The sequence below is a fragment of the Tauraco erythrolophus genome, chromosome 1 (assembly GCF_009769465.1).
Source record: "Tauraco erythrolophus isolate bTauEry1 chromosome 1, bTauEry1.pri, whole genome shotgun sequence".
Lineage (NCBI taxonomy): Eukaryota > Metazoa > Chordata > Aves > Musophagiformes > Musophagidae > Tauraco > Tauraco erythrolophus.
This window is the reverse complement of record NC_141465.1, coordinates 116,588,022-116,644,702: the sequence shown is the minus strand read 5'-3', so window position 1 is coordinate 116,644,702 and position 56,681 is coordinate 116,588,022. Positions and strand designations below refer to the sequence as shown.

The 56,681-nt window shown below is 42.2% G+C and overlaps 1 protein-coding gene across 1 annotated transcript; it reads right to left on the bottom strand.

Moving 5' to 3' along the window:
* Positions 1–3,412: 3,412 nt before the first annotated feature.
* LATS2 (large tumor suppressor kinase 2) lies at positions 3,413–55,761 on the bottom strand. The gene is made up of 8 exons (XM_086621535.1): positions 55,731–55,761; positions 50,893–51,467; positions 17,481–17,613; positions 12,319–13,856; positions 8,996–9,578; positions 8,199–8,381; positions 6,367–6,473; positions 3,413–5,642 (listed from the first exon to the last, which is right to left on the bottom strand). The coding sequence occupies exons 2-8, from the start codon at positions 51,229–51,231 to the stop codon at positions 5,148–5,150; spliced, it is 3,378 nt and encodes a 1,125-aa protein (XP_086477661.1). The 5' UTR covers positions 51,232–51,467; positions 55,731–55,761; the 3' UTR covers positions 3,413–5,147.
* Positions 55,762–56,681: the final 920 nt, after the last annotated feature.

The window sequence follows — 56,681 nt, the reverse complement described above, 5'->3', positions numbered from 1 at the left end:
CCATCAGCTATTTCCCCTCACCCATGCGTACCCCTCGAGCATTCAATTCCATCTTTTCTTACAACAGCCAAGGGGCACCAAGTGCCTGGGGCTCTCCTTGGTCATGGGAATCCCAGGAGCAAGGCCAGGAGATGAGGTGTGCCTTATATTCTTCTATTTTTTAACCCCACTGAAGTTTAAGAAACACTTTGGATCCCACCAGGCCTGCTTCACGAAGCCCCATTTTCTCCACTATCCAAAAATTAACAGATGCCGGCACAGGTATTTTTCATCTCACAGAACTGATGTGAAGTCACCTTCCAAACCAGGAGAGCTGACAAGTCAGCGCACCCTTCAGTCTATTCGAATTTAAATTATGAGCTTTAATAAGGCCAAGTGCAGAGTCCTTCACTTGGGGTATAAAAACCCCAGGCATCGCTATAGGCTCGGGGAAAAGTGGCTGGAGAGCTGCCTGGCGGAGAAGGACCTGGGGGTTTTGGTTGACTACCGGCTTGATATGAGCCAGCAGTGTGCCCAGGTGGCCAAAAAGGCCAATGGGATACTGGCGTGTATCAAGAATAGTGTGACCAGCAGGAGCAGGGAAGTGATCCTGCCCCTGTACTCGGCACTGGTGAGGCCGCACCTGGAATATTGTGTCCAGTTTTGGGCCCCTCGCTTTAAGAGAGATATTGAGCTCCTGGAGCGAGTCCAAAGAAGGGCGACTAAACTGGTCAAGGGGCTGGAAAATAAAACTTATGAGGAGCGGCTGAGGGAGTTGGGGCTGTTTAGCCTGGAGAAGAGGAGGCTTAGGGGAGACCCGATTACAGCCTACAAATACTTGAGAAAAGATGGTGGGGAGGTGGGGAAAGGCTCTTTACATTAGTGTTGGGTGATAGAACAAGAGGAAATGGGCATAAGCTTAGTCAGGGGAGATTCAGGTTGGATGTTAGGAAGTATTTCTTCTCTGAAAGGGTTGTCAGCCACTGGAATAGGCTACCCAGGGAGGTGGTTGAATCCCCATCCCTGGATGTGTTCAAGAATAGGGTGGATGATCTACTTAGCGATATGGTTTAATGGGGATTAGGGATGGTTGGACTCGATAATCTCTAAGGTCTTTTCCAACCTAGAAATCTATGAAATCTATGAAATTGTCCATGTTACCAAGCTCCACTTTCTTCTGCAGGCCTTGGAGCTACTGTTGCATTTGCAGAAGGCGACCACAGCTTTACGGATCAGATCCTCAATTTATTTTGGTAAGAATGAGCCCAGGACTCTGTTTTTACTGAGTGCCACTTGCTGCTTATTCACCGCTCGGAACAGAAACCAGAGGAAGGCACAACTTCCACGTTCTTGCTGCAGCAAATTTCTTTGCCATGAAAAACTTTTTTATATCTTTTTTTTGGTGTGTTTTAACAGTTGCTATTTCTACATTATCTATTCTTAAGATTATTTCCTGTGGGAAAGACTTAATATTTTTAATTCCAATAATAATTTTAGTAAGTTGCCATTTTCTGCCAATGTTTCTGTATTTTGGGATGGAACCAAATCATATATTCTAAATTCCTCTTCTCACTGCAGTTTCTCTAAGAAAGCTTTTAAGGCAGTTATTTTTTACCTCGAAAACTACAGGAAAAGAACAGACATTTCTTATGTGACTGATTTTCCATCAAGATCCACGCTATCGCCTGCTTCCTGCATGGTTAACCTCATTCTTCCACTGCCATTTAAAAGTCAAATGCTTCTCTCCCTCATTTAGCTTTCATGTTATTCAACCTATGTACCTGGTGATAACTTCTACTGGCAGCTCTTTTGCATCCAGCTAGGAATAATTTGCTTATCAAGAATCGTTGCTGCTTCCTGGCAAAATCTGGCCACGCTGGAGAATACAGGTATGAAAGGTTGCAGAGGCCCTTTCTGCTCCTGTGCCCCCAGCACCATCACATTATAAAGTTTCCGTTCCAGAAACAGCGATTGCTTACAATTTTTGAGGCAATTTCTTAGACTTCTTTGCACGCAGAAAGTGGTGTTGCTGTGCATAGGTGTCTCTGCTGAAAGCCAGGAATGATATTCCTGTGTCGCCAACATGAGCAGCAGGTTCAACCTTGACTTCATAAAGTTAGGATTGCATCTCCAGTGCCACCTGTGGCCTTCACTATGAACACTACTTCAGAAATAAACTCCTTACTTTCAGTCAGGAATAAAGGCATCTAAGGGTTGTTTGTTGTTTGCTTGGGTTTTTTTAAAGGATTTTTTTTAAACAAGCATTGAATTGATATAACTTCTTAGAAGAAGATATTAGATGCTTTTTGAAGGAAGTTTAGCAGAACCGAGAATGCTTACAGCCAGTCTCAATACATGGCATAGTGTTTACTTGTCCAAATTTCATAAAATTCACTCCAAGTTTCTGTTTACCCCTGAAATGTCTGCAAAGGACGTGAGCCTTCCGCAGCCAGTGCCTTATAAGCCGGAAAGATTTGGTTTTCAAATGAGTTCGTCTTTAGGTGAAACAGGAGTTGGATTCTGTTCCCTGCAGCACAGACTTTCCATAAGTAGTGTATTCATCATGGAAGCACCTGTTTCCTTCTGGATCAGGTTCTCGTTTTGCTTAGTCGCAAAGATTCTGTAGTTGCAGACAAATTATTTGCATTTTAGAAATACATCAGAGGGAACAGCCAGAGGGGACAAGCACTCTGGTTGTGGTTGCCCTGGCAGAGCCACCACTACAGAGAAAGTGACTGCATTGAATTTTATGCCGTTTACTGACCTGGTCACACCAAAGCAGGTTTTACCTGGGAATCCTGCCCTTGTTCTCAAGGGCCATGAGGACAGAGGAAATGGTCTTAATGTACACCCAGAGATCCCAAGTGATAAGCTGCAGGAGAGGTGAGATTTGGATCTCATGTTGGTAACTCAAACCCATCACTAACATTACAAAAACAACCCAACTAAAAATTCTGCCTTAAAATCGGCAGAAATTATCCTTTTCAAAAACACATAACACATTTTAGATTTTGATTCAGATTTTTAATAAATTGTGCCAGTAGAAGCTTTCAAAGGCAATGATATATCAATAAATAACAGTTAAATTGAGTTCCTGAGAAAGAACCTACCACATGAAAGAATGTCAGATAGATGTAAATAACAAAAAACGGCATTACTATATAAAAAAGCAGTAATACTGAATCTTACATGAACTGTCACAACACAAGCACTGCATACCTCAGAACATTCCTTTCATACAAATGTAAACAAATACACAATCATTTTTGTTTAGTTTAGGCTGATGAATTTATATGTTGTTGCTTAGATATCTAAACAATGGATAGGATAGGATATGCTAAAACATTAAGGAATAATATGTGGAATAATATACAGAAAAAAAAATGAAGCTCCAGATTTAAAAATAAAATAAAGCAAAAAACACATTAAAGGAGTGTTTTCCTCAAATGTTATTACGTCAATCACTTTAAATAGGACTGTTACACTAATCTGAATTAAGGATTTTTGTGTGTGTTTACTTATTTAGTTATATATAATATATATGCAAATATGTATGGCTTAATTATCTTTAGTATTCCGATATCATCTTGAATAATTCTCACTTATATATATAAGAAAAACGCATATTTTAACATAGTTAAGAATTGATATTTCAATGTATGCCTATAATTTGACAGAAACGCAGGACTATTGTGCTCTGTCACAGCAACACTTTTACCTATAGACAACAGGACAGAATGACCTACGAACAACGCCAACGTTTTCGGATGTCGGTGCCCAAAACACTCGGATCCTGAACGGATACAAAGCCAGTCACATGTAGGGATGCCATGTCTGGAAAAGCCACGTCCCTCCAGGTTCCGCAGATGCCCGTGGAGCTGCATGCACTCAACACCAGCCTCACCGCACTTAGGACCTCGATGCGGCACGGGAGCGCAGCTGTAGGCATTCTGTTCTGAAGATGTCGAGCTACGCCTGTTAGTAGTGGCGCTCTGTGTTACTACTAGTGTTAAACAACGGACGCTGTTTCGCACGCCACGTCAAGACGCCTGATCTAGACTGTTGCCACAAATCCGCCTTGCAGTAACAGTCTTGCTATTGATCCTTCCCGGGGAAACGTGTGTGCTGATGACACGTGTTTACTACAATGACCTATTGCATCAGACCACGAAATCACTACTCAGTTATAACCGTCGCAATCCGTTCTGCAAAATCAATATTGGATACAATCATAAGAGGAAACCACCCACACGACACATTATCAACACGCGGCTTAAAACGGTCTAATTTTAGACCCTCAGTAAAAATGGATCCACAGGACCTGCCTGTGAATGGCAAGAAAAGGCCATTTCAAATAGAAAAACACTGCTCATGCAACATTCTTCACACACTAGACAATGAAATCACACCCAAATTGTCACTTGCTCACACTTTCTATTACACTCCAATAAGCAGAAGGAAATAAAGCAGCTTTAAGGTTATGTCACAATTTTGAAATGTGGAAAATACATATAATAAACAAAAATCACGGTGTGAATACAACGGCATCAGTAAATTTAGAAAATTAGAGAGCAGGTTTGTTTCTTTTTTTCATTTTTTCTTTTTTTTTTCTTTTTTTCTTTCTTACATTATTGCACAGAGACCTTTCATCACATGTTCTTCAGCTTTATGCATCTTCGTAAATGTGAAATAAGTGCTATGGATAAAATAAAAATGTAGAAAAGAACAGCAGCATGATTTGTCAAAGTTAATCTCTATAACTTAGTAGGAAGAAAAACCCTGCTATAAACAAAATATAAGTGCTCTTTATTCATTTAAAAAATAATGCTGACAGTTGCAGAAGTCTGTAAATGTTAATCTGAGTAGGGGGATGCTGACCTCAGGAAAAAATAGGCCTAGAAACAACAGACTGCTGGCCTTGCAGATTTTGGTGAAGACCAGGATTTCAAGTGTAATTATCAACAAAGTTATTTACAGTAAAACTGACCTGAACTTTCAAGAGTGCCATTTTCAGGACCTGGCCCTGCAAGCTTCTGACTCCTCAGGATGACTCCAGCCTCAGCCAAAGTTACACCTGAACAACCACTGCAGGATCAGTTCCTAAAGGATCAGTTAAAGGCCCTACTGGATTTGAGATTAGTCTTGTCTGGAGTACTCTATACAACAATTTACACATATACAGGCTGACAAGCTCCAGTCTGATCCACCACACCTTTGTCTTCTACATCAGATTTCTCAGACTGGCCAACTTCCATTCCAGAAGGTTTTGGATACCTGAATGGATACCCATTGTCATCAAAGAACCTTCGGAAAGTGAACTCATAAAAAGCATGTTCTGTGTGTTTGTTATTGGAAGAGGCTAGTGGATCCCATGTCCTGGTGCTGTCACCGCTAGCATCGCTCCAAGGACTTTCTTCTTCAACTGGATCAAAATTTGAAGTGTCCATTGGATGGCTGATCTTTGGAACATATGGAGCTGGCTGCCTACGAATATCAGTAGAGAAGTCCATAGAGTGAAAGAAAGAGTGGGCCTTAATATCATCTGCACCGTTTCTTCCAAGCCTGTCCTCAGCAGCACAGCAGAGCTTTGTGATGAGATCAGTTGCCTCAGGGCTTAGCTTGATCTGGGAGGGAATGTGCAGTGTGCTTTCCCAATTTATCACCTGGAGGTAAGAAAGGTGTTAAACAGCTAGTCCTGGAAACAAAATCCTTCCAATTGTCAACTGTACAGAAGTAAACACATAACTAGTCAATTCACAGTCTGTATAGTTATTTCAGAGGGTCAAGAACACAATGGTTAGATTGCATCAGCTGTTAACAATTACTTTAATGCCTCAAGAAACATTGTCGGATAGCAGATAAAAGGAGCAATTCCATTTTAAAAAAGGCAAATTCCTTCCTAAATGCTCCCACAGTCCAATTTGAGAATGTATTCAATTTACACGTGACTTCACACAATGATTTCAAGGAATTACTTCATTTCATCTCCAAAATGAAAATTAGGGAAAGTGGTCATGAGACACATCCTTTCTAATAAAAAACTACTCACTGCTTCATTTTGAAACACTTCCATTGCCAACTGCAATTATCACTGATGTATCAGCTTACTCAAATCTGATGGGCACTCTAAAGAATTTAGATGGATGAACTTGTGCTGAGAAGACTCATAAAAATAATAACTATGCAGTTGGACAAGTCAGTTCTAGTCTGATATTCACTATCTTCATTACTTGGGAAAGGATTTGTCCCTGCAGAGAACTATTTAAAAATCAGGCTTTTGTAATTACTGCTCCTTTCTCTAGTAAAACAAGGTTTGTGCATGGAGGACAAGGGAAGGGAAAAGGTTAAAATTTTACTACCACAGATTGAAAATTTGCTTTAACTTACCTTCAGTTGGGTTTCTGTGGGCGTAGGAGCCAGAAAAGGAGGCTGTCCCACTAACATCTCGAAAAGGATCACACCAACACTCCACCAGTCACAAAGCTGAGTGTATCCTGAAAGGCAAGTCAAAAGGTTGTGCTCCACCAATCAAGGAGAACGTGTATAGAGCTACTTGCAATTAAGTATCAAAACATACAGCACAGATTTCTATCTTTTCTCAGACAAACAATTTGTGACCTAAAAAACAAAGGACTCCCAATCCATCTTCATCATAAAGCCTCTTCTGCTGGCTGACTTGAATGCTACTGCTGTCAGTAAAGATCTAATCCTCTTGTCTGGGAATCTTTCTGAATAAATCAATTTACAACAAAAGTGAGTGGTGAAATCATATAATTAGAAAGAATGAAGTTATTTTTCATGCCCTGTCCCACAACTACATCACTATACAGCACAAACTGGACTTCAAAGAATAGCAAAAAGGTTTAGTGACTGGTGTCCCCCCCTAGGTTCAGTGGAGGTGACACTACGAGTTTGAAAAGCTGCTGAAAGACACAGTCTGGCTCTACAGACCGAAGAAAGCCACAGATGACTTTCTGAGCAAGCTCCAAGCAGAGGAACAATTTAAATAATTTACTTGCTGTGACAAGACATTCAAGTATATGTCTGAGACCTCTGAAAAAGATATGGACGATTTAAACACTGATTTCAATGGAGATTTGTGTCACTGGATGATGTGGCGTCAAGAGGGCTGGAGCACCTTTCCTATGAGGACAGGCTGAAAGAATTGGGGCTGTTCAGCCTGGAGAAGAGGAGGCTCCGGGGTGACCTTATAGCGGTCTTCCAGTACCTCAAGGGGGCCTACAGGAAAGATGGGGAGAGGCTGTTCAGGAGGGCCTGTTGTGATAGGACAAGGGGTAATGGTTTTAAAATAGAGGGAGGTAGATTCAGGTTGGATATTAGGAAAAAATTTTTTACCATGAGAGTTGTAGAACACTGGAACAGGTTGCCCAGAGAGGTGGTGGATGCTCCATCCCTGGAGACGTTCAAGGTCAGGTTGGATGAGGCCCTGAGCAACCTGATCTAGTTGGAGATATCCCTGTTCCTTGCAGGGGGGTTGGACTAGATGACCTTTGAAGGTCCCTTCCAGCCCTAACCATTCTATGATTCTATGATTCTATGATAAAAGTGCAATCTCTAAACTTAAAGACCAGGCTTAGGGCCTGGCTTGTAGACAACTTTGAACATCTTATCTCCTTACTACAGTGACCATGTTTGTTCTGCATGGATAGCCAACAAGTACTGTCTAAATTCCTCAAGCCAAGCTTTTGAATGCAGAGTGTCCAGGGTAAATTGTGGAAGACTTTTTGTTGTGTCTCCCCAAGCTGCTAGCTGGGAATTTGGAGGACATGTTTTCACAAGTTTGTATCATCCATATTTAAGTGGCTCACCTGAATCAGTGATTCAGAACCATCAGCTGGCTACTCACTGGTCTATGTAAACCTGTTAGGAGTCATAGTCGTACTCCATGAGCACAGATAATCTGCTTTATACTTGAAAAACATCACTGCCAACATCATCTGACACATTTATTAGCAGTCTCATTCAAAGGCCTCAGAGTGTGGATACACACAGACACACTAAGTATGATCATCATCAATGTCAGTAATGTGATGCTGAACAGTGGGTCATGTAGAGAAATCTGTTCTACTTAATCTAAGTGTTTGTGGCCTTCAGAATCACAATCTTCCAAAGCAGCAAGCTTATTTAAGGCAAAAAATAAAAAAGTATTTCAATGCATCCATGTTCATTTAAACAGGACACAAATAAAGGTTATCTACCTTTACGAAGCAGGACTTCAGGAGCAATATAATTTGGGGTTCCAACTAACGAGTGGGCTAGACATCTCTGATGCTGCTTCTTAGCTCTTTGTTCCAATGTCTTCAGCCTATCTCCACATCTACAATTGGACACATCATCCCAAAGATCACTGGGCTCCATGCTGTCTTGTCTGATATGGCTCCCTTTCAAATGGGAGAGAAAGTTTACACTTACAGTCATAAAACACAACACACAAAGAGAAACATATTTATCTAGATCTAGTTGTGCCATCTTCTACTCTCACTGAAGAATAGCATTTAAACTTTAAACCCACGGCATTTCCTTGTGCATCCCCTTCACAACTAGTTTTCCACAACAAGCAAAATGTCTCTGTCTCAGCGCAAGCAAGCACGCTCCCATAGGGGAGATACAGAGCAATGGAGTATATTTGGATGAGCTGTACCAATTGTTTATGACCTCAATGGCACATGCAGGATGTGTGTGGACTACTTTAAATCTGTGATTAAATTATTTCATCATCAAAAGAGACCCTCCAAACAAGTATAAACTTGTTTGTTTATAATTACTGCTGCTGCAGTGGTCAGCCAGATTACTGATAGGGATTTAAACAGTATTGGAAACAAAGAACTGGAAACAAACTAACTGAACGAGTTAGAGGCAGATGCACGGTACTGTCATTGACCCTTTGTCAACGTACACACCTCTGTTTTCCGGGCTGACCTTTCTGCCAAGAGGCATCTGCTCGTTTCAAAACAAATAATGCAATATCATCACAAATAAAGCCTAAGAACACTACCTTTCTGATAGTATTTTGAATTGTGAGTCCACCTGAATCCAGTACACAGTCCAAAGTCAGTCAGTTTGATATGCCCATCAAGGTCTATCAGAATGTTGTCAGGCTTGATGTCTCGATGAATAAATCCCATTTTGTGCACGCTCTCTATAGCCAAAGTGAGCTCTGCAATATAAAATCTAGCCAGACGCTCTGGAAAGACCTCCATTCGAATCAGTAGACTCATCATATCCCCACCAGGGATGTAGTCCATCACAAAGTACAAGTTCTCTTTATCTTGGAAGGAATAATATAGTTTAACCACCCATTCATTGTCTGCCTCAGCAAGTATGTCCCTCTCTGCTTTGACATGAGCCACCTGGTTCCTGTTTAGCACATCTTTCTTTCGCAGAGTCTTCATGGCATATAGGGCATGGGTATCCACTTTGCAGGCCAGGCACACTTCTCCAAATGCACCAATACCCAGAGTCTTGATTTTCACAAACATAGATTTGTCCATTTTGGCCCTTTTAAGTCTGTTGTAGTTGGACTCCTTCTGGTAGAGAATTTTCCTCATTTGTTCCTGTTCTGCTTCACAAAGGCCAGCCTTTACAAAGGAAAGCAAACCACAAGAGCTAGTACTGTTACATTCATAGCAAGAGAACAATAAACTAGCATTCCCAAAACGCATTTCTCAGAAAAATTAACCAAGAACCAGAAAAGACGTACTCACAAGAGATATATTCTCTCGCCTCTCTATTGAAGTATTTCTGAAATACCGGCAAATTCACTGTGCCCTGACTTTGTTACCTGAGATTGGTCGGCCTTTCTCACTTGACTGAACAAAGAGGCACAGGGCAACACTGTCAGAGAGGGGAATATAACAACAAACCTGATCATGGGATTTGGTTTACACCCTTCAAACGTGCACTTTGACACTGCACTCCACTATACGTATGAGCACTGCAGTACACCTTAATTTGAAGTGGAACTTAAACCTGGACGCAGCAGTCCACTTTGTTCATCAATGGTTCTCCAGGGCAACTCACATTAACAGTTCCTACCTGGAGTACTGTTTGACTGCTGGCTTTTGTGTTGTAATTAAGAAGTTAGTTTTGACCCACACATTCCCAAATGCCTTGGGAATCTTCTTTAGAAAGTTCTTCCTCTGTCATATACAGCTTCTGCTCTCAAAGTCTGTAGATCTCCCATCCATCTGTTCTATAAAATTCTCCCTTTTCCCTCCCAAAATACATGCATACAACCCTCAGCTCTGGCCTTCCCCCAGCCACTGCAGCCCAGACTCTGCTGCTATTTCCCCTCCAAATGTATTATTTCCCCTTTGCATCTAAGCTATAAAAAAGTTGGCTTGTCCACCTCCTGTCCTCAGAGAGCCTCCAAGTAACTGTAAGTAACATTTCACAAGACTGCAGGGAGAGACCTCCCGAGAAAGGGAGAAGCAGCCGTATTCAATACAGCTTCTTCCTCATCCTTCAGGACAGAGCCTGCACACTGCCAACTCTGCCAACTTCAGTGCCTGTTCCTCTCCTGAGAGACACTGGTGGCCTCCACCAGCAGAAACCAGAAATTCCCAGGATCCTCTGACAACCCATCCTCTGCAACATGCCCCTTTTTTTCTGCATATCTCATTTCCAGAATCCTGAATTAACTGGCATCAACTGAAGCACTCTGAGAGGAAGATTAGTACCTGGTGGGAAGGGACAATGAGGAGGAGGGAGTTGAAGCTGACTGATTAGCAGGCTAAACACCCAAGCACACGCCCACAGGGCTGCTGCTTAGATTGATTTAATTTCAATTTGTAGTCTATATCTTTAAAGATGAATGTGGGCAGCCAGACTATGCAGTGAGATCCCCATGGTATAGAAACGAGATCTGTATGAATAAAGGATGGAGGAGGTCTGCAGAAACCTGCAGAACAGATAGAATGAATTTTCAGACTGAAGGCAACAGCCAAGCAAAAATAAGTAATACTGGTTTTAAAATGTAAGGCAAGTACATCAATCCATAATAAAAGAAATGTTTATTGCTTTAAGGTAAAATAATTAGTGTGTTGTGTTCTTGGTTAAGTTGAGATAGCCAAAATCTCCTGAGTTCATAGCATATTATTCCAGTCTGTGATGAGGTTGCTAGGGGAAGAAGTTGTTTTTGTTTACAGCTGAATTATCTCTGAGTTATGAAGTGAGGGAAAGCTGAAGAGTCAGAAGAGAAGAACTAACACAATTAGCTGCTGTTTTACTTCTCTAGAGATCATTCCCTATCTCAATCTCAGGAGAATATTCACTAAATCCAAGCAATGCAACACAATCTGTACTTGCAGTGAGGACAAACTATTAACTGTCACTAAAATGCAGACTTTTCAAGAGATTTTAGAAGCATATTGCTTTAATTTTAACCTCAACAAACAAACTGCTGTGTTATCTGGAGCAATGTGAACATCAAATTAAATGACTGGAAATTGACTGTGCTAGGAAAGATCGAGTAGTTAATTATTATCCATTATGCGTTAATAATAGCTTTCCTTAGCGTTTACTCTTAAATACAAAAGTAGACTAGTCATATTCTAGTCATGCCTGGGAAAAAAGCCTCTTCCACGTTTAAAAAATAAAAACAAAACTGCCAGAGAAACCATCAGAACTTGACTGCTTTGTTTTAAGCAGCCCTATCACTGAATCAGTTTAGGTTTGAGGGCTACAATTAGGCATGAAAGAAGTGCTCTCACTCAAAAAGCGCACCTCCCTGAGACCTGCTTCTACAACAAGTCACGATTCTATGATTCCAAGTTCCAGCAAGGATCCCAAGATCAGTTCAAGCGGGCCAAAATGCGATTACTTGCACGATATTATTACATGTGTTCAACAGAGAACTTCCAGGCAAGTATTACACGTTCATCTGAAAACACGGCACGGTGAACATACTGCCAAGTTGAACCACGGCTTTGGCGAATGAGTGGCTATCATGGAACAGGGAGGAAGAACTGGAGCAAAGAAAAAACCTTTTTTCAGAGTTTCTCAAGAACTGCTAAAAAATTGCCAGGGTTACCTCGGCCTCAAACCTGGCTTCTGAGTTCTTGCCTAAGCAAACCTAATACTTTCCTACTACGGGAGGTTTTGCTTCATTTTACTTTTCCGGTATGAAAATACATTATTTCACCTCTCGGGTTTTTAAAATAGCCTCCCAGACCTGCATCCAGACTTCTAATAGGTGAAAATAGTCCAGTAAGAGCAGGTGTTGGATACCTGGAGTCTGCCTTTATGAATTTTTTGACTGATTAAAAATAATAAATTTGACCCCATCAGTTTTTATCATAACAAAACAAGGAGAATTACTTTAGCCATTTCTTGCTCCAACTGTAATCTTCTGTTAATCTTCTGCTGGTAGGTCTTTATGACATTTTCTACATGTTGCTCCATGTAGAACTTGAAGGCAAAAGGTGAGTAGCTCTTTATTCGGGATTCTCGCTTTTCCTCATCTTTGCCATTTTTTCGCACAGGCACCGGAGACGTCTGAATCTGCTTTTTATCCTTGCTTGGTTTTTCAGCTTTAGTGTTCTTGCTGCTTTTGTCATTTCGCTCATTGCTCTCCTCAGCCTTATTGCACGTGGAATTGGGGACTACACGGAGGGTCTGCTCTACGCCCATGCATAAGCAGTTGATATCAAACTGCTCAGAGCTACCAGGAAGTAACAAATGCTTGGGATACGGTGGTGGTGGACACCGCAGTTCCTGGTTACCGTAATCCACATCTAGTTGATAGGCATTAGCTGCTCCAACAGGTGGCACATGATGCTCAATGATCTCCAAGCCATCCACAGCTGGTGCCTGCGCAGGTAACCAACCAGGATGGGAAGGTCCCACTGCAGTCTGAGGCTCAGGTCTCATCACTCGCATGCTCTTCACCGGCTGGAGAATATGAGCAGATGTGACTGCTGTGATCGTATTTGGAGATGTAATTGAAGGATCAGGTTTTCCTGGAGGAACCTGTCTTATAGACACTGTCACTTGTGGCTGTTGCTGGTGATTGTTAAAGGAATTTGTTCTGCTTGGCACTGTGGCATCGGGTCTGAAGGATACATGTTGCCGTGGAGATGTTTCTAGTCCTGGATTTTGTAAAGAATCTCGGCGTGATGGCGTTGCTGCCTGCCACTGCTGAACTTGGGGATTATTCATGTCATACAGGTCCATGTTTAGGCTATTTCTAGATGGAGTTAATAGATTTTGTGGTGGACTGTCTGAAAAATCATTAGCAAAGGCTGGACCTCTGGATATCACATGCATTTGATGAGAAGAAGGACTTGTCTGTTTGTGATGAGAATGTGATATATACAGGCTCGCTGGTGCCTGCTGAAATGCATGACCAGAATTATTCTGAACAACTGCCCCTTTATTTGGGAGATTGGTGTATCCTCCCTCCTGCTGCATCTTGTTTTGGAAGGATGGGCTCCGCTGAACACCATACCCCATAGGCTCCCCCTGCACCATCATGTGCTGCCTACTGTAATGTTGGCTGTTGGAGCCATGGGACGTCTGCAGCTGCAACGCTTGACTGCTGTGATTAGTCACTGGATAATTAATCACAGGAGACTCAATATTTGCAGGGTATGTTTTCTGCTGATGGCTTGTTGGTGTGCTGTGAGTGCTTACTCCAGAGGGTCGCTGTACAGGAGCATTCATAGCTGTAGACTGCGAAGTAGAGATTAAATAGTCCATGTATGGCCTTGGAACTTCAGCAAGCATATTTGCACCTTCTGCTCCAAAGCCTGTCCCTTCATAGGCTGCATTGCTGATCTGATGGTAGGACGGAAAAGATTCGTTCGATCCTTCAAAGCTTGGCCTGCGGGTTACATTATTTGGCACAATACCCTTTCCTTTATAAAAAGAACACAGAAGCATGTTAGGAAACAATTCAGGTGAACCTATTACTTTGCATTACTCATCCATCTATACATACAGATATACACACACAAGCGCACACACTGCATAGGGAGTATGTGTTATAAAAACATCTTCCAAAATCTAAATTAAGCACTCGGAACATTTAAAGCTATAGGTGCCAAGTATTACTACTGATAATGAACTACTGGGCCCACAACACTGCTCATGCCAGGAATCATGAGAGAGTTCTACCAAATCATGAAAATAGAAGCACAAATTCCTTAACTATGAAATCATCGCATTACACTACAGCCTGTTTTTTAAAGCTGGACCAGTATTACCAATACAGCACCAAGAGGAGGAAAAAAGCTCCCAGAAGGACTGTCAATACAACTCAAAGTCAACATTACTATAAGCTACTAGGTCATCGCATAGTCCTCGTCTTCTGTACATCTCGACTGCTTATGCTGGGAATCTGTTAACGTCTCTCTGTTCCACCTTCTCCTCAAAAATCCTTGTTTCTCTCTCCTTCATTTGCAATGAAGGCATCATACACTTTGTCCTATATTCTTTCCAACGTGTCAGACAGTGTCCCCTCATATTATTCATCTTCCGTCTGTTTGGAAGGCAAATCTTTCAGGGTGTCAACATGTTAATCTTAGCTTGAAGAATGTGCACAGACAAGATAGCAGCATTCCTAAACTGGAATTGTCAACGGGACTTTTCATCAGTTCTTTGATCTGGGAACAAATTGCAGGTGTATAAAGCGCTGGCTATGCTAAAAAGACAAGGGGGAACTCTGTACTCTCGGTATTTTTTTGTTCCCCCTCTGGTTCTTTAGCTTTCACTAATCACAGGACTTGGCCCATCTATGCCTGAACAATTTGCTTTTAAAATCCTGACTTCACAAGGTCCACAGAGCAGTCATATTGCACTAACAGGCCTGAACCCTGACTTGCAGTCTCTTCTGATTATTTACATCACAGCACGTCCCAGCTGGGCCAGATGCAGCACACCTGAGCGTAGCTGTTGACTCCTCACCTGCATGCACACAAGCCTTGCTACATGCAGACAGGGACATGTGCGTTATTACGACAGGTCTGTGCACCATCTCTGCACTCTGAAGAGGCTGCCCCATACTAAATAACACTTTCATAAACAATGCAAGGTTTTGAATCAGAATCAGGTCAGACAAATAATCAGTGTTCTTTAAAGGGAAATCTATAATTGGCTGCTCTTTTCCTATGATAACACAAGGCCATGCTTACCAAGGTTGTACTTATAACAGCGCTCCCTAAGAGCTCCTCTGTTGGGACGCAGTGAGATGCACTGATGAGGCTATGGCAATCCAAAGCATCTCAAGAAGAGGCTACTCTGGCCTGGAGGAGGGAGGCAGCTATAAGATCCCCTCCACTTATCATCTGTGTCAGCAGGACTCATGCTGAGCCTCTGAGGCAAACTAACTTCATTTTTGCCTATCAGAGGCCATGGAGGAAAGCAGCAGCAATAGCTGTCCTCCTTTGGGACACATACCTCAGCTGTGCAAGGAATCTTGTTGATGCCAAGAGAGATATGATGTCCACCTCCTACATTTATATACCAGTAAGTCTATTCTGGTCTGACAGAGAAATATGCTTGGATTTGTGAAGATATCAAATGTGGTAGTTGCAGATGGTTTTGGGTTTTTTTTAATACATTCCTATCCAATAGTAACTGTTACGACTATCTCTTGCCTGGGAAGGTTTTAGATCAGAGTGTATTCTTAAGATTAATCAGTTATACTTATGGGATCATGTATTTTTATACATAGCTCTCTGTCCCGCAGTAGCATCTAGTAAGTTTTATTTGAATCAGTATGATTTTGTGGCACCTCAGGCAGGCAAGCATCAACTGCATGATATTTAAGTTCTGTATTCCGTGTATCCTAAAAGTAAAGTCGTATTTTCAGCTCAAAAGGTTAAGTATTCAAAACAGCTGCATGCTTTGGAATGTTAAGAAAGCAAAAACAAATGCGAGTGAAAGACAATCGAGTAATTAAAATGTTAGCCTGGAAAGATTTTCCTTTCACAGGAAAGGTATGCTCTTTAGAGCTAGGTGTGTTCTTTCACTTTAAGGAATACAACCTTTATAATATAAAGGAAAATAGAGTTCAATAATTCTGTGAATGTTACTTTAAATTCTCCTTAAGGCTCAGTTAAGGCCACATTTGTGCATGATTAGGACAGAGCTCTCCAAATAGTAAACTGGCCAGTACTACTTCATCTGTCAGGTGGTCATCCTGCAGAGTAACTCTCCAGGAAGTATTTTCTTAGGGTTTTCCAGAATTTCCCCAAATAATAAACAGTAGGTCTAAGACTAATAGAAACTGCAGAACCATACCCTCTTTTCCATCACATTTGAAGCTCCATTCCTGAGAGTGACCTCCTGGACAATGAGGTCCTTTTCCATCTCCCCTATGTGTGACTACCCTCAGGGTCCCTCAGGAAAGAAGTGGCTTTACTGAAGACCTCCTTCCTGTCCAGGGATTTTTTTTTGTAAACTGAATGGGCTTTCTCTTCCTCAGCTTTCCTCATCTCCGGACATGCCTCTCTATCAACTACCCTAAATTTAACACGCTTCCCAACAGCAGATCAAGAGGGAAGACAGAAAGAAGGTGCTGAAGTGGCCGAGAAATTTGTCATGTGGATATCACTTGCACTCAGTAAACTCAATTTATGACTACACTTAGAGGTCTGTACTACTGTAATCAGACTGAATGAATGGATTTGTTAGCTTCAACTAGTCCAACATGGACAAGACCTTTTAGGTCTAAATGTTGCCACTGACACAAGAGAAGTTCCTTGTCCAGAGAAACAGGCTCCTGACAACAGCTCTCCAATCTTCCCAATCCTCCTTCCACTAGCCCCTCTGCAGCACGTAATGCTGTGTGACTACAAATGTTCAGCCAGTCAGAGGATGCTTATTTGCCTGCTTGGCCAATTTTCCAAACAGAAAGAAGATAAAAGCAACAAATTCTATCCAAACCAGAGTGTATCCTGATCACAGATCAAAAGCATTGTGCAGCGCTGTAAGTGCTAAAACGTGAATGCAAACAACTATTGCAAGGCCTTTTGTCAGCTGTGGTCTGACGTTTGCTGATGAGGCATACGCAGGGCCCAAATCCTCCCATTTGCTAATTTACACAAAACAGAATTGAAGCAGAGTAGCAGGGATGAGTGGAAAAGCTTCTGCTATCTTGGCCCAAGCTATTTCTGCAGCGTACTTACAAGGATGTTAACATGAATGAATTCCTGTGAAGCGAGCTGTCTCACAACTCCATAGCAATTACCTATGCACAAGCTTTTACTTCACGCTAAACTTGAGATGATTGAGGGAATTTGCACTGAAGGATAAATAGCTTTGTGTTTAAGGAGGTGGACTATGAACATGCTCTTGCAAAGCAGGTGAGGTGTGTTCAGCTTCCAGCCCAGCTCACCTTGCAGGGCCATGTTCACATCACTGTCTCCTACAAGAGTACTACTGAATACTGCCAATCCACTACTGCTCATCAACAATAACTCTACTTCAAATAATAGCTTATTGCAAGAAAGTAGGACGCAATTTTAAAAAAAGCTTACCTGGTGAGGTCTGCTTAATTACACGTACTATCTGTTCATTTCTAGGATCCAAGTAGCTCATCTTACTGATATACTCCAGAGCCGCTTCAATACTTCTGCTACCAGTCTGCTTCAGCGCTCGGACAGCCATCTCCTGCATAAAGCAAACAAGAATTGAATTATATTGAGACAAAACCCAAGCACTGTACTGCAGGCTAGGAAGCAGTGAGCGTTTACATTTATAGGAACATTTTATAATTCACACCAGACCACAGCTGCCTGAAGCCAAATGGACCAATGTTTTGAAAACATTTGCCTTATACAAAAGTAAAAGAAGAAAATAAGAAAGAACACTATCTACCCAAACTCTGGCAATTAAAGAAGCATCAAATTGAAATGTGTACTTTAAGATTCCTTAAAACAAACTTTGAGTCAAATCTGGAAAAAGCAGCATAGTTTGACAGAGAATGAAACAGAATAAAATACTTAACTTGTGGTATTTGAGAGCACGTCTCTCAGTCACACCTGAACACTGTAAAAGCTTTAAAGATTTCACAGACGCCACAAGAATCTTATTAGGCTGGAACTAGTTTCTGCTGAGCAAATCCCGGCCCCACTAGAGTCAACAGGGAAGAAAGATTGCTGTTTTCAGTACAGCTGGGACATCATTCACTATCCGTTTGGAAAATGACTAGCACACCAAACTGCATTTCACATCGTTAGCCTTTTTAGCTGTATTTTATTGGGCACACATCCATCACTGAGAATATGGGTGCCAGACACACAACCTGAAAAATAAAACTGGCGTAAATATGAATATTGCAGTTAGACTACTCCAACACAGCCATGGTTAGCGTTCCCTGCTTTACAGCCAGCAAGCCACATTCTTCTGGAGTTTGTTTATACATTTACTTATAGCTCAGGTATACAGAATACCCTTCAACAATGACTCTAGCCTCTTGTTGCAAAGCAAAATCGACAAATCCTTGCAAGGAAGGCTGCATGGTCTTTTCTGAAACAATGGAGAGACTGAAATCCAGAGCTTTAATGTTGAATTCACATCACTGAACTATAGTCATCAAGAAGTTACCTGGTCAAAAGTAGTTGCTGAGAACCTTTCTATAATCACCTCCAAAAGGCAATCCATAAAATAGATATAACAGGAGATAAACTGACCTTTGGTGACAGAAGATTAGAGGATTAATTTGAGCTGGACTCCTAGCTTTTAGATTGCTGAAATTGGACGAAATGGATGTCACCATCAACAACTTGCTTGCAAATGTCAGTATCCTATTATCTTGCCACTGTAGCACCATTTTTAGCGGAGGGAATTCTGTCATCACAACCTGCCCACTGAGCGCTGAATCAGATGGAGTTTGTGCCTTCTTGGCTTGGCTTACCAAAGGCAGATGCGATGGCTGGGCTGGCACAGGCACCCTGCTCTCCCATGGGGCAGCTCTGCACACCGGCTAGAAGTCAAGTACCCTCAGCATGTATGCCCCTTTCCCGTATCATTTGGAGGAAAGAGCAACTTTGCACAATTGAACTGCAAGTACATTTAACACTCTCAACTAATTGTTTACTTGCTAAGGGAGAATCATCCCAGATGACACTAATTCACACTTAGCACAGAGCCACACGCTGGCACTTGGCATTTTGCTCTGCTTAGCTCACGCCCCTCCTACTCCCCCCAAAATGGCAGCATTTTCTCCATTACTCAGAGGTTCTGCTTGGGGAATAGCCATAGCGAGTTTGAATATTTTTCATACAATTTATGACTCATAATTCATCGAAAGGCAGTAGTTGGTTTCACATTTCCTATAGCTGAAATATTTCACTGGCATCAACACATTACTAAGGGCAATTTTAAATCAACAGAAACCTATTATGTATGAAGGAAAGAATTTCCCACAATGTTTTTCTCTTCTCTTTGTTTCTTTTTTCTTCTTCTGGACACATTTCTAAAGTATTAGGAAATTTGCATCCTAGTGCTCAGCATTCTCATTGTCCAGGGACTCTGGGCTTTACAGGCCAGTTCCACAAGGCTGCTAACACAGTCTACCCATTTACACCAGCTGGATCTAGCCTTAGATCACAAATTTCCTAAATTGAATGTGCTCCGTATGCACATTTGGGCTGGCTTGGATATTGGGTTTTTTTTTCTTTGGTTTCGTCCGCAATGGTGTACCAAGAGAATAAGTGCTTGGTAAACAATTATCTTAATGATGAATAAAACAGCCCACATAATAAATTTCTCCCTCTCTTAGCTGTGTTGGCTGTGTACAATCCAAAGGAGCTAAAATTGGTTAGTTTTTTTATCACCAGCACAGTGATGATATCTCTGAAAACAATCCTTTCCCCCCCCATACCATGGCACTACTTTCTCCTCTTTTGCCATTGCCTATGTCAGAAAAGCAGAGTAAAAATGACAGTGGCCTATTTAAATCTGCATGTTCTGCCTTCAGCAGATACGTTAGGGGAGGAAAGCCCAAAACATTTCACTGTGGACTGTATGATAACCTAAGAGGCTCAGCAAGAGCTTGGGACCAGCAGATGTGTTGCTGGCAATCTCACCCCCCATAAGGCCCCAATGCAGCAGCCCCCCTGCACGCAGCTCACTGCCTCTCAGCTTTCATTAGGTCAGCTCCCACCCTCCAAAGGGTTTCCTCATTACATACCCTGTTTGCTCGGCATTTAAATTACTGCTGGAAAAAATGAAGTAAGTTTTTTTGTGGTTCAGAAGAACACCTGTGATTCTCCTGTACACCATCGCACAGCTTTGTCCCTTTCCTCCGTAGCTATCATGAGACACAAATAGCCCCAGTTTCTGATGCTGGTTCACAAAAGCCTCGCATCATCTCCAAGCAAATGGAGAGCAACCAACAAACATTTCGCATGCAAAAGGAAAGGGTTTTTCTCAGAGGCAGATCACATATAATCATAATTCTCCACCCAGGAGACAAATCCCTCTGGGGGCATGCAATTCTCCAGGACAGTGGAGGGCAACAAGAAGCTCCAGCACTGTTACAGAATCATAGAATGGTTTGGGTTGGAAGAGATCTTAAAAGACCGTCTAGTTCCAACCCTCCTTGCCATGGGCAGAGACATCTTCCACTAGACCAGGTTGCTCAAAGCCCCAGCCAACCTGGTCTTGAACTCTTCCAGGGATGGGGCATCCACAACTTCTCTGGGCAACCTGTTCCAAAGCCTCACTACCCTCGGAGTGAAGAATTCTTCTTACAGCTGGCCTTTGGCCTCCTCTGCGCTGTTTTTCCCACTGCCACTCTCCATGCCCACAGCTCTCCTCTCTGGCAGCAACATGAAGAGGGCTCCACTCGTTCCAGCACCTTTTCATTAGGGATGCAGGACAAGCTGATGCACGCCTGAGGCTCACAGAGGGTCTGCTATGTGCCTGAGGTGGCCGCTGGCTAGTGGGGCATGGTGGCCCTCTCCTTTCTATATGCAATGCAGCGATGAGCTCTGCTGAGCAAGGGAGCATGACTGGGACAAGGTAGCAAAGGACTGGCCTCCAGCAGCCTGCTTCCCTGAAGGGGAAGCTGGCTCCCCGCCAGCAGCAGGGGCCATTTGCTGGAAACTGACATAAGGACTGTTTTGAAGGATGGGGAGAAGGGTGGAAGATGGATTAAGCAATGTCAGTAATTACGGTTGTTGGAGAGCAGAGGCTTAAGTGAGATGGAAGGTGTTTGCAAGAAGAAGCAGAATGGCTCAAGGAGAGAAATCAAAGCCAAAATCTTGCAAACTGATACTGTAGACAGTGAAAGGGCTGAGGAAACAGGAGGACAGACACTGAGCAAGGATAAAAGTGCACAGCTACAGTGACACAGATAGAGCTGTCTTGATTTTACACCCCTCTAAGGCAAGTATGTTATAGAAGGAAAAAAGACCAGAAATGAGACATGAAAAAAAAAAAAAATCCGCTTGGAGCCGTATCCAACGCCAAAATATTCAAGTAGGCACAGGATCAAATCCAGCTCCCACTGAGGTCAACAAAGATTTCCATTAACTGCAAGGTACACTGCATCAGGCCCTCTGCTTTGGATCATTTCCTTTTCACCAGGCCAAACGCTGTCAGCCGCAGTATGGTTGGAGAAACCTGGCCACGGGCTGCGTTCTGCTAACCCCACAGCCAGCTGTCAGGCTGCAAGGAGAAACACAAGCCACTGGCAGCGTGCACATAAACCACACGGGAACAGAGCGGTCCCAGCCCAAACTCATTCTTTGCATTCTGTGTATTCCCTTTGGAGGATTCAAACATCTCTCCATGCAGGGCTTCTATGCACCTTTTTGCTTCCAGACATCACTAGCTTTTGGTGAAAAAATAAACCAGAAAAAGTAAAGGTGAAAAGCTACAAGCAGAAAATGTGCTTTTACAATTAACTCAAATAATTTTGTAATTATTGTTACAGCTGCAATATTAAAATGAGGTTTCAGTGGTCAGCTGTGGTTCTGGACAGATCTCACAGAAAACCAAAATCAGGCCATGAACCATGAAGCAGATTGAGGCAACTCTGCAGGATCTCAAATTTGTGGGTTTATAGAGGAAAATGGGGAGGGGGTTGTTTCCCATCTAGTTCCTACAACAAACCAGACAGCTGCATGGTCAACATGCTCTGTTATATCCCCCGCCTCGCACTGGTGGAAGGCAGCTTTCCAAGAGATTTCAAGATTTTGCTAGAAGGAAGGCCACCTTCGAGCTCAGATGCTCAACAGGGAAAACCCTTGTTTGATGGTAAACAGATATTTGGATGTGTGCATATACAGACTTCATCTCACTCTGCGCTCCGCAGGCAATGTGAAAGGCTTTCCCCATTTTACCCTCCCGCCTGGCTGTACTCCACCAGCACTGGCAGAGGCTTGCGTTCTTGCTGTACTACAGGGTTGTCCAGCAACATTTTTCATTCAGAAAGCTCCTAGTTGCCAAGATGTATTTATCATCCAACTGAAGATTGCACAAGAGGTTACAATAAGTAAGACTTTTTCCCAAGAACATTGTGTCTGAAGGAGACAATAGGTCCTCCAAGATTTGGCAAGGGTAATCAATTGCTAACAACAACAAAAATTAATTACTTGCTTTCCATTCACAAAGAAGGATGGGCGACAGATGCAGGAAACAGATACAAGTTCCCTGCGGAAGGGAGAAAAGTAAAGCTCATGCCAGAAGAAATGATCCAGAATTGATTACGAACCTTTCTGCGATAACCCACCATTGCAGGAATTTTCATTCATGATTTTAAACATGCCAAACCTAAGAAATTCAGGAAACAATGTGTACAATATGCTCTGTCAGGATTGCTGCAGCCCCACAAAACAGAGAACCTTATTTTGCAATATTTTCTACCTGTAATTATTCTCTAGTTGGACGCTTCATCCAGTTTTGCACTCTATTTTTGTTTTGCCTGTTTTCAGGTTGCTAACACCAGAGGCTAAATTTTGCCCACAAATTGCCATGCTTAACTATAACCCTGATTAAAATATTCTAGCCACACAATTAAGAAGCTATCCTGAGAATCACTGGTGCTTTTCAGTTTCAGTGTATCAAAAAAGCAGGAGGAAATCAGCACTGGCAGAGACCTACTGAGTGCCCACATCTTTGTCACAGGATCACTTAGTCCATTCATAAACCACGTAACACATTCAGAAACTAATGGCGATCTATACCCCATGGCTAGTTAAGGGTTTTCTGCCCCCGCTGCTCCTGTCATAAAGCTCCTCCAAAACTGTATTGCTTTGGTGGTCCCTCTTACTTTCAGCCTCAATTATGCAGAGTTAGTTTATTTCCTCTGCCTTTAGTTTCGATTGTCTTTTAACTTCAGCAGCTCTCCTGCTATCTAAAGAGAGTGAGCTCCCTTCATCCTAAGGGATGTTTGCAACTTGGCCTCCCAGGCTAAACAAGCCACATTCTTTTAGTTTTCTCTTGTAAAAAAAGCTCTTCATTATCACTGTAGTGGCTCATCTCTGTATCAAGAAAGATCAGACTGGGACATGGTTTTGGTAACAGCTGCACACACCGTTCTTAATGACTTAAAAATAGTGGTGGAAAAGTCATCCTTGTGGTAAAGTCATTCCTCCTCTTTGTTGATTTCAGCAGAGGAAGTTTGAGTTTGGGGCTTTCATCCCAGCTTTTAGTCCTTGCTTGCCACATTTCTACCCTTTGTGCTCCTGAACTTATTTTCAGTTCTGGTACCACTCCAGCCTTTAAGGTTGTCCATTATTTTGGCTGGATGCTTCGGCCCTGCAGCTCCTGCCCCAGCTCCAGCACTGACTGCACGTTCCCACTTCATATTGTCAGAGTGCTTCCTTTTTTTTTTTTTAATATCAGACTTATTAATGGAAAAAGTATGCAGAAGGGACACCCTGTAGTACACAAAGTTGGGTCAGATATAAAAGGAATATGGACAGGCGATGAAATGTAAGACTCACTAAGCTAATCACATCAACATATGAAAAAAACAACTGAACTGTAAATTAGGAATGGAGAATTACAGGTAAGGAACAACTTTAACTAGAAGGATTTTACATAACATTTTCAAGGGATATTTGATGAACTAACAAAGGGAGTATGCCCAAACAGATAGAGGTAGGATTTTCAAAATGATACAATGCCATATCAAAAGAAACAAATAAATAAACCAATAAAACTAACATGACATTAGCTGCTACGCCATTCCTCATTCTGCTTGTCTTCAAATTCTTTTAGTCTTGATTTAGACAGCCACCTATATAAGGCAGGCGTATTTACTATTCTGTGTTTGTGCAGCATCCAGTACAATGGGGTCCTGCTATTGTTGTGTTTACAGCAGTAGGACAACTTATTATTAAATCAGTTAAGCCCAGCCCAAAACATTCAACTTGGAGTAGTAGGCAAAAAATGTTGGAGGGCTAAAGTGCCAGTTCTCCTGGGTCCCAGGATAGAAACCCTCATATCACTACCACCACAAACCAACACTGAAGTAAGATTGCCTTAATCCTGTGAGCCACGGGACATGGCACATTTCCTGTAGCTATGGAAGGAATGGAATGAGGCAAAATAAAACAAAAGTAACTAGAGATTGAGAAGCATTTTTTGATGATCAAGATTATAGCTATTCAAATGTTTCCAGTATTTTTTCAGATTTAAAACAGCTCTGGAGGATTAAAAAAACAAACAATGAACCAGACGAATAAAACCAACATTTGAAATTTATCACATTAGTTTTTGTATTTTACTAGCTCTAGAGCTAACACAAAGTTCTTTTACAAGTATCACAAAAAAAAAATCAGAAGAGCCATCACAACACTGTTCTACTGCTTTTTCCCAGCTGCTTTTCCTTAAGTTCATGATTAATCAAAGTTCTTCTAAGAGGAAAAAAAAATACTCTCTAGACTTAGCAGCAGGGTACTTATAAAGAACAACCACCATAACACCTTCGCCAACTTGGAAAGGGTAAGAGAGAAAAAAACAAGAGCTGAGAATAGTAACCGGAAACATGACATAGCTCCTTAGCAGGTGTATCAAAAGGCACCAGTTACAACAAAATACTTTTTTAATACTATGCAATTTGTAACAAGTAGCAGCATATAACTTTTTGTTGTTGTTGTTCTTTTAACTGAACTCATACAGTACCCTCCCCCAGCGCAGCTCCTTATAGGACACGCTGTGTTTGGCCACAGGTGTTTCACAGAGGACACCTGCCATTTTACACCACCGCCCCTGTGCTCCACAAGTTGTTCAAATATGGCTCTTTGCATGAAAATGAGAGATATGAACTTCAGGCTATAAGCCAATCCAAGGTCCCAAAGTTAAGACATTTGGAAATAAACCAAGCATGGCTGCTCAACATATTTCCAAACAAATGCTTGTAAAATGAATGGAGTATTTATAACTAGGCATCTCCAGACAAAGAACGCGCATGTAAACACTTCAAGAAGCTCTGCTGAACTATGCAAGAGATGCAAAGGTAGGTGCACTGCAAAGGCAATTTTTAAATTCAGTCAGAATATTTCATCAGACAACTCCTGTTATGTCCCAGAGAGTATGTCTGTGTATGTACAGACACATGTGGATACACTGTATAATGTGTACGTATCTGTGTATACGATTTGTTGAAATTAATCTAATTTCAGGTAAGCCTGCAAGCCCCTTGAAAAGAAGGTATTAAAAAAGACATGACACTTCTTTCATGAAGAAATAAGGCTCTTATTTGTGTCACCAGTCAGAAAAGACAAGTAATTTCACTATATATTTATATATACACTTATTACAGCATTTCTGGAAGCACATCAAGCACTCTGGGAAGGATCTGGAAAGGGGAAGGCCTGCAGAAAGCTTAAAGAGCTCCTGCTGGGGAGCAAATCTGTACTCTCCATGAAGCTCAAGTGTCATGAAAGAACAACTACAAACAGGCAAGGAAAATGAGTGGCCACCACATTAACACCAATAATGAAAAAGGAGTGAGAATAATCAAAAGTAGCCATGAATACCACTTTTTTTCCCCCTTCCTTCCAAGCTGGCCAGAAAGCAAGAACAGAGCTGGGCTGCTCTGTCCCAACCAGGACGTGGGTATGATAGGAAGGGGGGCAGAGCACAGAGCCCCATCATGGAGGCAGCTTAATGGACAGACCTGAGCGGCAGTGACAAAGAGCCTGTTCTCCTCCCTATTCCCCCCACCCTTGGAAAAAGCGCATCTATGGCTGAAGAACTGGTGACAGAAGCATAGTTTCCCTAGATATTTGGTGGAGAGAGTGACACTGTTAGCACCCAAGATACATGGTGACTTGCTGCCTACCTCAGAGGCTCTAACACACCTTTCTGAAGGCATTCACTCTTTCTTCCAACTTTTGAAGGAGTACAGGCTCCTGATTTAGCAATCAAACTTGGCCAACAGTAACAGGCAGCAGTAATATCTTCCCAAGTACAGAAAGTCCCTCGTTCTGGAAAACACACACTTAGCTTCAGAACCCACATCAGAAGAGAGATGTAAGAAGTGACCACGCAGAGCATTCAGTTTTGAACACATGTAGTACTCCAGGATTCTCCACATATCACAATTTACAGGCAAAGTTTGCATTAATGGTAAAATAAAGGAGAGGGGAAAGCATGTATTTGTACGTCTTCACTGTTCGAGGTATCTCCTGGCTGCACAAAATCCTTTCTACTGTGATGGCTCCCAAAGCCTTCTGTATCACACTGAGCCCTACACAAATACAAGGGAAGAATCCTGTTCTAAAAAGGATTTCTAATTCAAAACAGAACAAACAATTGCATATACAGCCGTAACTTTTCCTCATTACTCTTTAAGTCTGCTCAATGGAGAGCTATTTAAATATTTAGAGTTCAGTGTAACCAAGTGACCCATGGTGGGTGCATCAACAGACGAAGTTGTACAAATCTCTCCTAATCTTTCCTCAGCACTGGAGCAGAGGGAAATCAAACCAAGAGCACTATTATGTGCTAATTCAGAAATCTTACACCGAGGCCAAATCACGTTGTATAAACAGCTTTTACAAACCACTGCATCGGCAGGTTTATGTTACAGACCAGCATGGAAGAGCTTTGCTTACTTCATGCACGTGTGAGTGCACATGTACACACATGTGAGTGTGTCTACAGTTCCTTTCCAAAGGTTCTGGTCTACTTCCCTAGTTACAGGAACAGGAAACTTCCCCCGCTCTGGACACAAGTCCGCAGCAGGTTCAGCCTCGGCTGCAGTTCACTCCTGTCCCTCCTGACTGGCAGCCACTGTGGTGACCTGTACTTGGTCACACAGTGCCTCAGCCATATGTCTTACATTAACCAGTGAGGCTTAAGAGTTTCTCCTGTTCCCAGAAGCCCAGCCAAGCCAACCCACGCCACAGCACTGTTCAAAAATATTTTTAATATTACAAAGGTACCCTGATGTCCTACAATAGCTTTTGAACTCTGAAGAAAAGGAAACAGAGGGCAATTAGAGAACAAATTCAAGTATAAGCAAATGAGTTGTCCCAAACCAAGAGCATCATCATCTCCCTGTAATATTCGCTGAAAACCCCTTCTATGTTCCTGTTTGCATTTTTTACTAACCAGAGGTGTTACCAAATATGTCATCTGTTTTTCATAACAAGCCCAACATTAGGTGAGCTCCAAGGCTTACAACTATAACTCAAAGAACAAGAGTCACTCATCTGGTACTCCAAATCAAATCCTTTGTACAAGGTAGAGAAGTTCAAGCCAGTGGAGAGTTTGTTACCAAGCCTCTGTGTTTTGATTCAAGTTGCTGAAGCCTTGAATGCAACACCTCCCATCTCCCTGTCTTCTACTTTCTTTATCCTTTACTGTTGTAAAGCAGTTGAGTTGGTGCAAGAGCAGCGAATCCTTTCAGCAGCAGCACTGAGTAGCAGTTTGCCAAAAGCTATCAGCAGACAACATCAGATGTCACAGCCTTTATAACTAGGAGGAAGATAAAGCACAGGGCAAATACGCAGAAAACACCCAGGCTCCCTACGCCACTTCTGCCTTTGTCTGACTCAGTCTAATGAAACACACAGTACTGACATTAACAGCAATGTAAGTATTAAAGGCCAATTTGAGAGTATTAATAAACACTGCAGCATCCAGCAAAGAACCAATACAAGTTCCAGTGGAAAAAAGTCTTAGCAAGTTGCCTTCAGGAATTCATTGATTCCACTAAAAATCTCTCAAGCTCACACAAACAGAACATGGTAAAGAGCCTTGCACAGAAGGCATCTTCAAAGTTGAGGCAGAATTGGACTTTCAAAGTTGAGGTAGAATTGGACTCAACCTTGAAGGAAGGGTGCACCACACTGCAGACCAGCACTGTTGTTTTAAGAAAGGCACATCAGTATAGCTTCATTTCCAGTTTGTACCGGGATCCTCATGCATGAAAACCAGCCACGAGCGAAATATGGCATCTGCTACTCTGTACTCTGGAGTCCAAGTGAGCGTCCCTATGCTCAAGGCATTGAATCTCAAAAAACAAAACCACAAAACAACCCACTCCTGACAAAATGCATCTTAAATGACTCAATATATTAAGACAGCAGTTCCAGCAAAAGCAACACCTTGCTGAGCAAAGGCCATCTGCCTTTCAAAAAGCACTATATATTTTAAGAAATCTCTTGGAATTGGGTTCTTTCAGGTTCTTTCTCTCAGGTGAGATGTTTTGCGATCTTATTATTTTACATTTATTAGTAAGCATGGCACATTTGCTACAAGAGGAACAGGCCATTCCTGCTCTCTTCCAGACCCGCTTTTGACATAAGGAGCTGCCAGAATGATTGCATGACTCCTTCCTAGTAAGGCCCATATCCCCTCCTCCTGGCTTTTTTTTTTTTTTTTGAGACAGCAGTTCCTTACTCTATCAGGGTAAGTAAATCAAGCTGGATAGAATAGCAGTTCAGTGAAGGCTTCATGATGAGCTTATTCCTCTTCATTAGCAGCAAGTGATGTGTTTGCTAATTTTATTGCTCACGCATTAGCCAAAAATGCATTTGGCTGGCATTACATTTACAATGATGCTATTTGTGTATCAAATAATTTCTTTTCAGTGGCCACAGACACTAAGATGAGTGCTTTCCACCGCTCCTCCTTCTAGTATAAAGACACATACATATTGAGTTATGTATAAAAGAGGATTTTTACAAATATTCGCAAACCTTGCGAATTATTTCTTAGCCAAACTGGATACCAGGGACTTGTAAACCAGGTATTCAGATTCAGCAAGATGAGTTATGAGGTTTGTCGTCCAGGAATAAAGCCCCAAAGCACAGAAAAGAATTATGCCGAAGACTGGAAGAGCTATTGGCGCTGCCAAAATCAGCTGTTCTCCAGAAAGTCACATGGTGCTGCAAATTTGCCATGCTTTAGTACTGATTTTCGCATTTCTCCATGTCCAACTCTACAAATTGAATTTTGCATCTATCTCTGTTAACGGTGCCTCTGTCATTTTTACTGAGTGCTGCCTACTTAAGGCATTACAAGTTTTCTTACATTTCATAAGATTTTAACATTTAAAGAGTGATACTTCTTTCCCCTCCTTCTCTTGTAAGTTTATATGTGTTTTTTCAGTTTTAAACCACTAGAACTGTCAAATGTTGCTTTAAAACCTTTCCTCTAAGGCAAGAAAAATTCAAGACAAGACAGTAAAATTAAGTCGTCCATTTATATTCAAGGTCAAATACTAACATAATTTTCCAAACAAGGTTCAAGCATACTCCTGACACAGCCTTCAGAAGTTTAGGAGAGTTTTGTTCCCCATAATTTTTCTTTGGTGAATACTTTTATACAACTATAAAACCTCCAGGGTATCTGTTTGGAATGCATTACCACCGAATTGTTCCCTCCTTTGAGGATTTATACCACAATGGGACCCCAGCTGACATCAAGCAGTAATGGACGGTCAAAAAGAAAAAAAAAAAAAAAACAACTAAGAAATATAGCTCCATTGTGAGATAAATGAAGGCTACTTCTCTCTCAGCCTCACAGTGCAACGCAGCACAGCTCATGTGACTGAAGAAACATCTGGGTTTTATCTTGAGATTCGTAATATTTTTCAGTACAGACACATAAACACACAGAATGCAAGTGTGTAAGGCAAGACAACTTGGCATATTTATTGTTCAAAGAGCAGGAAGAAGTAGAACTTTTACATACAATATTATTTTTTAAAAATTTGTTGGCATTTTTGAATCTTATTTATTAATTGCAATGCTGGCTTTTTAAAAAATTCTCATTCAAAAATATGAAAAAGGCGTTCAGCTTTTAACATTTTAAAATCAATAGGCTCAACCTTGTAATACCATATACTCAAACTGCAGCACTAGGGATCTCATGAGACATTTTCCAGAAGTCTCCATGCAGCGCTTAGTTTCATTAACTCTAACAAATACACATGTACAACTACAGGTCCAAAAGAATTGCTAAACACCACTGATTGCCACTTAATGATTTTTAAGACTACAAAAATATCCTTTGTACTAAATGCTTTATATGACTGATAGTCACTGCAACTTTCTGCAGTTGCAAGATAAAACTCTCAACTCTACCAGTGCTAGAGGCAAAACAGAAAAAGAGAAAGAAAAAAAACCCAGCTGGATAAAACATCTTAAGGTCAGGCTTTTTACATGTAAAGCAGCCGCAGCAAAATTATTCACATTCTTAGCACATAGCTGACCGGGACAAGATTCCATGGAGAGACAAACAATTCCTCTAAGAGAGCAGCTGCATCTTCCTCAGCTCAGGAGCTACTGGAGGGAGGGTGAAATGCTCACCAGGGTCCCCAAAACTGACCAGGAGAAGGAAGAAAATGAACGACTGGGTCTGCTCCACGGTAATGCTTCACATGACCACTTCTTTTCTGTGCTCAGTGAGAATAGAGAAGTGTAAAAACAAAAAAATAAATAAATGAAAATAACGCCAGTTGGTAACACACACTGATCAGTGACCTAGAGGAAGCTTGAAAGCAGACACCCAAGTCCAGTTAAACATAGAAGAGTAGGGGGGAAACATTAGATAATACTGAAGAGAACAACCGAAAAAAACAGTCATCTGGCTTTGCTTTTATTGCATAATTCTTTTCAGAAGTATCTTTTGAAAGTATAAAACCATTTCTTTCTAGGTTTCCACAATATCCTTCTTAAATTGCCCTTTTTTTTAATCTGGTATTTCCTTAGTAGTATCGTTACTCAGTTCACCTCAACGTTATTTCTGTTGGCTACCAGCCAAGTGGCACGCTTTAACAGTCAAGACACTCAGCACTGAAGAAGCATCTTTCTCACTCCACTCCATTTACATGCAAAGGCTACAACAGGTATTTCAGGTTGTTGTAAGGAAAGAAATCCTCTTGCAAGATCCTCTTCAATGCCATCCCCTTAACATTAGTATCTCCTCACAAACCTGCCATTAGCCAACAACGAAATCAGCCGCAGCAACATGAAAAATGACCCTACTTTCAGCATTCATACCTTAGTATTCACATATTATCGTTCAGCTTCAAGTGTGTCAGCAAGTAACGTCTCCCACCTTGTCCCTGGCTACCTGTCACTACTCCCTGCGCCTGAGGAATCACCAGTTTCCCTCTCGAGTGACCACACTGCAGTGTGCTCCACTGCTAGAGACAGCTGGGTTAGCACAGACCCATGACTTAGCTGTTGAAGCTAACTCAGCTCACATGGACCCAAGTGAGCTAGGGTGAACTCCAGCAGCAGCTCAGCTGGGGCAGTAAGACTTGGGTGAGAGCAGGGGTAAGACAAGACAGCACTGAGCAGATGGCTGTCCCTGGAGCACAGCTGGAAGAACAGCACATGAGCACAGGCTGAGCTTTCTCTCGGCATTTTCTCTGATGGTGGTTGACAGCCAAGGCAGCTGCCATTGCTTTCAACTTCTCTGCTCCTTTCTGTGCCCCCCAATTGTGCTTGTGTCCCTCTCACCATCCCCCAAAAGTTATTTTTAACCTGGATCCGTTCCCTGATCAGTCACCACTTAGCTCCGCAAACACTGTGCTGGCACAGCTTGCGGGAATGAACCAGGGAGGAACAAGTGGGAAGATGGGTGGCTCTGGCAGCACCACCAAAAGTCACTCTTCTGGAGCCCCAGCCCAGGAGTCTCCTGTCCTCCTTTCACATCAACCTACACACTTCCCAGGTGAATGGAATATGCTGGTGATATGTCAGACCATAAGGTTGTTGGGTTTTTGGTTTGTTTTGTTTTTTTTCCTATGCTGCCTTGAGAAAGTTTTTAATTGCAGTATTTTGTGTGTTGGTGTCATATTAACAAGCTAATCCCTCTCTTGTGCAGTTATCACCTAGTATTTCAAGGCAACAGCAGGACATTTTTCAGAAATACATCTGATCATCTTAAAAAGACATAGCCAAGGGGAAATAGTCTTACATGACAGGCTATAAATCAACATGTTAGACAAGTAATTTTAAACCACAGGAGGAAGGAAAAAGAAATCTCATTGTATCAAGCCAATAAAAACCCTGTAACACTGACTCTAGAAGATATTGGACCTATTCCATAACAACTATATTTCTTAGGAAAATACAGTATTTTGAACTCTAAAGAAGTCTGAACTTGATTAGACTGAAACAAAGGAGAGGGAGGAAAGCGGAGCAGAGGACGTGATTGCCCTCATCCTTCCTCCACAGTTGAAGTCTGAGGAGGAAGCTTGAGAAGGCTCAAGCAGATAAAGAAACTGTTCCCTTGACCAAGTCACTCAGTGCTGACACAGTTGCTTACTAGTTCCCAGTAATCCTGGCAGTGGACCAATGTTCCTCATCTCCCTCCTTCAAGCCTTTACTCAAACTTTTAGGAGACTGCTGTTTTCCAATGCTCTCAACCCATGTCACTTGATAGAAGAACAAATGCAATTGTTTTTCAGGCTTCATATTATTATCATCATCACAGCACATGCTCAGTTGCATGAATACTATTCAAAGACAGTAAGATGTCTTCCGAGATCTTTAAGGGTGCAAAATATTAAGAAATCAATAAGAGTCAAGTAATCACCTTTCTTCCTTGAGAAAACACATTCTTAAAAGCCAGGTCTACAGCAAAATCACACTGGGTAAAATTCTTCTCGAATATTTCAGATGCAAAATGAAACCTGGCCAGTGCTTTGATGGGATAACACTAGCAGTAACAAGCACAACGCCTCACAGCATGGAAGGGAGGCTTCAGAATACAGCGGCCCAGAAACTAAGACTCAATAACTTGCACTAGTGCACTGGTCAACATCTCAGTTTCTTGGCGAAGTAAAAAAAAAATAGTTCCTATGCACCTGTTTGACAAAGCTGCCAAAGGTAAGGATATATGTCTGGTTAGGCAATCAAGTTCCAAGGTCCTAAATTTCCCGTATGAGCTCTGGGTGGAGTCAGCACTCCTACTGGTTTCTAACCTGTGTGCATGTTGCCAAGTACTGCTACACAGACGTTGTTGCATCACACCGCACTGCAGGTTCATGAGAAGATCTGTGTTCATACTCTTTCCATGTGCCAAGCCCAAAACAAAGCTAAGCCTCCATGGTAATGATACATGGAGATGGTCCCTTTATTTCGATGATAGAGTTCATGCCTGTGTTGGGTTTGTGCAGTGGGGTTTTGGTAGCAGGGAAGGGGCAGGGATGGCTCCTGTGAGAAGCTGCTATAAGCTTCCCCAGCTTCAAGTCAGACCAACTTCTGGCCAAGTGGAACCTGCCTCTGTGCATCTCTGTGAATGCTGCCTGGCAGGGGTAGGAGGGGGAGTGGCAGCCACACATGCAGCCACCGCATCGAGCAGGTTGGAGTGTCTGAAGCTCTCCATGGTGCAGAACTCGTCCCCACCAGGGCTTGCCAGAGTTCATCAGGCCAGTCAGGCCAGTGCAACTGCAGCAGAGAGAGGAGTGAGATGTGAGAGAAACAACTCTGCAGACACCAAGGTCAGTGAAGGAGAGGGAAGAGCTGCACCGGAGCTGAGATTCCCCTCCAGCCCATGGTGAGATGGCAGGCTGTCCCTCCGCAGCTGTGGTGCAGAGATCCATCTACAGCCCATGGAGGACCCCACGCCACAGCAGGTGGACGCGCCCAAAGGAGGCTGTGACTCTGTAGGAAAGCCTGTGCTGGAGCAGTCTGTTGGTGAAGGACTGCACCCTGTGGGAGGGACCAACGCTGCAGCAGTTCATGAAGAACTGCGGCTGGTGGGAAGGACTCACGTCAGAGAAATTCATGGAGAACTGTCTCCCACGGGAAGGGACCCCATGTCAGAGCAGGGGAAGAGTGTGAAGAGTCGTCCCCCTGAAGAGGAAAGAGCCACAGAAACAACGTGTAACAAACTGATCCCAACACCCATTCCCCATCCCCCTGCGCTGCTGGAGGGAGGAGGTAGAGCTGGGAAGAAGGGAGAGGTGGGGGAAGGCGTTTTTAATATCTGGCTTTGTTTCTCATTATCCTCTCTGTTTGTTTCTCATTATCCTCTCTGAAGTGACTGATAACGAGTTAAATTGATTTGTCCCCAGTCCAAGTCTGTTTTGCCCATGACCATCATTGGTGAGTGATCCCTCCCTGTCCTTGTCTTGAGTCTTTTGTTATATTTTCTCATCTCCATCCCACCCACAGGGAGAGCAGTGAGCAAGCCAGCTGTGTGGTGCTTAGTTGCCAGCTGGGCTAAACCACAGCAACGCTACGTCAGTAAGCTCCGAGAGAGAGTCTTGGAGTAATTTCTATCACTTGAGAGAAACACTCTTTCCTCATCTCTACTGTGTGTGTATCTTACTTGGGCTGCCGCCCGTGTGCACAGTGCCTTGGATAATGCTGCAAGATGCAGAATTACAAATGCAATGATTCCTCAACAGCAGTGGTCAAGAAGACACTCTGCTTCCAAGGTCGACATTCACTTCCTATAACAAGCATTGCAACTGTCTATTCCTTTTCTCCAAGGCATCCATCAGCTCTTAAAACTGTTGACATTATGAATAAATTATTTTCAATCAAGCTTTCCAGTATCTGCCATCACCTTCAGAGACTAACCACAGAAGCCAACAATAAGCAAGCTTAGAAGTATGTGTGTATATATACACAAATAGAATTATGTGTGAAAACCTGAATTTAGCCAACTTTTTTCCACAACTGAAATCTGTAGGATTTATGTTCCAGAACACGCAATATCTGAGATGTTGGAACTATCCAAAGTACTGCCATGCAAAGAAAAAAGTAACATAGAGGTAGCAGTTCCATATGCAGCTCATTACTTGAATGACTGTAACGATTCCTGTACATCAATTTTAATAGTTTTCAATTTTCAGCATGTGTCTGCAAAAGGATAAAACTAAGAATCTAGTGTAAAAGTACCCTAACCTGTAATAATCTGACAGCCAACATCTTAAATAGGATCTATATCGTAAATGCCAAATGAGCTTTCAATGAGTATTACAATGCTCCCATCTAAGTGATCTAGCTGCCAAGCAACTTCTGCATTCTTGCTAACCTGAAGCGTACAGGCTGGGACATCCCACCAGCTGACTACTCATTTACTCCTGCTCTGAACATTTACCCACGTTTTCAATACAACCTCAAGCTCTCCTCTTGAAAAACACTAAGTAAGCAGACAGTAAGAATGACAGAGATATCTATGCAAACAATAAAACCACTAAGTCTCATTATCTTTTCATCTTCTATGTGCAGCAACCTTCCTACACGCCCCACCTAGGAACATCAATTCAGGTTTTAATGTCTTCTGGATAGACATCTCATTTTTTGCAAAGATGTCACACCACACAGTTTTACTGCAATGCCAATATGACAGTGGCTTTGTATTTGATTATTGCTGTAATGGAGCAATGCAAATGTGAAACCCAAGGTGAAAAGGAAAACTCTTGTTAGCAATTTACACTGGTAACAGGATCCATACCACAGCAAGCTCCTCCCAGTTTCTAACACACAGGTCATAGACCAAAGATCATCTTCTGCCAGGAAAGGTACCATCGTGTTTTCTCATAAAGTCATAACAAATGCTTGGAAAACTCTGTGGACACCAACATCATAATTTAGAGAAGAAAGAAGGAATATACCAGGTATGCTTCAAATTGATCCGAGGGCTGGAGCATCTCTCCTCTGAAGAAAGGCTGAGAGAGTTGAGGCTGTTCAGCCTGGAGAAGACTCAGGGGTGATCTTATTGCAGCCTTCCAGTACTTAAAGGGGGCCTACAGGAAAGCTGGAGAGGGACTTTTTGTAAGGGCAAGTAGTGACAGGACAAGGGGCAATGGCTTTAAACTGAAAGAGGGCAGATTTAGATTAGATATAAGGAAGAAATTCTTCACTTTGAGAGTGGTGAGGCACTGGAACAGGTTGCCCAGAGAAGTTGTGGTTGCCCCATCCCTGGAAGTGTTCAAGGCCAGGTTGGATGAGGCTTTGGGCAAACTGGTGTAGTGGAGGGTTTCCCTGCCCATGGCAGGGGGGTTGGAACTAGATGATCGTTGAGGTCCCTTCCAACCCTAACCATTCTATGATTATTAATTATCACATATACCTGGGTTTAACCATCCATGTAATCTGAAATCCAAGGTACCGATACTAAATGGATTTGAACGATTTTCATTTAAGGCCAAAATCTGTGCCAAAACCTAAGCCTAAGTAAATGGACTTAGCATGTGTGTGAACTGGTGGAACAGAAGGACTCTTTTACTGCTCAAAATAAGCAGCAAAACTCTGGCCTGATGAAATCAATAGGAATTTTACTGCTGACTTCAATGAGGACAGAATTTCAGCCCAAGAATCTTCATCTTTCAGCATGGTGGCACTGGGGGACATGGTCTCGGTCTAGATATACGCACAGTTGCTCTGCAATCCCAAACGCACCACTCTTCCCAACCTTCTCATCTCATCGCATCATGCACAGCAGTGCTCAGAGAACAGAGCCAAGTTCTACCAGAAACTCAGATTGTGCAGGCTCTTCACGTTTTGTCTTCTGACCCAAGCATCCAAGGGACCCTCTGTTTTTGCAGGTGGGGTCTGAGGAATAACAATGTTACTCAGTAGCTGATGAAATGAAAAGGCCTCTCCACCCCCCCAGCACTTCCTGCAATGCTCCATACACTAAAGTCACATACCACCACAAGCTGGATTGCAGCTCAGTGCATTCCTCTGCACTTTGTCACGCTTCCCTGACCGATACTATGCCAAAAATGACTAGCTTTAACAGTTCTCTGGTGAATAAAGTGCTTTTGCAACTCTGAAACAGAGCTGAGTTTTTGATTCATGTTAAATCTGCTTTTCTGAAGGAACATTTTTAATGCTGCCTGTAATTCCCCTTCTGTGCTTTTTTCTTACTTCTGTATTGACTTTTGTGAAGATAAAGGGAAAATTCAAGCTGACTAGTTTTTAGAAGCCTTAAAGAGACCTCTAAAATATGCCTAAAGGAAGTAAAAATATGAACTAGTAAAATACAAAGATGAAAAAGATCCACATCATGTTCATATAAATCTACAAATACATGACAATGAGCCAGAAGATTCAAAGACAGCTATCATAGAGAACAAAATCCAAAGTACGGCTGGACTATCTAAACAAGTATAGAGCAACGTTATCCAAGATTTGCACTTTGACTGTTTATTTACTCAGTACCCAACTGAGCACAATCTTGTGGAATAATACAGGCTGCTCCTGCAAACATCTCTTCTATTCACACACTCTAAGCACTTGTGGTTATAGACTATGCCCTAGGAAACTTTCCTTTGGAATCTTTTATTCAAAACCCATACCTACAATTACCAAAGGAACATGATTATGAGAAAACTGTAAAACAACCATAAGTACTTAACAGAGTATAGTGCTTGTTATGTCAATGCTTGGCTCCCTTGCACAGCAGAAGAATACCAGCATGTGACATGTGCACCCAAAAAAGGATCCCACTTCTCTCCAAGCCAGTTAGCTTTGCTCAGCACATCAAGAACTGTTGCCGGTTCCAACCCATTTTTGGTACAGAGGGTTTCACTATCCATCTCCAGGCTGACCTGGAAATATGTCTGTCCCGATTGTTAGTCATGTATGGAAACAATAAAGCTATTTTTACATGAAAAGCAAAAGCTTTATTTTCCCAAAAGCAAGAACAGCCATTGCAACAAGCACAGAATCCGGGCGTTCAGAAGAGAGGAGAGTGTTACCTACAAGTACAAAAAGCCATCAAGCCTTGTGAGCCGAGCATGCGGGCAGGATGAGGGGTTAAGCATGACTTTAGACAGCAAGCACACAAAAAAACACTGAAAAGAGGGAAGTGGGAGGAGGAAAGCAAGGCAACCTGGAGCTTTTAAATTCAATAGGCTGGGAAGGTGGGGAAGATACCTCTCCTCCTCTGCAGAGCCTGCCAGCAAGTGCAAGCAGCAGTCACTCACTGTTGGGGGGCTGCTGGTAACCCCACTGCTTTCCCTGGTGTGCAGGGAGCACCTCCGGCTCAGGCTGCTGTTTCTTCCATGCTGCAGAGCTGAAGAAAAAGACTTTCCTAACACCCAAGCACAAGCCCTCACTGAACAGGCACTGGCTTTGGTCATGCAGGCAGCTTGGGGGCTGAGAGACCAAAACAGCACCTCAGTGTGCATGACTAGCATTTTCATCCTCAAAAACTACATCCAATTTTCAAGGCAGGTATTTCATTAGCACTAATGTTCCTCCAGTTAAAACAACCAGTTTGCTACTAATGGCTGAACTCAGCACTACCAGCTGTGACCTGATTACCCTCCTTCCCAAGTAAATGCCAATTATCATATCATCCTCTCTGCTCACACATCCAGTTCCTGCTTTTTAGGAAGAGCTTAATCCTCGTTACGCTTCCCATCTGCCTTCATGACTGTCAGTTATCACTCTCCTGTCAGAGTTTAAGCCTCAGCAGTAATACCTCCTATATCCATTAGCTGCCACGATCTGAGAGTCAAAAAAAAAAAAATAGAGGAGGGGAAGTAAAAATTAGTTCCATTGAGCCTCTTCCCAGTGTGGGAAACCACAAAACTACTATATGAAAGTGGCAAAACAAACCAGATCTGCGGTCTAGTGGCAGGGTTCTCCCCAAATTCATGGACTCAAAACTGTGTGAAAGGAGGGGTTGATAGTGCCCTGCTAGTTTGACTCAGGGTTTTGTCTAGTGCTGGGCAATGGTCCCATTTCAACATAACGTGGGAGAGAGAGAAGGAAGTTCTATGCATAGCTGAAAGCAAGCTAAGCAGCCTCCCCAGCATGCTGTGCTAATGCTATGGCTGCTGTTATTTGGCCCACATAGGGCAGGGTGATGACTGAACTCAAACTCCAGTAGACAGCAGTGAGCTTGGGAGCACAAACCGTCCTCAGCAAGGCATGAGGAAGAAAATGGCTCTTAGCAAAAAAAACAAGGAATCCTGTTCAACACGTAGTGCTGCTATTTGCCCAAAATAGCGTTCCTGGAGACACTGAACACATAGCAAGACATTCTGACCTTCCCAGGAATCTGAGAGAAGGCATCTCTGCCTTCAACATTGGAGCTCTGCTGCAGATGGTTCTGCAGCTGAGACTCTCCTCTTCCTCCTAAGCAGAGGTGTCACAGGTTCCGGAGGCAACAGCTTCTCCCTAGTAGTAAATCTGAGCACCCATTTCTGTGGAAGTGTAGAGCAGGGCCTGCAACAGCAAGTTCTCAACCTCCAGCAGTTTCTAATGCTTACAAATCACAGGGAAGTCCTTGGAAAAGTGGAACTGATTTGTTACAGAAGGTTTTACAGCACTGAAGTAGTACTGAAAAATACTTTTGCTAGGTTACTTTCATGTGGCTAAAAACCATGAAGGTTCACTTCTCAGTAAACAGAGAGATGGGGGGGCGGGAGGAGGCACACCAATGCAAATGAAAATTCTTGTGGCTTGCTTTTGAGTTTGCTGGCACTTCCTAGTGAGGTCCTGCTTTTATAGTAAGGAGAGCTGGCTTGCCATTGCATGACTGCAACACCACACACATTTCACAGGTTCTTTATAACACATCTTCAAGAAAACACTCAATGAACTTAGTGCTTGCATTAGAAAACATAATAAAAAGATTTTCAGAATGACAGGGATGGCCAAGGTGGTTAAGAAATGATCAGAGGAAGGAGATGGAAGTGAGTTTCCAGCACAGCAAATGCTGAAGCACTTGCAAGAAAAGAGGAATTCCACCCTGCTCCAGCACACAGCCAGCTGCTTAGTACTGTGTCTGGGCAGCACACATTACATGGGCAATCTGGGGATCATCTGAAAGCACAATGAAGAAACTGTGCTGAACAATCAGAAAAAACAGGCTCCAGTAAGGTGGAATGCACATCTCTGGAAAAAATTATTCAGCACTCCTGTGGAGCCAGGAAAAAAATAGCTCAACATGGAGTGGATTTGTCTTAATTCAAAGATCTCTGTCACATGGCTACAACTTTTTATATTTTTAACTGAGACAGGCAGGGATTTTTTTTTGTTTGTTTTTGTAAACCAAATAATATACCCTGCACACATTAATATCTCCAACGTTCCAGTTACATTGATTAAATTGGATTTTATGCGTCTTTATCAGGCTGATATCTGGCAGGAAAATGGAATGAACACCGTGACTGTGGCAAAGCTTGAAGAAAAGTACGAATGGGACAGGTAGCTAGTTTAGGCACAGACTATGGAGTGGAAGAAAAGATGCAGAAATGAAAACATATGGGGTATGTTGCGAAAGTCACATTCCAGTTGTATCTATAATTCTTTAGGATGTCACATCAAATCTAAAAAAAAAGATTGAAGTCCATGGAAGAGTTCTTTCTTGTTTGCAATTATAAAAAAAAAAATATTTAATTTAGGGTACTCAGAGGCACATGGAGAAAAGCATGTAGGAGGTGTTAAATATTAGGCATTCAAACAAATAGAGGAGAAAAAACAATGCAATAGGACAACAGGTAAAGTAAGGTACAGACTTGAATAACCTTGAAGATAGTTCAGAGTTGTACAGTAGAAGAACAAAATGAACAGGGTGAGAAGGAAGCAGGAACTATGATCTCCGAGTCTGTGCTGGCGTTTTCTTCTGTTTTGAAATAACCCACATCCAACAGATTCATAAATGGTGGATAAAATCCAAACCTAACCATATAAAGACTTACACAGGCGTAATTTTACACTGCTAGCTGTCCTGCTGAAGTCAATCTCTTTGAAGAACTTAAATAGATTATCACCTAGTATCAGCAGTTTTCTTTCTAGCATTTTATGTATGTGATACACAGATACACTGCATCTTTGCATGCTTTGGCTGAAACGAGTAATTTACAAATCATGCATTAGAGTAACAACTGATATAGAAAACAGTTGCAAAATTCTTGTAATTCAAGTAATCTGCATTTAAAACTCAACATTTCTCCATTTATATTACATTTATATTTCTCTAAACGCGTAGAAGACAACATGTGTTGCAGTAACAGCTTCACATACACACACATACACTGATAACAATTAAAGACAAAGCAGCATAGAACACAGCTACTGTCACAGGCTGTCCCTGCCATAGCCATTACCCGATTCACAAAGTTACGGGTACACAACGTTTTTTGGCTTCAGCCTTCTGAAAATTCTAGATGACCTAGAAATATATATACTTTTTCTTTTTAAGTATTTTCATATCCTCTCCTGTTCTCTTCATCCTTTGCCTCCCTGGGGAAATATTTTTAATTGCCTGAATTCAGCTAAAATGAAGAGCACAAGTTTCTCATCAGGAAAAATCCATCTCTTACACTGCAGGGAAGCAGAACACAGCCTCAAACACTAGAATCTTGTTTACTTAGACTGAAAAAGAAATCTTCAGTGCAGTACCAAATCCTATGAATTAAGTTCTTCGCAAACAGCTGATACCATGCAAACACTGCAGACATCATAATACATATATGCACACACGCATCTCTTGGGTGAAACCTCATTTCTTTGTAGAGAAGAAGTTTCCTGTGGACTGCCAGTGACAGTCCAGATAGTAGGACAAAACCTTTAGAACAAAACCAGTTTTGCTGTACTGCAACCATAGCTGGGTAACTCCATCAAGATCAGAGCTGACAGAACCACCTCAGCAGAAGTGGTGATGATGATGAAATAAGGACCAGTATTTTCCACTCTAAGCCTCAGCTCCAAGCAACATAAAAATGCCAGATTTAAGCTATACTCACAATTACACTATGAACATAAGCAGAAAGAGTGAAAAAAATGGAATGTATTTCACATGCTGTATATGATTTATGTAAGGATAAGGTCCAAATTAACACAGATATCTGTAGCTTTAAGCAAACAGATGGGGTGTCTGTCCCTCCTAGATTTTACTAGTGCAAACTGCATTTGTTCCAGCAGTACTGGATTGTAAAGCATCTACTCTAGAGTAGCTATATCCATAGTGAGGCAGCTCGCAATCCAGCCAGAATTTTTTTCAAAGATAAATAAAGGAAAACCTGGGCCTGCCAGCTGTTCATTAACAGGGAATTTTTTTTTTTAAAAAAAAAAAGAGGCAATGGTGGGGAACTAATGGACATACATACCCAACAAACGAGAAAAACAGCAGCTGCCATCACCAAGAAAACTCGAAGGCCTTTCACGTGTCTCCTCACCTATTTTAGACAGCATTGCATACATGCATTTGCAAGTCACAGAGACAGCCAGTACCCAAGGAAGAAAGAATATATATATGTACTGGAGCCTGATTTATAGTAGGTTGGAGGGACATACAGATAACACACAAGGGACATGGACATTACATAGGAGTCACCATCACAAGCAGCTGCTGAGCAGGATTTGAACGCTGAGCCCAAAGAAGCACCAACAAGCTGTGGTCTGCTCGAGAATGACATGATCAACCTCAAAACCAAAAAGCACTGCTGTTGCATTATATAGCACATAATTCCACTGTCAGAGCAACAGCAGTGTGATTCTCAGTCCCTACCTCCTGGGCATGACCATGCTGGTCACTGTTCCTCCTTCCAACAGCAGTCTGGTAAGAATTCAGTCAGCATGTTGAATGTTTCCAGAAAACAGACACAGAGTTGTGATACCACCATGCTTTCAGAAAATGCAGTCACAGTAATTTCATTCTGCCCTTGAGCATGTATGACAGTATCTGGCAATGATATTTTATAAATAAAATGGAAGAAAATGTAGTTTAGTTCCTTTCAGTTTACCAGATTATATCATGCAACTGAATGCCTGGCTACACTCTTGTAATTTAAATTACTATAAACTCACATACCTGGTGACAGTATTAGTATTTCTACATAGATGAAATTTCCCTTTTTTTTTTCGTCCTGTTAACTTAGTTTCAGTTCTGCTGATCAACTAGTTTTAAAGTGTCTGCAAAATAATTTCCTGTGGGTACAACAGAAAAAAAAGTGAGGAAAAAGGACTGCCATTGTGAGTTTATGTATATTTGATCATACTTCAGGAAAAAAAAAAAAAGATTTTTTTTTTTTTTAAATTACTCCACACAAGGCACATACCTGTATATCACATGAAAAGTAGTCATGGACTTTTATTTACGTTCTACTGATATTCAATCAGCAGCTTTAACATAAATTTTTATTTAATTTAGCAACTATCAGAAAGGTATTCCTAGGTTGAATTAAATGAGTTCTAAATGCACATCTTGGATTACCTCTAAAGACTGTAGCATGCAAAAGCCTTGCATCCAGTCCTTCACTGAAATCCGTTCAAATGTGTCATTCCACCTTTTTGAAAAAGAAAAAAAACCCACACAAACACAATCAAAAAACCACCCCACACTCCCTCTCCACGCAGAGATGCTATTTTTCAGTTTCAGCATAAAATCACATTGGTTCCTCTTACATACAAGCTGAAAAGAACAGCAGAGATTTAGGCTGAGAACAAAAAAAAAAAAAAGAAAAAGGAACAGTTACACCCTACTACTATTGTGATATCAACTTCCTGTTATAATAATGGCAATCTTCACCTTTGGTCACAAGGGCTTTTTTATTCAGAGACTGAAGTTAATGCTTATGCAGAATTTTTAGTTACTGTGATGAAGCCATTTCCTTTTTTATTAAAAAAATAATAATCCATAGCTCAACCTTTTCCTGGCAATTCAATTTTAACAAATACAATTTAAGAATCCGATGTAAGTTGATTAATCCTGCAGCCTGTTACAGTAATATAAAGTTTTAGACTTTTATATGAATTCTTAATCTTCTAGAATGATTATCTGACATAAGGAATAGGGAATCACAGAATCATAGAATGGTTAGGATTGGAAGGGACCTTAAAGATCATCTAGTCCCAACCCCCCTGCCATGGGCAGAGAAATCCTCCACTACACCAGGCTGCCCAAAGTCTCATCCAACCTGGCCTTGAACACCTCCAGGGATGGGGCATCCACAGCTTCTCTGGGCAACCTCTTCCAGTGCCTCACCACCCTCAATGTAAAAAAATTCTTCCTTATATCTAATCTAAATCTCCCCTCTTTCAGTTTGAATCCATTGCCCCTTGTCCTATCACTATACGTCCTTGGAAAAAGTCCCTCTCCAGCTTTCCTGTAGGCCCCCTTTAGGTACTGCAAAGCTGCTATAAGATCAACCCGGAGCTTTCTCTTCTCCAGGCTGAACAGACCCAACTCTCTCAGCCTGTCTTCATAGCAGAGGTGCTCCAGCCCTCGGATCATCTTTGTGATCCTCCTCTGGACTCGCTCCAGCAGCTCCATGTCCTTCTTATGTTGAGGACTCCAGAGCTCAACACAGTATTCTAGGTGGGTCTCACAAGAGCTGAGTAGAGGGGCAGAATCACTTCCCTCGACCTGCTGGCCACGCTCCTTTTGATACAGCCCAGGATACGGTTGGCTTTCTGGGCTGCCAGTGCACATTGCCGGCTCATGTTGAGCTTCTCATCCACCAGCACTCCCAAGTTCTTTTTCTCAGGGCTGCTCTCAATCCATTCTCCGCCCAGCCTGTACTTGTGCTTGGGATTGCCCCGACCCATGTGCAGGACCTTGCTCTTGTTCTTGTTGAACTTCATGAGGTTCTTACAGGCCCACCTCTCCAGCCTGTCAAGGTCCCTCTGGATGGCATCCCTTCCCTCCAGCGTGTCCACAGCACCACACAACTTGGTGTCATCTGCAAACTTGCTGAGGGTGCACTCGATCCCATTGTCCATGTCTCCAACAAAGATGTTGGAAGAAGCGTTAGTTTAACATATCTCAAGATTCACATTTATCTACAGCTGAAGTCTGGCATCTGATTCCTGTCCTGTCATTTCAAATGTAATTCTACTATGAATATGCAATTTATTCTACAGATTGCCAAAGAAGAAAGGAGACTAACAGGAATAAAGGGTGGACTTTAAAACATAACTGCAGTCTTGTTCAGTGCTGTATTACTGCCCAGCTGCCAAGAAGCCACATCTTGTCATGTGAAGGAGCACATGCAGTCACCTAGTACAGCCAAGGAATATTTCTACCACCATGAAAACACAAGGGAAAACACAAAATACTTATTCTTTCTTCTGCAGGACAAGAGCATAATCTAAGGCACACTCACAGAGAACAAATCCAAGAGCACTGTCCCCAATACCGTGCAGGAACTGCATCATGACATAGAGCATTAAAGCATATTAACTAAGACAGTGTGCTCAAGAAGTGACAGCAACATAGGAAGACTGTAGACAAGAGAAACAGGATAGAAGAGACATGCCAGCAGGTATCAGCTCGAGCAGTCCTCACCTCTCGCTTTCAGCTCCTAGAAAGCTATGACGCGCTTTTTCTCTGAAGCAGCTAAAAAATGAAATGACTTAAGGGGCTAACTTCAGGTGTATTGGTGGGAAAACACATTGCCTTACATGCCTTGATGTAAGAACACTGGATGATACTGGAAACTTCTCCAAAATGAGAAAAAGGTTGAAACCAGAACGGGAGGTTAGAGAGAAAAGAAAAAAGTATCAGAAAAGGTTATGAAACAAGCTCTCAACACAGCTAGCAAAGAACAGACAAAGTGAACAACTTACCTTAAAATGAGGGAGGCAAATGAACACACAAGAGACTGTTGGCCTGAATTATCAAGTCTACTTCAGTTGCTAAAATAAAATCCTTCTCCGCATTCAGCAGTGAGTGCCCTCATTTGAAGGCCCCTTTTTTCTCCTTGTAACCCAAGAACACTTATTTCCTCCTGACCTGCAACATAGCTTGTAACAACTCTCGCCACCTTTAACATAGCCCCACAGAATAACGTAGGCAATCTTTTTAACAGCTCATTCTTCAGCCATATTTCATTAACACAATGATCCGGACTCAAAACATCCCGATGATGAGCAAGATGTTCATCCTAGAGGTTTTGGTAAATAGCTGGGCAAACAGAACTCTTAACACAGGCAAAGTTTACCCAATCGAAAGGCAAAATTTTGTTACGGGATAGGCCAATGTTATGAAATTAATTCCCCCATTTGCTCAGGACTATTACAAAATTTGCTGCCCCTCACCCTGGAGGCAAGCCGTTTTTTCAGACCTTCCTCTTAACAAATACATTGCAACAGATATTTCACTACAAGCAAAACTCCAGCCATGCATTGTCTGTTACTAAAACAAAACTTTGCATTGTATCTGCTTCCCCTCATTGCTCCAACTATAGGATGAAAAGTCATACTGCTCAGTAACACACTGCTACATGGCACATGCACTATATGTGAACAAGCATGACTTAAAACCCTATATAGAAAAGAAAAAAACAGAATACTAATTCCACATGCAAAACATAAAAAGGACTTTCTGACCAAGCTCTATATGGCATAGCAGAATTTCCCCCATTTAAAGCAGTGCAAATATTTGCTCAAATTGAGATAAATCCTGTATTCCAAATTCAAGCAGTAGTTTCCAAATCAGGGTAGAATCTTTGCCAAATGAGTTAAAAAGGCTTTCATCTATGATGAAGAGATCAAAATAATCCTGGAACGCAAGAAGGAGGAAATAAATTAAAAAAAAAAAAAAAAAGAAAAGAAAACACCAAACCAAACACCCAAACACCATCCCACTTCTACAAAGTGAATTCCATGAACTCAGTGTAACACAGATTATAAGATGGTCAGCTCGATATTCTTAGACACACTACAGTACCCACAAACACCATTCCAGTTCCTTGAAAGACACTATAATTAGTGTCCAAAGGACAGATCTTCCCCTTTGGAATGTTCTGATATTGGCACAGGTGGGGTGTACATGTTTTATTGCAGACATATTTAGAAAAGCCTCTGGAAAAAATGAAGCATAAGAACTTCCCCACTTCACATATTCACATAGTTATTCAGTGTACAGTACATGATACATGTTACTGGAGGTACACAGCCTGTAAAAAATCCTAAAACATAGTTTTTTCTTAAAAAACAGCTACCCAAACAAACCACGTCTAGATATCTTTACCAGAAAAGGCACCCTTGATCAAATAAAAAAGACGTTTGCTCTGGGGGGAGAAGTGACAAGCATGTATCGTTCCACAGTTCATTTCAAACTGCTACAGCCTGCTCTAAATTACAATGTCAGTGGCTGTTTATGCTCCAAGGAAGTACAGTAAGTACAGTACAGCCCATTCAGGTTGCTGGAATGTCACTGATCATATGCTCAATTGCATCTATTCATCAGAAAAATTCAATCCACAACAGCAGCTGCATTTACCACCACACCCCAAACGTCACCCAGTTGCCCCAGGTGATTCCAGTGGTTTACCAGCCCGCAGGACAGATGCTCCACGCTCTTGTCCCTCTGCAGTGACTGCAAGTTACACTTACAAACCCAAGGAGTTGTATTTACTCAATAACAGTATGTTAGTGATTTTGCCTTCAAGCTTTTGCAACAAAAAAGGTCTGGCCTTTTGCAGTCATGTTCTACAAGTTTAAAATAATTTATGCTGCAGTAATTATTTTTGATTGAAACTTGCTAAATAATTACTGTTGAAAAGATCACTTAAGCAAACAACAGACAAGTTACTCCATTTATTTGAGTGGAACTATGACTAATTACGTGTGCAATTTTGTTTTGTATCTCCTTAAAAAAAAAAAAAAGAGTGGCTTCTTTCAGGTCAACAGCAAAGTCCTCATGAAGTTTTGAGGGCCAGATTTCACTACAAAATCATAAGCCACACAACAGCTGAAAAGAAATCTTTGTGAAAGAACACGGGTCATTTAAAAGGATGCTGGCAACTTCCTAATCAATTAAAAAAAAATGCCTTCACATGTCACACCTATGATGACTCTAACTGAAAGACATAAGAATCTTCTATTTACTTCATGAATTACACTGTATTTTATATACTCGTTAAGTTTACAAACCAGCTTATAACCAACTTCCTGTCTGTGTAGGTCTTTCATAGAGCAAGAATAAAGTAATAAAGCATTTTAATGTTTACTTTTTATTTAATTAAACCAATTTCATCTTAAAACTTAAGAGTCACTTAGGCTGAAGAAGGAGCTACAAACCCCACCTTTATGTTACTGATAGGCAACACCTCTTGTAGTACGTAAAATGGTTGTCATTAAAATCTAACCATGCTACAGATGTGCTAAATGAGCAGAGCTAGTACGAGTAATGAACAGAAGTATCTTTTCCTCAGCCTCTAAAATGTATACTCCTTCCTTCTTAGTTGTCACTGCTCCCCTTCACCCTTCCAAAAATCCTTATTGTGGCCCCATAAGACTGAACAAGAATTACAATCCTTGCCTGGTGTCCACCAGAACACCTCACTTTGTTAAATGAGAGATCTGTTAGCTGCCTACAGGACTACTGAAGATGTCCATGCAGTAGGCATTTGAAGGCTTTGATTCACAAGCAGGGACATGGTTAGCTTGGGAGGGCTGATTCACTACACACATCATGCTCTGAAACAGTTTAGCATTCAATACAAGACAGCTCAGGCACCAGGAGGAACGGAAGAATCTAGAGGTAGTAATCTGTCAGGTAAGTCTGTCACCCTACACCATGCCATCCCCAGGGCCAGATACCGTTCACTCCATTTCAAGAAGCTCCATTTATTCAGTCCTCCAGGACAGTCAACCTTCACATGACCTGGACCCACATTAGGAAACCTAGCATTTTTAGCCACAAGACTCTAGTTTCGGAACCCCTGTCTGGCCTCCAGCCAAATGGGATCCTGCTTGTGCTTAGGTTTGAACGCCAAACACACCTAAGGGAGAGGCTCAATAATGCTGTCTCCAGGCAACAAGTCACAGCTAGGGAGAAAAGATAAATGTGAGGATGGAAGGATCATGGCCAATGGAGGGGGGAACCACAATCAAAAATATACAATCGCATTTAAGGAAGCAGCAAAAATCCCACATCAGAGTCAGAACTGGGCTCATTCTCAGTGCTCTGTAAGAAGCAATATCATTGCATGAATGTTGAAGTCAAAATAGGCAAACATATTAAAAACCTTACATATAGTGCATTACACTGGCTTTAATACCAAGACATTTTAACAGGTGCTCAGGTATTTCTGTTTTATACATTGGCTTCACATTTCTGGGCTGTAGTGTGCTCAAAGTACTTTCCAAGACTTCAGTCCAACAAGTCTGTTCTGTGTGTGAACGATTTGTCCATGTAACCCACCAAATGCATATTTCCAATCCAGAGTCCAGCTGTGCTCATTTAACCTTGGCTCATACGCACAGGGAGTGTTCTCGTCCTAAACAGCTAGGGAAATTTAGAGGGTAGAGTTCTAAAAAACACTGTGTTTTCAAGGCATACTTAAGATCAGCAAAAATCCTTTGTTCCTTCAGTTAAATAATTCAGTACAGCATCTTGATTCACTGGACTAGGACATGTTTAGTCATAATGCAGCACTTCTCATTGCATCTGCAGTCTACTCTAGCTCTGATTATCTAAGATAAACTCTTTGGAATAGAAACAGCACTAATTAATGTCTATACAGCTCCGGACAAATGCAGACTGTTTATAGCAATGTTTGATGTTAGTTTTGTTACACACATTCAGAATACAGCCTAGGAGAGTCAAGAGACACACACTTGCTGTGGGTGAGCGGAGGTTAAGTTTTGAAATCATGGAAATGCCACTGAAAGCACTTTGGTTTTAAATCTCTCCAATTTATATCAAGGACTATAAATGGAAATATTTCAGCTTGTCAACAACTGCCATTCAATCACACGGGAAAAATGTCGTTTCTACAGCAATCAGAATCTGAACTCAAAACAGCACTTTATCCCTAAACCCCAAAACTTTGAACTATTCCTGGACAGAGGTTTAAGTCAATAGCAACATTGGAAGCACATGCAAGATGACCACAGCTCAACACAAAAAGACCATGTTCTGCACCAGGTGAATGGTCTTTGAATTAAGAACACATTCTAGCATCAATCTCAGAACGACAAAAGCAAGCACCTCTGTGCCAAAGTCCCTAATTTGAGGCAGGCTACCACCTCTTGATAGAAGCAGAGAAGGTGAGGAAGAAAAGGTATGCACCCAACCACTGCTGCTTGCTGAACATCCAGCCAGTTCCACCTGCTTCTGGCAAAGAGCGAGCGAGTTTCTTCAAAGACCAGATACAGTCTCTGTCATTTCTTCCAGCTGCTTCTGACAGTGAAGTGAGCTTAGACGTGCTAGACAAAATTCCACCTTATTACTCCTAGCTAAAGTTTGTTCCAGTATTGAGGGGAAAAAACAAGGAAGGAAAAAAAAAGAAAAAAAAAACCCAAACAAAAGACAAGCTACCCTGTTCAGCCTTATACATGAACCGCAGAAATCACAAGAGAATCCTAGAGGTCACCATGACTATCTTGCACATAAATTAACCCCATACTAGGCAGATCTCTCAACAGCAAGTCCATCAACTCTGCTATTCACACAGCAATGCACCTGCCAGAACAATCAGTGCATTTTGTCAACTGGCAAGCTTGGTAACTTCCATCAACATCCACTCCTCAGTCCTGAGTACAAACTTGTTTTGAAGGCAGTGACAATCCCCTCCCCCTTCAAACTCATACGTACCTGATCGCAACCTGCATTCACCAGTTCCTGGAGCATCTGCCTATTTACTTCAACAGCTGCTGCAGTGCTCGACTCATTAGCAAAAGGCAGCAAAGAATATCTAATTTCTCGCAGAGCTTTCTGATATGGTCCAAACTTAGGCGTTTGTCTCATCTGCTGCTGCCTTGCAGCATCCTTCCCTATTAAAATCTTAGGGTCCAGAGAAGTTTCACTGCCTGGTCCAATGTGTAGTCCCTGACCTGAAGATTTGGATGGTTGCTTTAAACCTTCTCGAATCTCTTGTAACCTTTGTCTGCTGTTTCCAGAATATGTCGTAGCAGGAAAAGTCTTTGGCCTCATTGTTAATCCAGTTTTCTCTGAGCATAAATACAGCTTTATTCTTAGTTTTTTTAAATTAATCTATTCCAAAAAAGTGTCGCTTGATGGTATCAATTTCTTGTAAACATAATCCTTCAAGAAAAAAAAGGCAAAATTATCAAGAAATTTCTGCCAATGTTTCACTTCAGCTCACGATCTTCATATTTCCTACAGAAAATGAAAATCCTTGGAATCATCATTTTGCAGACTGACAGTGTCTGAAACAAAAGAAAATAGAAAGTACATGCAATTAAGTTGATATTGTAAATGCCTCTGAAGGGACTGCATGACAATTAATCAAGTGAAAGTGAATCAGTTTAACCTATTAAGCTGTCACAGCTGGATTACCTTTAAAGATTTTCACTTTATCTGTTTTCAAGAAAAGGATTCCAAAAGGCTTTCTCAACATAATCAACATATAATTAATTTTTCTTTAAAGTTTTGTTTTCAAAATAAATTAAAATAAACCACTTGAAAACTACAATGTTTAAGAATTTTACAGTACCTAACTGTGGCAAGCTTCCCACCCAATTGCATAACCAAATCCTGGACAAGCCCATCTTATTTCATAATTAGGGAAGAGTATGCTCATGAAATGTTTTTCTCCCACTTCAGATTTTGTTTGTTTTATACCAGCTGATCTCAGTTTCAGAAATTTATAAAAAAGACTTAAAATGGAGATATTGATGACTCTAACCACAGCAACTTCTAGTATTTCAATAACAAAGTGAATAGCAGAAAGACAAGATATTTTGTCTTTCCACACGAATATTTTAGCAAAGCCTGAAGGTAAGAATTCTCCCCAGAACTGGAAGGAGTAGGGGAGGAGAAAAAAAAAGGTGGAGGTATATGATATTTCATTAGCTGTGTCTTATAGGGAAGAAAGGGAAAAGAGGGGTAGATGGAGCTACTCAGTAACAGCAGAAGAGGCAGAACCAGCCCAGTTAGCATCCCAACATAGAAAAGACTTTCAAACAGCTTTATGCACCTCTTCTGACACGCAGCAGAGAACAACTCCGCAGCACAGCTGAGCTACTGTGCAACTTGCAATCTCTGTGCAGCATGAAATTGTAACAAGAATCCCACCTTAAACAACTCTTTGTGGCATTACTGTAAGAGAAACATTAAATAATGGTGCATTTGGAAGAGGATTAAAAAGATAGCTTAATCAGAAACGTCATCTCGCTTTTGATGCTGCTCACGCAAGTTTGCTCCTGCAGCTGGTATTAGCACTTGCAAAGTGACTCCTGAACAGTGCTCAAGCCACTTTGTTGGGATGGTTGGAATTTTGTTCAGTTGTTTTCAAATCACAAAAACAGAAGATGGTAACACACTGTATGTTCCTCTCTGTCACTCAGAAGTCAACTGGATTTACTTTTTTTTAAAAAAAAAACACCTCACTTCACTTCTGATCATAGCAAATTTATCATTGGAAAGAGTTTCTCCAGAAAGTATTGTTCTTTATTTTCACATGCTCATACTAAAACTCAACTCACTGCAACAACTCTTCCTATGATAACTAAGTATTTCCCAACAAAACAACCACTTCCATACATTTACCATCACTTCTCACTGCCAAGCAAACAGCTTACTACTGTGAAGGCCACGAGAATCTGGATGCATTCACCTCTGAAGCCCATCACCACTTTCTCATTAGCACAGAGTGGACTTCAAGCCTTCCTCTACAATCAAGGACTGAAACCTAACAGTGAAGTCAGACCCCAGACTCTTTTATGATGCTTCACCAGTTTGAAATGCAGGAGCACAGATTAATCACTTGACATTAATGCATGCCAACCTCTTAGTTAACTAAGAGTTTAAATCTTAGCAAAAAAGACACTTACAATGTATTCAACATCATGAGCTCCTCCACTCGGGACTCTCTAAGGATGGATATCCTGCAAACCTAACTCATAGAGGACTAAGAGTGACATGAATGCCCACATGCACATTGGACAGGGTTTATCGTCACTTGTTTTAATTGAAGTGCTAAAGCTGTTCATCTAGATTTTGCTATTTCCACAAACAAAAAATCAGCTATTAGTCAATAACAGATCAAGTTTTCATTGTTCTCAATGAAGGCAAAAGCAACTGAAGGATCCCAAGAACAGAATTTCTTTCTACTTAGACAGAATATAGCAAAAGATAATACATAGCCTTGTTAAAAAAAACCAATAGTATTGCAGCCTTTTTAGGATTACATCATAACTAGCTAGCGCTTAAAAGAAGCAGAGCAATTAATTGGTCTATAACTGTTTCTCTTTTCCTGACAGCAGCAGGCACCATATGGCTGGGTTTAGGAATCTGGATTGTTCTTCCTTTTCAGTCCCTGTGCCAATCCTCAGCCCTGGGACACACTAGAAAAGCTTGTAACCCCCCCCACCTTTTTGCAGCAAAGGACTGCCTTCCCACTTACACACATGCTTCACATAAAGAAGTTCTGTGACCTTTAGCCTAAGCTCGAGTCTAATAATGCTAGGTCAAGCCAGCTGGCAACTTCCTCGGCTTATACTTACAACACTGCTAAACCAGAAAGAAATGTTGATCATTTAGACAGTATGAATGAGAACAGCAACAACGGTAAGTACTGGAGCTAACTGCAAACGTGTTTCATATTTTGCAGAAGGATTTTTTAACTAAATATGCAAAATAAGCCAAGAAATCAGAACATTAGATATTACAGATCATTTACAAAGAAAGACAAGCTGCCTGCTTTTTAAAATCTTCCTGTGATTTGCATTTTTAACAAAAAAAAACAAAAGGGATGTATGCTTTAAAAGATATGTAGTGTGTCTAATTCTGTCTAAACATTTCTGACTGTACATCCGGATTTGGGTAACTCCAAATCCTTCTACTCGGCACCTTGCCTACAGCATGAATGCATCGATAGCCTTCCTGCCATCATGAGAAATGATTTTTCAGAATTATTTTTGAACTTCAAGCCATACTGACTAAACAATGCTAAGGTTTTTTTCCAAAATGTTGTACATTCTGCACTAATTAGAAGCTTGTCCATTATCCTAAAGATATTTGAAATAAGTGCAGCATTATTTTAATCGCATCACGTTTGAACAATTTTTGAGTAACTGATTATTTTTCTCCATTTGAGAAGTACTAGTAGCTGCTCTGGCTGCAAACAACCAACCGCACTAAAATTATATGCTGATGTTTGTCTTCCCAACAGCTCTAGCTATCCACTCTGCTCTTTCTACATTTATCAACAGGCTGCATGTGCTCCTGTGGAGCTAGGACACGGGCAAGAAACTAAAGCTTCAGCTGTGCTTCAAGAGCTAAGTCCCAAACCCTGAGCTGGCAAGCTGTTTCCCCATCTCTAACTGTGCAGGCACTGCGGTGAGCTGAACTAGCAACCACTGCAGAAGGAAGGAGTAAAGTTTTAAGCAACTGTTTTGTATTTTCGGCTCACAAATTCATGGAAGCAGGGACCATCCACTTTGTACTGCAGGTCTAAGATTGTCAGGGAGGAAGCGTTTCAGGAATTTCTCTATTATACAAACCGTGCTCTAAGTGGGCACACAGTGAAAGTGAAAAGAACTGAAGTGCGGATTTTCCCCAAAATCATTCCTCTTTTCCTTCCTCCTGCTAACAAAACTGTCCAAAAGTAACTCTGTGCCCACGTCCCAGTGCCAACCATAAGCACTGGCACAATCCAGCGCTGTGGGAAACAGCTCACCTTCCCCATCCACAGCAGACGAGCAGTAAATGACCGCAGAGGCTGGACACTCCAAATAAGCTTTTTTTTTTTTTCGTCATTTGGCGAGTGCCTTTTTCGGGGAAGGGGTTATTTCAACACGCATGCCACTCACGAGGCAGGAGAGAGGGTGGCGAAGTGCTGAATTTTGGCAGTGACCTTCAACTGACTGCGAGCAGCAGGGCCCTGGCCGGCTCTGGATGCCCCCGCTCCACTCGCCCCGGCCCTCTCTCCAGAGACACCCCCCGGCGGGGTCCGGCCCCGGCTCGCCGCCCCCAACCCCCGTGCCGGCGGGGGTGCCCTCGGGCAACGAGGGCGCTCCAACCCCTTCTCCCTCAGCCCCGAAACCCATCCCTCCCGCAGGCAGAAAGCTCCCAAAATAAACTCCAGCCACTCACCAGCGGCTCCGGCCTGCCGGGACACCCCGCGAAGCCGCTCCCCACGGCGCGGGGGCAGCCGGGCTGCCTGGCCTCGGGCAGAGGCCTCAGGCGGGCGGGACCCCCCCCAACCCCCGCCGGGGCTGGGCTGTCACACGGGTGTCCGGAAAATGTCGGAGAGTGTGGGCAGGGCGCCGAAGCTGTCCCCGGGAGCGGGACACACGCACGGGACGCTCACTCCCGCTTCAAGGACCGACCCGCCTTCGCGCCCCCTCTTCCCTACACGACTTTCCCCTCAGAGCACGGCGGCTGATGGCGGGGGGGAGGAAGGAGGGCAGCGCTCGCAACCGATGTTGAGGGGAAACCGCGGCGCCGCGCTCCCCCTCTTCGCTCACCTCCTCGGGGCGTCCAGCGCCGCCGCTCTCGCCTACCGGGGGCCGTCACGAAACGGCTCAACGGCGGCGGCGACCCCGACGACGCGGACCGGGCTCCATCTTTCCCCTTAGCCGTCCCGGACACGGAGTGCGGGGCGCAGTCGGGACATTCGCTACATTGTTGGCATTCCATTCGCGTCACGTGACCCGCGGCACCCGCGTCATTCCACTCCCCCCCCCGCCCCTCCCGGCGCATACCAGCGGGGGGAGGGGCTTCTCGAGCGGCTCGGCGGGAAGGGCCGTTCAGGGGTTGTGGCACCCTGAGGGGGACCGGAGGGCGGCCGCACTCCGGTCCCCTCAGGGTTCCTTTCTTTAGATTTCCAGGCAGTTTGTGAGACTTTCCACCTCACCTCAAACCAAGCCCCTGCCGGGTTTTGAGGAAGGGGTTGGCTGAGGTGGTGAGGGAAGGGCGCTGCCTCCGCGCGTTGAGGTGAAGAGGGTTGACGTGGGCGGCTTGAAGGTGCCCATCCGTTTTCCAGACACCCCAAACTCAAATTTTAAGTGTGAGTTTTGTGGCGATAATCTTATTATCACTACTACTTCTTCCACGCTGAACTAAAAACACACACAAGCAAGGTGGCAGGACTATCAGTAGCTGTGTGGGCTTTTGGTTTCTGGTTTGCTTTTTTGTCGAAGGATATTACTTATTTTTCATGTATTTTATCGTGTCAAGAGGACTATGAGGTGCCGGAGGAGGGCAGCCAGGGAATTTACATCTGGATCAAAAATGCAGACCCAAGCTGCAAAGGATTTTTGGAGGCAAAGCTCATGTTTGACCTCGTTATGGATGGAGCTGCCTGGATCTGAGCCTGTTCTTCATGAAAACAGGAATATTCTGATTTTAGATATCTCTATGGTCTTTAATAAAGACAATTATCAACAAGAAATAATCCCACACACACAAATACAGCA

Excerpts from the sequence above, each read along its gene's own strand:
- LATS2 (XM_086621535.1), bottom strand. The coding sequence starts at position 51,231 with ATGAGGCCAAAGACTTTTCCTGCTACGACATATTCTGGAAACAGCAGA. Across the intron at positions 17,614-50,892 it reads TGAATGCAGGTTGCGATCAG|GAGATGGCTGTCCGAGCGCT; the intron begins GTACGTATGAGT and ends TGCTTTATGCAG. Across the intron at positions 13,857-17,480 it reads AATTAAGCAGACCTCACCAG|GAAAGGGTATTGTGCCAAAT; the intron begins GTAAGCTTTTTT and ends CTTTTTATAAAG.